This window comes from the organism of the source record quoted next, unplaced genomic scaffold (genome assembly GCF_019419815.1).
Source record: "Pyrus x bretschneideri cultivar Hongxiangsu unplaced genomic scaffold, Pyrus_bretschneideri_v1 Contig73, whole genome shotgun sequence".
Taxonomy (NCBI): Eukaryota; Viridiplantae; Streptophyta; class Magnoliopsida; order Rosales; family Rosaceae; genus Pyrus; species Pyrus x bretschneideri.
In genome coordinates, this window is record NW_025999813.1 from 2071384 (window position 1) to 2143242 (window position 71859).

The following is a 71859-nucleotide window of genomic DNA, read 5'->3' on the forward strand; positions in this document are numbered from 1 at the left end:
TGAAAACCCAACAAAAAAATAAATTGGAAGAAAAAAAAGTTGGAGCCAAAAAAACCAAAAGGGACCTTGTTGCTGATGAAGGAGGTGGACGGCGGAGCAGCGGTGGAGCAAGCCATGGGTGTCAGAATGCGAGTTTATGCGGCGTAACTCTGATGTCTCTGCAGAAGAAGAAGAAAGTGACGAAGAGGAAGAAGTGGAAGAGTGGTGTTTTGGTTTTGCTACTTGTGGGAAGCGGCGGCTGCGTGGCGTGTGTTTTGGAGTGGCTGTGACTGGACAGGGGGAGGTGTGTAGTTGATGTTGCTTTATTTTATGTTGTCCAGAGGGGGAGCTCCATCATATGCGCCAAATTTACGTAGCGGCAAAATGACACACGCTTCCCGGAACTTGTTACGTTTTATATTTAAAATGTATAACATATATTAGTGTAGAATACTATTTATTAAAAAAAAAAAAAAACGAAAAGTACGATTTGTACTTTAGAATGATGTATTCAATTGAGAATTTGAACGATTTTAATTCTTTTAGAAATCATTTTTTGACATTGGACTATCACGGATTAGACAAGCTTGAGGGTCTAAGTTGGACTAGTTTGGCTTGGACTAAGCAGGATAAAGTGTTTAGTGCATTGTCGGACTAATTAAGTGTTTAGTTCTGTGTCAGACTAAGTATGACAAATTTCCTAAACATGATTATGGAATATATAGAGCTATTCTACACATCAATCTTGTATAATTACGTAATAGGAAAACTAATGAAAATAATTTTAAATCTTTGCATTTTAATTAAAAAAAACCTACTAACTTTATTTAATGATATGAACAAAAAAAAATCTAAAAAACACCACTTGCACTAGGTGCGCGTAACCCCCACCCCACCCCCACCTTTCCACACTCTTTTTTCTCCCATTGTCAGCTATCATTAAGAGAGAGAGAGAGAGAGAGAGAGAGAGAGAGAGAGAGAGAGAGAGAGAGAGAGAGAGAGAGAGAGAGAGAGAGAGAGAGAGAGAGAGAGAGAGAGAGAGAGAGAGAGAGAGAGAGAGAGAGAGAGAGAACTAATGAAAAGAATTTGAAAACTTTGAGTTTTAATAATAAGAACAAAATAAAGGGTAAAGTGAATAGTACCATGATTGACTTTTTAGTGTAAAAATGTGATTTTTCGTTAAAATGAATAGTACCATGAGCTTTTCGTTAAAACTTCCTATATAAATTAGCTTAGAATAAGAGAAAGACTTTAAATTGAATTACATTTTTCAGTTTTATTTTTTTAGTATTGTTTCCCAATAGTAGTCAAGATGTCAAGATGACAATAGATTTTTCAATGTGTCCGGAACACGGGGTGATGAGATTCTTGTGTTAAAAAAATTAATAACATAAAAAAATAAAATTTCCCCCTACTTACAAAAATAACAACGGTGTACCACTTGACACACCCCAACCCGGAATGTCGACTAGAACTCCAAATCGAGCTGTGTTGGCCGACACCTGAAAGATGATGAAGCCATAAAGTATAGTGATGTAGAAAAATGTGAATAAATTTAAACCTAAAAGTGTCTAAGTATAAGAGTGTGTTGGTGAGCAAGAATGAATCCATTTCACACGTGATAACAGAGCATAAGTACAGTACAGTAAATAGGGTAAGGAATTATACCATTGAAGGTAATCATCTACACCAAGACTTGCCAAGAATCATTATCGACACGAGAGCACAGCTACTAAATTTGGAGGGGCGAAAAACAAAGGTAAATGGGTCTGAAAATAAAGTTTTAATAAAAACCTTTGAAAACGTTATAACCCCTCGCCGTAAAACATGTATAGTTTCCAAAATATACATATTATGTATAGTATGAAAATACTTACCGTAGCCTGCAAAACGTAAATAAGGCATAACATTCCAAAATCACAAAATCTCAACAGTAATATAAGTAAAATCAGGTGCTCAACAACCTATGTTAGCACACCAGTAGAAGTCGCCTAATGCGACCTGTACGACTGACCTATTGCTCATCAATCTATGCTAGCACACGAGTCAGAGTCGCCTAATACTACCTGTACGACAAGACTGGGTGTAATCATAATATACGCTCTAGTGCTACAATCACGTGAAGACTAGCAATAATCGCGGTCACCTACAAGTCGGAGTCGCCTAATGCGACTTGTACAATAGGACCGGCACCTACTTGGATCCAAGGGGAGCGTGCGATGCGGGAGGTGAACATACACGTGATGGACTAGCCCTGGCCCGGGGCAAGCACTAACACAGGGGTGCGGCAGTGATGAGCAGACTACATGAGTATAAGCATGCCATAATGATGCAATAATTATAGTCAACATAATAACCTTACATGAACTTACATGCGCATCCCATAGGATTATTTTAGCATTTCACAATAGTGCAACATATCTTATAACATTATTTAATCATGGCATGATATGCATAAATCAATTCAAAAGCATTGTGGAATCATTACGATTAGTAGAGTACTCAAGGGAGATAATAAATAGGAACTTGCCTGCAATTGTCAAGGAAGCTTCAACCAGAACAGGACCTTGAAGCATATGCATATCCTCTTCGAGAGTATGAGGCAAAGCAAAAGCTGGAATCCAATTCCAGATGCAATTAGATTTCAACCCCTAAATTTCAACCCCTAAACCCTCAGTATACAGTATACTTTGTCTTCCAATTGCTAAATTTCACAAACCCTAATCTAGAATTCCAACCGTAAATTAAATTTCAAACCCTAAATTAATTCCAAAATTTACCTGATTTGGGGGAGAATCGGTGCACAGTGAGGTGAGGGATGAGAAGGAAGTGAGGGATGAGGGGTGAGTCACTTGTCTGATGTGTGAGGAGGAGAGAAATCGGCGAGGAGGTCAAGAGAGAGAGTGACTGAGTGAGGGTGAGATCGAGGAGGGTGAGGTGAGGTCGAGAGAGAGTGCCTGAGTGAGGGTGAGGACATTGAGGAGTAAGGTCTAGGAGAGGTCGAGAGAGAGTATGAGATTAGCGAGAGGGAAGAGAGAGGTCGAGGAGGGTGAGGTGAGGTCGAGAGAGAGTCTGAGATTAGCGAGAGGGAATAGATATTGCACCGCCAAACTTATCACAACTGGCATGACATAGGTATACAATTTGACATCGTGCAAAATGGTTTTGCACAACGACCACATTAAGGCGTTGAGCAAGTTTTTTTTTAAAAAAAATATATTATAAAAAGTACTCAAAGTGTATATTTTTCTAACAAAAACCCTTTCAAATTCAAATTTTTTTTACATAAACCCAAAATAAATGAATTAAAATCTACTTAGTAAATATATATACCATTGAACTTGATGAGAAACGCATTGTATGAAACTAGTTTCAAAGATCCAACCGTCAAACTTGTTTGTATATGCTTCGAGATCGCATACGCCAAAAATCAACAAAAAAAAACATGCAGAGATCAATTAACGGTACAAAACTTTTCGACGGTTATAAACAAAAAATCACCATTTAACAGTAGTTTTAACTACGATTTTGATGATTTATTACAGCTACACTCCTGGATCCTATATGAAAATAGTGAACTAATTCGATCCTCAATTTAAAATATTTACACAAGTGGATACCACAAAATCTTATGTTATACTTAATAAAAGTACAAATAACTCCAAGTGTTAGTGAATCTATTGTTTTGATGGGATATGCATTGTACGAAACTAGTTTCAACGATCCAACCATCAAACTTGTTTGTATATGCTTCGAGATCACATATACCAAAAATTGCAAAAAACAAACATTCAGAGATTATGTAAAGGGACAAACCTTTTCGACGGTTATAAACGAAAAATCACGATTTAACAGTAGTTTTAACTCTGATTATGATGATTTTTTACAGCTACAATCCTTGATCCTATATGAATACAATGAACTAATTCGATCGTCAATTTAAAATATATACACTACTGGATACCACAAAATCTTATGTTATACTTAATGAAAATATAAATAAACTCAAAGTATCAGAGAGTCTATTATTTTGATGTGATACGCATTGTACGAAACTAGTTTCAACGATCTAACCGTCAAACTTGTTTGAATATGCTTCAGGATCGTATACACCAAAAATCGACAAAAACAAACATTCAGAGATTATGTAACAGGACAAACCTTTTAAACAGTTATAAACCAAAAATCATCATTTAACGGTAGTTTTAACTCCGATTTTGATGATTTTTTACAGCTACTGTCACATCCCGCCCCGGGGGAGACCACTTCCCGGGCCCGCTCCACCACCGTAGCACGATATTGTCCGCTTTGGGCTTACCATTCCCTCACGGTTTTATTTTTGGGAACTCACGAGCAACTTCCCAGTGGGTCACCACTCATGAGATTACTCTAGCCCCCTTCTCGCTTAACTTCGGAGTTCCTACGGAACCCGAAGCCAGTGAGCTCCCAAAAGGCCTCGTGCTAGGTAAAGATGAGAATATACATTTAAGGATCATTCCTCTGGACGATGTGGGATGTCACAATCCACCCCCCTTAGGGGCCCAATGTCCTCGTCAGCACACACGCGCCCAGGGTTAAACTGTATATTATGGAATGGTAAGCCCAAAGCGGACAATATCGTGCTACGGTGGTGGAGTGGGCCCTGGAAGTGATCCGTCCCGGGTCCGGATGTGACAAATTGGTATCAGAGCCTAACCCTGGTCGCGTGTGTGCAGACGAGGACGTCGGGCCCCTAAGGTGGGTGGATTGTGACATCCCACATCGCCAGAGGAGTGATCCTTAAATGTATATTCTCATCTCTACCTAGCACGAGGCCTTTTGGGAGCTCACTAGCTTCGGGTTCCGTAGGAACTCCGAAGTTAAGCGAGAAGGGGGCTAGAGTAATCCCATGATGGGTGACCCACTAGGAAGTTGCTCGTGAGTTCCCAAAAACAAAACTGTGAGGGAATGGTAAGCCCAAAGCGGACAATATCGTGCTACGGTGGTGAAGCGGACCCGGGAAGTGATCCACCCCGGGCCGGGATTTGACAGCTACACTCCTTGATCCTATATGAATAAAATGAACCAATTCAATCGTCAATTTAAAATATTTACACTAGTGGATATCACAAAATCTTATGTTTTACTTAATGAAAGTATAAATAAACTCACAGTATTAGTGAATATATTGTTTTGATGGGATACGCATTGTACGAAACTAGTTTCAACGATCCAACCGTCAAACTTGTTTGTATATGCTTCGAGATCACATACACCAAAAATCGAAAAAAACAAACATTCAGAGATTATGTAACAGGACAAACCTTTTCGACAGTTATAAATGAAAAATCACCATTTAACGGTAGTTTTAACTCTGATTTTGATGATTTTTGTACACCTACACTCCTTGATCCTATATGAATACAATGAACAAATTTGATCCTCAATTTAAAACGTTTACAAAAGTGCATACAACAAAAGTGCATACAACAAAATCTTATGTTATACTTAATGAAAGTACAAATAATCTCCAACTGTTAGTGAATCTATTGTTTTGATGGGATACGTATTATACGAAACTAGTTTCAAGGATCCAACTGTCAAACTTGTTTGTATATGTTTCGAGATCGAATACGCCAAAAATCACAAAAAACAAACATTCCTATATCAAGTAACAAGACAAACCTTTTCGCCGGCGATAAACGAAAAATCACAATTTAACGGTTATTTTAACTTTAATTTTGATGATTTTTTTTACAATGAACTAATTTGATTGTCAATTTAAAACATTTACACAGGTGGATACCACAAAAGAAAAAGGCATTTCAAGAACACCAAAATAAAAGCAAAAGGGGGAGAAAAAAACTTTGCGCGACGTTGGTACGCTTGCGTTGCGCAAAACAGCTTTGCGCAACGAAGATCTACAGCACGCAAAACATATTTATGCGACGCTGGCGTACCTACGTCGTGCAAAGTGTTTTTTTTTCCATTTTGCTTATGAACTGATTCGATCATCGATTTAAAATATTTACACAAGTGAAAACCACAAAATCTTATGTTATACTTAATGAAAGTATAAATAAACTCCAAGTGTTAGTGAATCTATTGTTTTGATGGGATATGCATTGTATGAAACTAGTCTAGACGATCCATGTAGTATCCCACATCGCCCGTGAGGGCGTGGTCTTTGGGCCTTATATATCCATGCCCAGAGCTTCAACTTTGAAGAGGCCTTTTGTGGACTACGGTCCACAAGAACAAAACCGTGCGGTAGCTGGGTGGCTGCGACATAGTCCAGGCCCAGAATGCCAAAGCGGACAATATCCGAGAGGTTGGAGTCTGGGATGTGACAATTTGGTATCAGAGCCAGACTCACGGTCGTGGTGTGCCGACGAGGACGTCGGACTCCCTAAGGGGGGTGGATTGTAGTATCCCACATCGCCCGTGAGGGCGTGGTCTTTGGGCCTTATAGAAACTAGTATCAACGATCCAACCGTCAAACTTGTTTGTATATGCTTCGAGATCGCATGCGCCAAAAATCGAAAAAAATAAACATTCAGAGATTATGTAACGGGACAAACCTTTTCTATGGTTATAAACGAAAAATCACCATCTAACGGTAGTTTTAACTCCGATTTTGATGATTTTTTTACAGCTACACTTCTTGATCCTATATGAATACAATGAACTAATTTGATCCTCAATTTAAAATATTTACACAAGTGGATACAACAAAATCTTATGTTATACTTAATGAAAGTATAAATAAACTCCAAGGGTTAATAAATCTATTGTTTTTGATGGGATACGCATTGTACGAAACTAGTTTCAACGATCAAACCGTCAAACTTGTTTGTATATGCTTCAAGATCGCATACGCCAAAAATTGCAAAAAATAAACATTCAGATATTAAGTAACGGGACAAACATTTTCGCCAGCAATAAATGAAAAATCACAATTTAACGGTTATTTTAACTCCGATTTTGATATTTTTTTTACAGCTACACTCCTTAACCCTATATGAATACAATGAACTAATTCGATCGTCAATTTAAAATATTTACACAAGTGGATACCACAAATGAAAAAGGCATTTCAAGAACACCAAAATAAAAGCAAAAGGGGGAGAAAAAAACTTTGCGCGACGTTGGTACGCTTGCGTTGCGCAAAACAGCTTTGCGCAACGAAGATCTACAGCACGTAAAACATATTTATGCGACGCTGGCGTACCTACGTCGTGCAAAGTGTTTTTTTTTCCATTTTGCTTATGAACTGATTCGATCATCGATTTAAAATATTTACACAAGTGAAAACCACAAAATCTTATGTTATACTTAATGAAAGTATAAATAAACTCCAAGTGTTAGTGAATCTATTGTTTTGATGGGATATGCATTGTATGAAACTAGTCTAGACGATCCATGTAGTATCCCACATCGCCCGTGAGGGCGTGGTCTTTGGGCCTTATATATCCATGCCCAGAGCTTCAACTTTGAAGAGGCCTTTTGTGGACTACGGTCCACAAGAACAAAACCGTGCGGTAGTTGGGTGGCTGCGACATAGTCCAGGCCCAGAATGCCAAAGCGGACAATATCCGAGAGGTTGGAGTCTGGGATGTGACAATTTGGTATCAGAGCCAGACTCACGGTCGTGGTGTGCCGACGAGGACGTCGGACTCCCTAAGGGGGGTGGATTGTAGTATCCCACATCGCCCGTGAGGGCGTGGTCTTTGGGCCTTATAGAAACTAGTATCAACGATCCAACCGTCAAACTTGTTTGTATATGCTTCGAGATCGCATGCGCCAAAAATCGAAAAAAATAAACATTCAGAGATTATGTAACGGGACAAACCTTTTCTATGGTTATAAACGAAAAATCACCATCTAACGGTAGTTTTAACTCCGATTTTGATGATTTTTTTACAGCTACACTTCTTGATCCTATATGAATACAATGAACTAATTTGATCCTCAATTTAAAATATTTACACAAGTGGATACAACAAAATCTTATGTTATACTTAATGAAAGTATAAATAAACTCCAAGGGTTAATAAATCTATTGTTTTTGATGGGATACGCATTGTACGAAACTAGTTTCAACGATCAAACCGTCAAACTTGTTTGTATATGCTTCAAGATCGCATACGCCAAAAATTGCAAAAAATAAACATTCAGATATTAAGTAACGGGACAAACATTTTCGCCAGCAATAAATGAAAAATCACAATTTAACGGTTATTTTAACTCCGATTTTGATATTTTTTTTACAGCTACACTCCTTAACCCTATATGAATACAATGAACTAATTCGATCGTCAATTTAAAATATTTACACAAGTGGATACCACAAAAGAAAAAGGCAATGCAAGAACCCCAAAATGAAAGTATAAATAAACTTCAAGTGTTAATGAATCTATTGTTTTGATGGGATACGCATTGTACGAAACTAGTTTCAACGATCCAACCGTCAAACTTGTTTGTATATGCTTTGAGATCGTATACACCAAAAATCGACAAAAACAAACATTTAGATATTATGTAACGGGACAAACCTTTTTGACGGTTATAAACGAAAAATCACCATTTAACGGTAGTTTTAACTCTAATTTTGATGATTTTTTACATCTACACTCCTTGATCCTATATTAACACAATGAACTAATTCAATCGTCAATTTAAAATATTTACACTAGTGGATATCACAAAATCTTATGTTATACTTAATGAAAATATAAATAAACTCAACGTATTAATGAATCTATTGTTTTGATGGGATACACATTGTACGAAATTATTTTCAATGATCTAACGGTCAAACTTGTTTGTATATGCTTCGAGATCGCATACGCCAAAAATTAAAAAAAAACAAATATTAAGAGATTATGTAAATGGACAAACCTTTTCGACGGTTATAAATGAAAAATCACTATTTAACGGTAGTTTTAACTCCGATTTTGATGATTTTTTATAGCTACACTCATTGATCCTGTATGAATACAATGAACTAATTTGATCCTCAATTTAAAATATTTACACAAGTGGATACCACAAAATCTTATGTTATACTTAATGAAAGTATAAATAAACTCCAAGTGTTAGTGAATCTATTGTTTTGATGAGATATGCATTGTACGAAATTAGTTTCAACGATCCAACCTTCAAACTTGTTTGTATATGCTTCGAGATCGCATACGCCAAAAATAAAAAAAAAACAAACATTCAGATATCAAGTAATGGGACAAACCTTTTTGGCGGCGATAAACGAAAAATCACGATTTAACAGTTATTTTAACTCCGATTTTGATGATTATTTTACAGCTACACTCCTTAACCCTATATGAGTACAATGAACTAATTTGATCGTCAATTTAAAATATTCACACAAGTGGATACCACAAAAGAAAAAGGCAATGCAAGAACCCCAAAATAAAAGCAAAAAGGAAAAAAAAAACAAAAAAACACTTTGCATGACGTTGGTATGCTTGTGTCGCGCAAAACATCTTTACGCGACGCTGGCTTACCTACGTCGTGTAAAGTGTTTTTTTGTTCCCCTTTTGCTTATGAACTGATTCGATCATCGATTTAAAATATTTATACAAGTAGATACTACAAAATCTTATGTTATACTTAATAAAAGTATAAATAAACTCCAAGTGTTAGTGAATCTATTGTTTTGATGGGATATGCATTATACGAAACTAGTTTCAACGATCAACCATCAAACTTATTTGTATATGCTTCGAGATCGCATACGTCAAAAATCGAAAAAAACAAACATTCAAAGATTATGTAACGGGACAAACCTTTTCGACAGTTATAAATGAAAAATCACCATTTAACGGTAGTTTTAACTCTGATTTTGATGATTTTTTTACAATGAACTAATTCAATCGTATATGAATACAATCAATTAATTCGATCGTCAATTTAAAATATTTACACAAGTGAATAACACAAAATCTTATGTTATACTTAATGAAAGTATAAATAAACTCCAAGTGTTAGTGAATCTATTGTTTTGATGGGATACGCATTTTACGAAACTAGTTTTAACGATCCAATCGTCAAACCTTTTTGTATATGCTTCGAGATCGCATACACCAAAAATCGTAAAATACAAACATTCAGAGATTATGTAACGGGACAAACCTTTTCGACAGTTATAAACAAAAAATCACCATTTAACGTTTATTTTAACTCTAATTTTGATGATTTTTTTCAGCTACATTCCTTAACCCTATATGAATACAATGAACTAATTCGATCATCAATTTAAAACATTTACATATGTAAACGTCGTGCAAAACAGCTTTGCGCGACGTAAGTGCACCTGCGTCGCGCAAAGTTGGTAAAAAAGCGCTAAAGCATCTTGGTTTGGCGCCAAAATATTGCGCGACGCAGAAAATGTCGCGCAAATGGCCTTTGCACGATGTAGGTGCGCCTTCATCGAGCAAAACAGCTTTGCGCGACGCCAGTCTTCGTCACACAAAGTGTTGTTGCGGAAAGGCCATTTGTGCGACGTTGTCTGTTTAGTGTCGCGCAAACATACTTTGCGCAACAAAATTTGCTGAGTCACGTAAACATGTTTTTGTACTAGTGCTTTCATATGTGCTTGTGTTCGAATTTTTACTTGTTACTTGTTAGTGATGTTAAAGTTTAAATATTGATTTGAAGGTGATTATATTACTTACCTATGTGTTCTATTATGTTTGAGATTTTATTTTATTTTATTTTTTTAGTTTGAGACCTTTTTTTTTTTCCAATTGTTGAGATTTGTTTCGAACTTTCATAGAATATTATCAACAATAACAACAAAATCTTTTCCTATTAAATGGGGTCAACTGTATGAATCCTAAAACGTTATTACGCTCGGTTCTGTGCCACATCTTCCATTAAATCCAAGTACTCTAAGTCTTTTCTTAGAGTCTCTTCCAAATTCTTCCTCTACCCTTTTGGCCCTGAACCTTTGTCCCATAATCGCATCTTCTAACTGAAGCGTCAGTAGGCCTTCGTTTCACACGTCCAAAACTACCGTAACCGATTTTCTCTCATTTTTTCTTCAATTTCGGCTACTCCTACTTTACCTTGGATATCCTTATTCATAATCTTAACCTTTCTCATGTGCCCACACATCAAAGAAGCATTCTCATCTCTGCTACACCTATTTTATGTACATGTTTATACTTCATCGCCCAACATTATATGCCATAAAGCATTGCTGACCTTATTGTTGTCCTATAAAATTTTTCCTTGAGCTTCAGTGGCATACGCCGGATGCACTTTTGCACTTCATCCATCCAGCTTGTATTCTATGGTTGAGGTCTCCATCCAACTCTCCGTTCTTTTGCAAGATAAATCCTAGGTAGCGAAAGCGGTCGCTCTTTGGTACTTCCAGATCTTCAATCCTCACCCCTAACTCATTTGAGCCTCCGTTTGCACTGAACTTACACTCCATATACTCTATCTACTAAAATAATTATTAATTGGAGACAAATTTGTTTTAATATGAAAACTATATCTAAACTAAAGAAGTGATTTTATGCACACGGGTTTTAATATTCGATGTATAACCTCTAATTCTACTTTATTTTGTTCATTCCAATAGCAAATAAAAGAAGGGGTGTGATATCTACACACCCCTTTTTACTTCTCACACATTTTTTTATTTTTTTTATTTTTTTGTCGTAAGATGGGTTGAATTGAAGAAGATTAAAGGACAAAAATTAACAAGAAGTTTGTGAGAAGTAAAAAAATGTTGTTTGAATAGCACAACCCATTAAAAGGTATGTCAAAAGTAAAATAGATGTGCACAAGTTTTTTATATGCCTCGAAAATCGATGACTTTAGGTTTTTAGTGTGATGTTCACTTATTTTTGTCTTGAACTAAAATGAACAAAAGAAAAAGAAGATAAATGTTTTTAATCATCTCATTTCTGAATTAAAGTTAAATACACTTAAAATATGAAGAAATAGTAAACTAGCTAGTAAGATTTTTAACCATGAGAGGCAGGACAATGCTAAACAAGGCCGGAAAACTTAGTGGAAAACATTGGATTCACTAGTAAGATTTGATATTGGACTGGATGAAGTAGGACAAATTGGACCTTGGAGACGAAAAAACTTGGTGGAAATTATACTACGGAGTAGCAGAGTAGTAAACAATTTTGATCAGTGTGATCGTTTGGAAGTTGACTTTGGATAGCATTTGAGAATTGGATGGATTAAAAAATCACTGGAAGTTTTGAATCGTAGAGTTTAAACTTTGATAAAGGTCCTGAGCATGAATGGCTTTGCTTCTATTTATAGATGAAGGTAAATCGACCCATTAGCTATGGCATTTCGTGCTCGATCTTACCATGACGGTCTTGAACTAACATTTAATTAGATTTCTTTTATACATAAAAAACAGAAAAAAGAGAATTACATAGATAAAAGGATCTCTAACTACCTGCCAATGAATTCATACAGCGTTAGCAAGTAAAGCAGTGAAGGGTGTTAAGACAGAGGGAGAGAATAATAATGACACTAAACCAAAGATTTGAGATGCTCTTTGGGATAAATAGTAAAAAATGAGATGATGGCTAGGCAATTAACATGAGGTGCCGTGAGCTTTTGAAATATTAAGTGATGGAATGGAGAACGTGGTGTTTGACTTTTGGTGGTGACAAGCCCTTTAGCCTAGGTAGGCTTTGGTTTATTTGAAAAGTTACGGGTAGCTAGAATGTTATACAATTAATGAAATTGGGCCAATTTGTAATAGCTTTTAGTTATTGGGCTAGATTTAAATAAGTCTGTTCTGTATTGCGAGCTGGCATTCACACATTTGAGCCTTGAGGTGTGGTATTCGGCTTTAAAAGGATTGGCCTTTCAGTTGTAACGGTAACAAAAGAAAGAAATGATTTGTACTTTCTTCTTCTCTCTACTGTTTATCCTTTCTTCTTCGTGCTTCCATGTCCAACGGTCAAGGTTGAGCCGATCCTTCCAAAACTTCAAGTTTGATTCCACAATTTGCATCTCCGATTTACGCAGCCGTAGTCGTCGTTGGAAGCAAGGTATTATAATGTTGGTAAATTAATTTTCAATTTTGGTTAGGGTTAGTTTTTTTGACGTTTAATTGCATGGCTGAAGCTCAGATCAGAATTATCAAATCGCTTTTAAATGCAAGATAGTAATATGCTACGGCTGTAGTTAGAAAGGAAAGTAAGCGAAAATCTTTGCGTTATTTTGATTTTTAAGATTAGAATAAAAACATGAGATCTAATGCTTTTCGTTAATTCTTAGTGTTGAATTTTCTATCAGGCCAATGCATTGCTTCTTGTCAATCTTTTTAAGTTTTGTTAGACTAGGTAATCTTGAAAATGTCGCACGATGAGCTCATCTAATTTTCATTTTAAGTAATGATAAGATGATGTTCTGCTGGTATTACTACAAGTAATGATAAGATGATGTTCTGAAAGGGATGGAAGTGGGAATGTCAACAATATAATCATCCTTGGCGAAACTGCCGGTGTGAGACCTTCTGTTTAACAACCGCAAAATGTCAGTGGACTAATATGCATTTCTTTTTCGTCGATTGTTTTCTTTTCCAGTAAGCAAAATATAGGACTTCTCCAATGTCAGCTTTAGTTTCTTGTGTGGTGATTGAATTCTGCAGATGGAATTAGTTCTACAGGTTGAATTGAAATTTTAATCACCCTTCTCTAGTAGTATGTAATGTACTATAAATGAATTGAAGTCACAAATCTCAATGCATACAACAGCGCATACGCCATTTTAGTGTAAGAAAGACGAAAAAATAACCCTTCTCAAGTAGAACTAATAGCTTTTCATCTAACTTTATTGAATATATTTGAAGTCGCAAATCTCTCTTAGGGTTTGATTTCATTGAAAAAGCACAAGTTTTTGCTTTCAAATCTAATTATAAAGGCCCCTTTTTTATTTTGTTGCTCTTGTTTTGGATGCGGGTTGTAAACTTCTGCAATTAGTATTGGCCATATGCTGCTGAGAAGTGTTATTTTGATATCATTTCTCTTCTGGGTTTGCATCATTGCATGCAATGTTACATGTGGTTCATTAGTTGTGTGTTTGATTTTTCTGTTTTGGTAAGAGATAGAATTTCTGTTAGATATAATTTGGTTATGCTGCGTTCTCTGTCACATCCATAATTTTGAAGCTATGGGATTTTCCTGTATCGAATTTCTGGTATTCAATTACCTAGACCGTATGTACTTTCTGGCTGCATCTACAGTGCTTTCTTTTGTTTTGCTTTTCAATTGGAGTGTCTGAAGGTTTACCAAGTCGTTTATTTTAGAATGAATATTGATTTGGATTCTGGATAATGAATCTTTGCTGTGGGAATAACGAATAAAAATCTTGGAAGGTGGATAGATTTCTGCTTATGTGTAGCCTTTGGATTAATCGGAATCATGTTTCATTCCCCTTATGTAATTATTAAAGGTAGAAGTGAGCAGTATTGTCTGATGATTATTGTGTCGTGAATCAGTCAATCATATTAGATGAGAGAGTAAATATAGCTGTCATCTGGAATTGATATGCCATCGTTAATTTGTCAATTTTGAATTGGTTTGAGTCTCCGACTCGTATTGGTTTGGACCATGCGTTTCAAAACAAATATATTGTATTTTCTAGATAAGAATTTCATTAATATGTAATGGCAAGAGAATCTCATTAACATAATTTTGTGTATTGTATTTTCTAGATAAGAATTTTTTTGTTTTATATTTGTGTTCAGGTTCTTTTCACTTTACTCCTCTTGATCATGGAGGGAGAAACATCGTGGTTTAGCCATTCCTTTGACAACATGGCAAGGCAGACTCCAGAGTATGATTCATTCTCACAACTCAGAAGGTAAGTATGATTCATTCTCAGAGATCATTGATGGAGGAAATAGAGAAGGGTAATTAAATTTTTTCTGGCCTTCGTACTTTAGGTTTATGTCCCATGCAATTGTGCGTTATCACTTGCCTCTTGCAATATTAGCTAGGTTGATCTCGTAGGTGAATTAACTCCGTTTCTTTCTGTTTCAGTTTACATTGTTGCGATTCTTTTCTTTTAATTGGAGAAAATTCTATGAAATATTTTTTATGGTCTAATATTTGCAACACATTACATAAACCACTCACCTTGATAATCATAAGCTTGGCAAAACAATTCACATCTATCTAAACTCCACACATCAACACTAACTACTCTTTCTCCGTCTCTCTTTATACTTATATATATAGAACTTAGCACTTTTTTTTTTGCATGCACTGCATACAAACTAGTTATATTAAACAGGAGCATTTAGGAGCATTTGGTTCCAATTGGCATTTAGGGGCATTAAACAAGAGCATCTGGTTCCAATTGGCATAAAAAAGCAAAGGTAAAAAAACCTTCCACGCAACTATACGATGAAGAATAAGCACCCTATATTGCTTATTCATATAAATGTGACCTAATATATATGAGTACAATGATCGAAAGAAAAAGTTAGTTTTTGCGTTCCGTGGGTTGGTAAGACCAAACAAAAAATTGATTTCTGGGTGCAAAGAGTAAACCCTGAACAATTATACGGAATGGAATTTGTTGTGGCTTCTAACTGGTTTTGTCCACAGTTGTGCAGTGTTGATATAGAACTAAAATCTGAAAATCAAATTAATTACTCTACGTGATATACATGATAGGTTTAGGATAATATATTGGGGTTAATTTGGAGAGAGTAATTAACAGGACATATTGCATATTGTTAAGATGAGTTGTCAGGGTAAAATAATAAAAGACTTGAATCAAAGTTTCAAACTAACAAATACGCTGATAAGGGACCGGAATTAAGCTAAATAAGCAAAGGAGAGAGAACAATAAGTTCACAAAAAGAATAAAGGTGAATCACTAAAAATCATTATTCATCAAAACCATCATTTTTATATCTCCAAAATATTTTTTGCATCCTAAACTGACATAGTTATAACTGGAAATTAAACAATACAAAATTAAGTAGAATAGTAAAAATGTGCCAGATTGTCAAATTAAGTATAATTAAACAAACAAGAATGTCATATTATTAAACAAACGAGAACGTCGAAACGACTACAAAACCGCAAGAGATTACATCGTGACTAACTTAACCTCATACTAAACTATAAGATATATTTATAGAGAGCAAAACTTATAAACTTTAATTCGGATGAACAAAACTCATATACCAAACTAACAACCAAACTCAAATAATCAAATAACCATAATACTAATATTTTTCAACGAGGAAAACATAGGGGGCGACATTGATCCATTTGAAGCATTATATGTGGACGAAAATGAGTTTCCCACGTGGCAGGGATTATTTGTGATCAAACCCTTCATTTTATCGAGTTTACTATCAGAAAACTTGGTTTGGTTACAACTGCCAGGTTGATTGAACTTGGTATAATTGGTAGAAGATCTTCACATGATGGTGCACTGAGTGGCAGCAAAGATATTTCCCAGGGCCAGTAGCATTTCTATCGTCTTCAATGCTTTCCTCCCGGCACTCTGAAAATTAATACGCGCACCCAAAAATGGTTACTGAGTCAGCAATTAAGAAGTCTAATATGTTAAGAATTTATATGCACGTATGTACGTATGTATGTATGTATGAGAATGCTAGGCTGTCCATAATAATAAGAAAGAGGGGAATGGCATCTAATTACATTTTTAGGCCTTGGATTAACGGGAACCATTGCATTGGATGCATGAGGTGTGAGTGGACGAGGAGGAGCTGGAGAAGACGAATTGCTTGTCTCCGATGTACTTCCATACTCGGGTGCCTTTGACTAGCATTACATAAAAATTGTTCAAGCAAATGGAAAACGAAGGAATTAGATATTGCTCATATGTAATATAGAACAATAGATGTAATATGATAAAACAAATGGAAACAAAAAGATGTAAAATAGAACGATATTATTCATATGTACCTCATTAGTGATTGACGCTGCTTGCTGGTTCAAAGTTGTCATCCTCTTGCTTTGAAGAAGCAGGAAGCTATCAAGGAATTTGTCGTGGCCATGGACATATTTGCCATCAGCATAACAAGCAGGGCAAACATTGAACGTGTTAGTGGCATCAGTGGCACAATCGTCAAAGCATTTGACACAAGCGAAATAAACTCCCTTGATAAATTTTTTGCACTGCCCGTTACAAAAAGGTTTTCCACTATAAATAATGTACAAGAGAGTCATCACGTCCATGAAATCAAGCTCTTCACGTCCTTCCTTCTTTAGTTCGTCGAAAAAAAGGGAGTTACACAGATGCTCGTAATCTCCATGCCTCTCCATGTATTCCGTGAACTCTTGCAAGCTCACTCGGTCGTTCTTGTCTAGATCCATTTCGTAGAAAGACTCATCTGCCAACCGTTGAACATCCGTCGACGCATACTTGTAGTATGCAAATGCTGTTTGGCGCAAATCCTCCATTTTAAAACTATCTTCTTGATTCTCAGATGTGGATTTGAGTTGCACTCAGGGAAGTCAGAATGTGGTGTTATATAGACACACTATGGATTAGGGCTTTAGGTAGCTTAAATATTACGTGCAACTTGCATTCAGAATGAGGTTAGGTTCAACGAACTTTCGCATTTGATGTCACTCATAAGTAGCTTAAATATTACGTGCAACTTTTCATTGAAAACAAACAAAAAAGCCAGTTACTTTTAGGTTCATGCTAATTGTTTATACAACGCGTTTTGATTGTAATGTAATTTTTTTTTTTCAATTTGTAATTGTAGATGATTTCTCTCTTTATTTTTATTTGATGTCACATGTTATTCATTTCATTAAAATTATTGATTTGATTGGTGTAACGTTTTTTTCGAAATTCGAAGTTTTCTTTGTTTTGACTCTAGTTTCATAATAGTTAAATTAACGATTTTCTTGACTAACTAATTGCGTTGACTCTAGTTTCACTCGGTCATTCCCGTCAAGATCCATCTCGTAGAAAAAACTCATCTACCAACCGTTGAATTTCCGTCGACGCATCCTTGTAGCATGCAAATGCTGTTTGGCGCAAATCCTCCATTTTAAAACTATCTTCTTCATTCTTATATATGGATTTGAGTTGCACTCAGGGAAGTCAGAAAGTGGTGTGTGTGCGCGTAATATTATGGATCAGGGTTTTGTGACTAATTACGTCACTCATTACGTGAGTCATGTGACTTGTGACTAATTACGTCACTAAGTACCGGCAATATATAAGGTCTGTAGCATTAGCCATGTGACTTGTGAGTCGTCACTAATTACGTCACTGATTGAGTCGTCACTAATTACGTCATTGATTACGTGCTAAAGAAGGTCGGCAGCATTTGTCATCGGTAGTGGGGTCTTCAAACTTGAAGCTTCCAAACGATACGGAGCTTTATTACGTGCTACTTTCATTGAAAAAAAAAAAGTGTTACTTTTAGGTAAGGCTAATTGTTTATACAACACGTTTTGATTGTAATATAATTTTTCGTTTCAATTTATAACGTGGATAATCTTTCTCTTTATTTTTATTTGGTGCCACATGTTATTTATTTCATTAAAATTATTGATTTGATTGGTGTAATGTTTTTTTTCGAAATTCGAAGTATTTTTTATTTTGACTATGGTTTCACAATAGTCAAATTAACGATTTTCTTAACTAACTAATTGAGTTGAGACACCAAATCAAACTACAAGAAAAAAAAGTCACAATTTGCAAGTTCAAAAAGAAAAATAAAAGATTAATGAGACATTATAAATGAAAAAGCCTTTCAACTAATCCAATCTAATGCAGATATATCACTAGGACCGCCATTGTATAAGTTAAGGGAAAATACCAATATGTATAAAGTGAGAGTTTTTCTTTTAAATTCTCTATGGTGTGTGGTTGTACTCTGAACTTGCAGGACAAGTACTCGCTTATCATTAACCGACTTCAATAATTGAGGGATGCCGACAAGATCCAATTGAGAATAAGTTTTTTATTTGTCCACGAAAATGGTAAATATGGATTGAAACTTGAAAGTTTGCTAAACAAAAAGAAGGAATAGACTAATGGTCAATGTAGTTGATTCGAAATTTCATTATATTTGGCAGTCCTGGTTGTCCGCATTCATAGAAAAAGAATATGCTTTCCCGACGACCTAGACATAAAAAAAGTCACACAAATTGCTAGTTCTTTCAAGTATTACGTAATCTAATCTAATGCAGATATATCACTGCGACCGTCATTGTATAAATTAAAAGAAAATGCCAATATGTAAAGAATTATTAGTATAGTATAAAGTGAGAGTTTTGCTTTTAAAATTTTACGGGGTTTGGTTGTACTATGAACTTGCATGACAAGTAGTCTAAAATGTGTACTTCGTCTCATCTACTCGTTTTTCATTAACTAACTTCAATAATTGAGCGATGTAGGCAAGATCCAATTGAGAATATTTTTTTTATTTGTCCACGAAACTATGGTAATATGGCTGAAACTTGAAGGTTTGCCAAATAAAAAGATAGAATCGCACTAACGGTCAATGTAGTTTACTCGAAATTTCATTTTGGTCATTGTATTGGCAGTACTAGTAGTCCACACTTCAGAAAAAGAAATTATACTTTCCCGACGACCAACACACTATAGCCTATAGGTTGGTATCAGAAACGACCCAGACACCAAACAAAGCCTTGTATGCGATTAGCAATTTTATGTAGAGTAATGTTACACTTACCATCTATTTGTATCATCTTTTTAATAGAGATAGAGCCACCAAACATATGGGTACTATCTCTATTAGAGAGATGATACATATAAATGGTAAGAATAACATCTTTTATTCCTATAATCAAATTGTATCAGCTGTCGTAGATTCTTAATTAATATGTTAGTGCCTGGGCCTAAAATACTGGGTCTAGGTCGAAGGTGGATGGTTCAAGTTGGAAAAAAGATGTAAAATAGAACGATACTATCCATAAGTACCTTATTAGTGACTGACGTTGCTCGTTGGTTCAAAACTGTCATCCTCTTACTTTGAAGAAGCAGGAAGCTATCTAGGAGTTTGTCGTGGCCATGGACATATTTGCCTTCAGAATAACAAGCAGTGCAAACATTGAATGTGTTGATGGCATCAGTGGCATAATCGTCAAAGCATTTGACACAAGCGAAATAAACTCCCTTGATAAATTTTTTGCACTGCCCGTTACAAAAAGGTTTTCCACTATAAACAATGTAGAAGAGAGTCATCATGTCCACGAAATCAAGCTCTTCATGTCCTTCCTTCTTCAGTTCGTCGAAAAAAAGGGAGTTACACAGATGCTTGCAATCTTCATACCTCTCCATGTATTCCGTGAACTCTTGCAAGCTCACTCGGTCATTCCCGTCAACATCCATTTCGGAGAAAAACTCATCTACCAACCGTTGAATTTGCTTCGACGCATCCTTGAAGTATGCAAGTGCTATTTGGCGCAAATCCTCCATTTTAAAACTATGTTCTTGATTCTTAGATATGGAATTGAGTTGCACTCAGGGAAGTCAGAATGTGGTATATATACTATGGATGAGGTTAGGTTTCAAGGAACTTTCGCTTGTGATGTGCCTAATTACGTGCTATATATGGTCGGTAGCATTAGTCTTCGGTGGTGGGGTTTCGTCTTCAAACTTGAAGCTTCCAAACAATAAGAAGCTGAATTACGTGCTACTTTCATTGAAAACTTAAAAATAAAAAAAAGCGTATTACTTTTAGGTAAGGCTAATAATTTATACAATGCGTTTTGATTGTAATGTAATTTTTTGCTTCAATTTGTAATTGTGGGTGATTTCTCTCTTTATTTTTATTTGGTGTCACATGTTATTCATTTCATCAAAATTATTGATTTGATTGGTGTAACGTTTTCTTTGAAATTCGAAGTTTTTTTTTTGTTTTGACTCTAGTTTCACAATAGTTAAACTAACGATTTTCTTGAATAACTAATTGAGTTGAGACACCAAATCAAAGTACAGGAAAAAAAAGTCACAATTTGCAAGTTCAGAAAAAAAAAAGAAAAAGAAAAAAGATTAATGAGGCATATAAATGAAAAAGCCTTTCAAGTAATTCGTAATCCAATCTAATGCAGATATATTAAAAATATATTTCTCATTGATTAAAAGATTTACATTTGGGTATTTATACAAATCAGTTAATAAACATTAGTTATTAACAAACGTAACTAATTAACCTTAATCTATGATTAGTTATAATGCAGTTACAACAAACAAAACTTCTACACTAAGTAACTGTTGACTCTACTGCTGACTGTATTGATGACTTGGACTGTTGAGAATGATATGTCTCTTTACACCCCCTCAAGCTGAACGGAGGAGTACCAAGGGAAAGCTTGGATTTGAGAAGCTGAAATCGAGCTTTGGACAAGGATTTGGTATGAATATCTGAAATTTGGTGATGACTGGGAACAAATCGAACTTGAAGGAGAGAAGCTAAGACTAGTTCCCGAATATAGTGATAGTCAATTTCGACGTGTTTGGTTCTAGCATGGAAAACAGGATTAGATGTTAGAGAGATGGCAGATACATTGTCACACCAAAGCACAAGAACTTTAGAAAGAGGAAATGCTATGTCCTTGAAGAGTTTGCAAATCCAAGTAACCTCTGCAGATGTGTGTGTGCCAAAGGCTAATAGTTTATACAATACGTTTTGATTGTAATATAATTTTTCGCTCCAATTTGTAACTGTGGGTGATTTCTCTCTTTATTTTTATTTGGTGTCACATGTTATTCATTTCATCAAAATTATTGATTTGATTGGTGTAACGTTTCTTCGAAATTCGTAGTTTTTTTTTTGTTTTGACTCTAGTTTCACAATAGTCAAACTAACGATTTTCTCGAATAACTAATTGAGTTGAGACCCTAAATCAAACTACAGGAAAAAAAAAGTCACAATTTGCAAGTTCAGGAAAAAAAAGGGATTAATGAGACATATAAATGAAAAAGCCTTTCAAGTAATTCGTAATCCAATCTAATGCAGATACATCATTGCGGCCGCCATTGTATAAGTTAAGAGAAAGTACCAATATGTAATGAATTATTAGTATAAAGTGAAAGTTTTGCTTTTAAATTTTCTATGGGGTTTAGTTGTACTCTGAACTTGCAGTACAAGTAGTCTAAGGCCCTATTTGGCAGATCAAATAAAGGATCAGATAGGACTAGTTATACAGACTTGGGTGTTTGGCGTTCACTCATACTAAATAAGCGCCTGATTAATTTAACCGGTCTGCTTATTTAACACGGTATACGCTTGTTTAATAAAACCAACCAAAAGGCTCGGAAGCTCCAACTCGTAACCAGATCTCAGTTAGGTTAAGGTTTGACTCACCAACTCGGAAGCCTCGACTCGGTGAGTTCTAGATTGACGATTTTCAGACCGAGTCACGGCGTTTTAAGACTCAGGGAAGCCTCTACACAACTCCCCGAGGTTCCTAAGACAAGTTTGAGGAAGTTTTGACATGAAACCACCCAATTTCAAGAAGTCTTAGCTTTGGCCGTACCTTTCAAGGCATTTTCAAACCACCTCCGTCCACTTTTTGGACTTCAAAAAGGTATAACGCGATTATACTCTACATAAGCTTCATTTCCATATTAATTTTGGGAAAAAATGGTTGAGAAATGAAGAAGATATGGAGGTTTGAAACTTTACCCAGAAACTGGTGAAAATTTCCAAATTCCGTTGAGTTCAGACAACGGCGGATGACGGTGACCGGCAAGGACCACCGGAGAAGACGACGGAATATTTCGTCAACTTTGACGGAATATTTCGTCAACTTTGACGAAATATTCTAACGGCGTCGGGTAACGCCGTTAACTTCTGTTACCTTTTAACGGAATATTCTTAACGGTCGTTAGGCCTCCGTCAGCTCTGCGTGGCTGGCGCGTGTGGCCGTGCCATAGTCGCAGCGTGGCGGCGCGTCCAGCATCCAAAAATTATTCTAAATTTTTGTGTAGATCCGTGACGTCGAGTGGATCAATTTCGTATATTCAAACCCTATGTTTGAACAATCTACGGAGGTTTTATTTAAGTTTCCGTTTATGTGTTATTAACCTAAGTTAATTAGTAATTTCACATATAGGGGAAACGTATCCCAAGGACGTACGGGGTCAATCAAGGCTCGGAGGCTTCGTTTCGACTGCATATCTGTGAGTGGGCAGTTTACTTATATATATATATATATATATATATATATGAATTATAGTTTCTACAAATGCATTTAAATGGATTTACGCCTATTATGCCATAATTTTAGTTTAGTTTGGTAAATGTTGCTTTTTGATTGGAATTATAAAATGGCTATGGCATATTCATATGCATTTTACCTGCTTATATATATAGTACTGTGGTAGAATACTAAAATGATTCTACGTCACGCGTAGGTAAATTCAAGTGAGTTTATTATATTGATTCAAATTGTATGGCATTCATATATTCATATAGTTAGCTCATCATTACTACACCCCGGTGTTAGTGCTCCTGCTCGGGGCCAAGGCCAGCCTTCACGTGTATGTTCACCTCTTGCACCGCATGCTCATCTTGGATCCAAGTTAGGTGTTAGCCTGTCGTACAGGTCAGGTGACTGCGTTTAGCGCAAGCTTCACGTGATCGTAGCGCTAGAACGTATATTATTATATCACGTAGCCTGTCATGTTAGGTGACTCCGACTTGTGTGCTAATATAGATTGATGAGCCATAGGTGACTCTGACTTGCGTGCTAGTATATTTGTCAAGCACATGCCTATATTTCTATTGTTGTGAATTATTCCTGTTGTGGCATATTTCTAATATATATTGTTGGTATACATTAAATCTTCATACTTATATGTAGTATGATTTTAAGGAAACTATACTTGTTTTACGGCGATGAGTTAGTATGTTCGAAAACGAAGGTTTTTGTACAAAACGTTGTTTTGCTGACCCACTCAACTTTATTTTTCGTCCCTCCAGGTTTAATGGGTTTGCTTACGTGTAAACGAGGATTCTAGCAAATCTTAGGAGATGGTTATCTTTAGTGGTATAACCCTCATCCTATTTACTATACTGTCTTATGCTCTGACATCACGTGTGAAATGGGTTCAATCCTGCTCACCCGCGCATTCTTTTGATTAGACACTTTTAGGTTTAAATTTATTCACATCATTTTTCCACTACACTTCACTTTATGGCCTCGTCATCGTCCTGGTCCGTCGGTCAACACAACACTTTATGGCCTCGTCACCGTCCAGGTCCGTCGGTCAGCACAACTCGATTTTGGAGTCCAAGTAGACATTCCAGGTCGGAATGTGTCAAAAATTAACAAGAAGTTTGTGAGAAGTAAAAAATATTGTTTGCAAAGGACAACCCATTAAAAGGTACGTCAAAAGTAAAACAGACGTGCACAAGTTTTTTATACGCCTCGAAAATCGATGACTTTAGGTTTTCAGTGTGATGTTCACTTATTTTTGTCTTGAACTAAAATGAACAATAGAAAAAGACGATAAATGTTTTTAATCATCTCATTCCTGAATTAAAGTGAAATACACTTAAAATATGAAGAAATAGTAAACTAGCTAGTAAGATTTTTAACCATAAGAGGCAAGACAATACTAAACAAGGCCGGAAAACTTAGTGGAAAACATTGGATTCACTAGTAAGATTTGATATTGAGCTGGATGAAGTAGGAAAAATTGGACCTTGGAGACGAAAAAACTTGGTGGAAATTATACTATGGAGTAGTAGAGTAGTAAACAATTTTGATCAGTGTGATCGTTTGGGAGTTGACTTTGGATAGCATTTGAGAATTGGATGGATTAAAAAATCACTGGAAGTTTTGAATCGTAGAGTTTAAACTTTGATAAAGGTCCTGAGCATGAATGACGGTCTTGAACAAACATTTAATTAGATTTGTTTTATACATAAAAGACAGAAAAAAGAGAATTACATAGATAAAAGGATCTTTAACTACCTGCCAATAAATTTGTACAGCGTTAGCAAGTAAAGCAGTAAAAGGTGCTAAGATAGAGGGAGAGAATAATAATGACACCAAACCAAAGACTTAAGATGCTTTTTGGGATAAATAGTAAAAAATGAGATGATGGCTAGGCAATTAGCATGGGGGTGCCGTGAGAGCACTTCCACCGGAGGTGGAATAGCCCAGCACCCTGTCCAAAACAAAGGCCAACTCCCTGTCCAAGTGCTCCAGCCCGCAAAACAGCCTGGCACCCAACCCACGCCAGGCAACAGGCCAACCCATTTCGGACAGACCCAGAAGCCAACCTATTTGGCTGGCGCGTGCAGAACACTTGCGACTGGGCGCGGGTAAGAGACAAGGGTGCAGGCGGCGGGGCCCGCTTGTCAGCCCACTTGTGTTTACCCAGATGAGGGCTACGTGGCCCTCCTCAGAGTTGTTGGATTTCCAACGGTAAAAAAAATTTAAATTTGACTTTTAAAATGGATCATCCGATCACAAATCAACAGTCCACGTTTTTTTCACCAAAAATAAAAATAAAACAAAAAAAAAAGGCCCAACGGTCAGAATTTTGACCATTGGCCACGTGGCAGCTTGTTGGCTGTTGGATTTGAATATTTTTCAAATCCAACGGTCCAGATTAATTACAACATTAAAATTTATTAAAAATTGTGATTTTTTTTTAAAATATAGAAAAATTTTAAAAAATTATTATTTTTTTTCTATAAATACCTAACCCTCATCTTCCACCTTACACCATATTTCAATATTTTCTACACTTTCTACATTTGAATATTTTGTACACTTTGAGAGAAAAAAATGACTTCGCGGAAGCTCATTGAAGATGTTACGTTGTGTGAATGTTGGGTTCACACTACTCATGACCCGATTACGGGTAATGAGATGGATAAGCGAGAAATGTGGAGTAAAATTACGATATTGTTTTGCGATGTACATGGAAAAGATGCCAGATCTAGTCGAGGTCTTCAAGGTCATTGGAAAAAACTCAATGCATCCTTTACTTGTTGGAAAAATGCCATCTCTCATGCTTCCGGTAATCTATGTAGTGGGAAAAGTTTAGCGGATCAGGTAACAATATTTTTATTTATTTATATGCATTCCACCCACATCAATATTTTAATTTATTTAATTTCATATGTAATTTCTTATGCAATTTTTATGTAATTTCTTATGTAATTTTTATGTAATTTATATGCATTCCACGCCCATCAATATTTTAATTTATTTATTTGTGTTACACCCGTATTTTTTAATACTATCTTATCCCACATTTTTATAGACACTACAAGCACAAGCATTCTACAATGCAAAGAACCGTAACAAATCATTCAACAAATGGGAATGTTGGCAAATTGTCAAAGATTGCCCTAGATACAAAATTGTGGCAACCGGTCCAGAAGTTGTCATGCACAGTATGGGTCTACACAGTTCGCCAGAAGCAGACACGGCCGAACAAGAAGCCAACACATTTGAAGACACGGAAGGGACGCCTGAAAAAGTGCCGAAGACCCAACCGACTCGTCAGTCTCTCAGGCCTCAAGGTAAAAAGGCATCAAAGAAAAAAGGTAGTTCTTCCAAAAATGACTACACTAAATATATGGAGGAACTTGCTCACCAAGGTGAACTGAACATGGCATGGGAAAAGGCTAGAGATGAGGAAAAAGCTACTGCTATGGCAGCAATAATAGCAGCTACTGAGGCTCGTGATGCGGCGGCTGAGAGACAAATAGAAATAGTTAATCGAGAGAACGAGATGATTAGAGAAGCACTTCATCTAGAGAATGAGATGCTTAGAGAAGAAAGGATGGCTCAAGCAAATCGTGACACTATGAACAAGTCTCTAGTAGGACTGTCTCCGAATTCAAAATATTTTTGGACATCAGAAAAAAGTGATGTCGTGCGAAGAAGGCGTGCAAGAGATGCCGAAACAAGTCAAGGGGGTTCTAGCTACAAAAATCCTAGCAACAAAGATCCTAGCACCACATATCCTAACTCCACAGACTTTGTATAATTTCGTATTTATTTGTACTACTTTATTTAATTTGTTATGTAATTTCTTAACATTTTTAGAACTTTATTTAATTTCTTATGTAATTTCTTATTTATTTTTAGAACTTTATTTAATTTCTTATGTAATTTTTGTACTTTATTTAAACATTTGAATAAGATTACATAAACTCACCAAATAAACATTTAAAAAAAAACACCAAATAAAATTACATAACCTCACCATATAAACTTAAAAAAAAAAAAAAAAAAACATTAAATAAGATTACTTAAAAAACAATACACTTTATTCTTCAACCACAAGCCTTATTTTAATTATCTTCCCCTTCGTGCAATCCCCACTGGTGGTCAATCAAGTCATTCTGGCAGGTTATGTGCCAGTATGGCTCTTGCAATGAAGTGTACCGCTGAACGATCAATTCATTGTAATGTCCATCCCGTTTCAACGGCTCGTGTTGCACGAGATCTTCGGTCCGGTCATAAGCATAGTAGATTTGTGTTCTTGAGTTGTTCATCGGATCCGGCTCGTATTCATCGACGGCATCATAATCATACTTGTCTTCAACAATCATGTTGTGGAGAATAATACACGTCATCATGATGGATCGAAGAGCCTCGACATCAAACATTCTAGTTGCAGCCCTAACAATCGCCCAACGAGCTTGCAGAATACTAAAACAACGCTCGACATCCTTCCTACATCCTTCTTGACACTTTGCCAAGTGTTTTTCTTTTTCACTCTGTGGATGTGGCACTGTTTTGACAAATATTGACCATCTTGGGTAAATGCCATTTGCAAGGTAGTATGGTCCCTCGTATTTATTAACATTAACCCAATATGTGCATCTCGGCCCATTTCCTTGTAGCAGTTCGTCAAACACTGGAGATTGAGCAAGGACATTTAGGTCATTCTGAGCTCCTGGAACACCAAAAAAAGCATGCCAAATCCATGTATGAAAAGAAGCCACCGCTTCCAAAATGATGTTTTTGGCTCATTTTCTGTCGCCATAAGCTCATTGCCACGCACTTGGACAGTTTTTCCAAGTCCAATGCATGCAGTCGATGCTTCCAATCATGCCAGGGAAACCTCACATCACACCCTTCCTCAGAAGCCTTCGCATGTCCCTTGGCGTGGGTTTCCGAAGGTACTCATTGGTGTAGAGGGCTTTAATTGCAGAGTAAAACCGCATCAGGGACTCTAAAATAGTTGTTTTTCCCATCCTTGCAATCTCATCCACTTGATCTGCAGATGTTCAATATGCAAGCATTCGCAAGGCAGCCGTAATTTTTGGCTCAGGAATAAGACCTAGAACATGAAAAGCATGCTCTTTTTGCACAAAATATGGATCATGGTTGCCAACAGCACTCATGATTTTATCGAACAAACTTCGTTGCATTCTAAAACGACGTCTAAAAACATGATCAGGGAAAACGCTGTTGGGAATAAAATAATCTTCCAAGAGATCTTTACCTCGTCTTTCCCTTATTCTATCAATGTTTGCCACACTTCTAGGTTTGGCTATCTGACCCACAGTTTTCATGATACGGCGGGAATGTGAGGTCCTCCGCCTTCTATGGTGATCATCCTCATCCTCCTCCATTGCGAAGGCCTCATCTCCACCTCCACCTTTGTCAAGATTGACCATTTCATCCTGTTGTGCCAACAACCTTTTCTGCTGCTCTTGCAACTATTTATACACTCTCCTTGAAGAAGACATTGTAAGAACTCAAGATTTGAAAACGATAAAGAAGAATTCTGAGCTAAAAAAAAGGATTGAGTTTAGTGTGAGGATGGATGTAAGGTTTATATGGACAAAAAAAAAGAGAAGATGAGGTTTTGGACAATGCCTCGTGGCACTACGTGATTGGTTGAAAATCTTATCAAAATCTTGGATAAATTATTGTAAACAGGTAGTGACACGTGGTGTGTCAGGATTGGTTGAAAATCTTATCAGAAATCTATCTACAAAATGTACGTTCGAATAATGACACGTGGCATGACAAGATTGGTTAAAAATCTTATCGAAATCTTACCTAAATTATTGTAAACAGGAAGTGACATGTGGCTTGTAGGGATTGGTTGAAAATCTTAGCGGAAATCTATTCACAAAATAGTACGTTCGGATAATGACACGTGGCGTGACGAGATTGGTTAAAAATCTTATTCGAAATCAAAACTATTTTTTTAAATTTATTATTTTATAAAAAAATTATTTGATATTTTAAATGGACTGGGTGCCAGCGCATTTTGTAGGGGTGGAGATCATTTGTGCCAGTGCATTTTTAGACTGGGTGCCAGCACATTTTTTTTGGGGTGGAGATGCTTTGGCCTATTACTGTTCATTAGGGTCTATTACTGTTCACTGAAGTGGATAAATGGGTTGGGTGCTAGCGCAAAGTCTTTAGGGGTGGAGTTGCTCTCAGCTTTTGAAATATTAAGTGATTCATCCCTTAACCTTCTTTAATATGAATTGGAAAGATTGAACAAAGAAACAGGTCATCACCTCCACCTCGTGCTTGCCTGCCATGTGTCCGAATCCTGAAACCGCTCTTGGTGCTATTTTCATTCAAGATCAAGCCTCGATGGCCATTGAAGAGATCACAAGTCCGATTCAAAATCAAGTGTTCACCACCGTTGAATCAAATTTAGCTCCAGATAAAAGGAGTAAGTTCAGACCTTTGGATGAGACCAAAAAGCCCTCTAGCCCAGTTCAAGATTAAGCCTGTGGAAAATCAACGATTGGAGGACTAGAAAATCTTCGAGTCGAATTCAAGATCAAGCCCCGATGGCCCTTGAAGAAATTTCCAGCCCAATTCAAAATCAAGCCTCAACGACCCTTAGATCGACATCTACATTAAGGGACTTCAAAACGCATCTTCTACACGTGACAAGCACATGTATACGACGCGCCTTGAAGTGGGGGCATTTGTAGACATTGAAATTTTAGTGAAATAAATGTTGACCAATGCATTAAAATTACAACCTTTATTCATTTCACCTACATCACACACTCATTTCACCCACATCACACACTTACTTCACCTACCAACTCCACTCATTTCACCTACATCACCAAAAAAAATGGATGGTGGTGATTCACTCTCAAAGTCTATAAATAGGCTTCTCCATCAAGGGATAAAAAGAGGAAAGGAGACCAATTCACATCACACCAAAACCTTGAAGCTTTGAAACTCTAAAGCTCTCAAGCAAATCCCGAATGATCAAGAAAGCCCTCTTCGTTCTTCGTCAAATTCTCTTTTAAGATCAATCCCAAAAGCCCTTAAAGATTCGTTCATCAACTATTCATCTTAAGATCAAGCCCCAACGGCCATTTGGATCAACAAAACCAACAAATCCACATACCCTTTCTTCAAGATCAAGTCCAAAACCCCTTGAAGATCCGTTCATCAACCGTTCATCAACCGTTCATCCTAAGATCAAGTCCCGACAACCCTTTGGATCAACAACATCAACAAATCCGCACAACTGTTCATCCCTAAACCAAGCCCCGATGACCCTTTGGATCAACAACTTATTCACAGATCTACACTTACGAAGATAGAATCAGAGGGTCAAATTGTAAAAGAGATTGTAACCCCAAAATCATTAATACAAAATATATTTTGTACACGTGTTCTTGTTTCAGGAAAATTTGTGTTCATAAACGCCGTTAACTTCTGTTACCTTTTAATGGAATATTCCTAACGGTTGTTAGGCCTCCGTCAGCTCTGCATGGCTGGTGCGTGTGGCTGTGCCATAGCCAGGGAGTGGCGGCGCGTCCGGCATCCAAAAAATATTCTGAAATTTTGTGTAGGTCTGTGACGTCGAGTGGATCGATTTCGTATATACAAACCCTATGTTTGAACAATGTATGGAGGTTTTATTTAAGTTTCCGTTTATGTGTTATTAAACTAAGTTAATTGGTAATTTCACATATAGGGGAAACGTATCCCAAGGACGTATGAGGTCAAGTAAGGCTCGGAGGCTTCGTTTCGACTGCATATTTGTGAGTGGGCAGTTTACTTATATATATATATATATATATATATATATATGAATTATAGTTTCCACAAATGCATTTAAATGGATTTACGCCTATTATGCCATAATTTTAGTTTAGTTTGGTAAATGTTGCTTTGTGATTGGAATTAAAATGGCTATGGCATATTCATACGCATTTTACCTGCTTATATATATAGTACTGTGGTAGAATACTAAAATGATTCTACGGCACGCGCAAGTAAATTCAAGTGAGTTTATTATATTGATTTGAATTGTATGGCATTCATTTATTCATATAGTTAGCTCATCATTACTACACCCTGGTGTTAGTGCTTTCGCTCGGGGCCAGGGCCAGCCTTCACGTGTATGTTCACCTCTTACACCGCATGTTCATCTTGGATCCAAGTTAGATGTTAACCTGTCGTACAGGTCAGGTGATTGCACTTAGCGCAAGCTTCACGTGATCATAGCACTAGAACGTATATTATTATTACACCCAGCCTGTCACGTTAGGTGACTCCGACTTGTGTGCTAATATAGATTGATGAGCCATAGGTGACTCCGACTTGCGTGCTAGTATATTTGTCAAGCACATGCCTATATTTCTATTGTTGTGAATTATTCCTGTTTTGGCATATTTCTATTATATATTGTTGGTATGCATTAAATCTATATATTGTTGGTATGCATTAAATCTTCATACTTATACGTAGTATGATTTTAAGAAAACTATACTTGTTTTACGACGATGGGTTAGTATGTTCGAAAACAAAGGTTTTTGTACAAAACGTTGTTTTGCTGACCCACTCAACTTTGTTTTTCGTTCCTTCAGGTTTAATGGGTTTGCTTACGTGTAAACGAGGATTCTGGCAAATCTTAGGAGATGGTTATCTTTAGTGGTATAACCCTCATCCTATTTACTATACTGTCTTATGCTCTGACATCACATGTGAAATGAGTTCAATAGCGCTCATCCACGCATTCTTTTGATTAGACACTTTTAGGTTTAAATTTATTCACATCCTTTTTCCACTACACTTCACTTTATTGTCTCGTCACCGTCCAGGTCCGTCCGCCAACACAACTCGATTTTGGAGTCCAAGTAGACATTCCGGGTCGGAATGTGTCAAAAATTAACACGAAATTTGTGAGAAGTAAAAAATATTGTTTGAATAGGACAACCCATTAAAAGGTACGTCAAAAGTAAAATAGACGTGCACAAGTTTTCTATATGCCTCGAAAATCGATGACTTTGGTTTTCAGTGTGATGTTCACTTATTTTTGTCTTGAACTAAAATGAACAAAAGAAAAAGAAGATAAATGTTTTTAATCATCTCATTCCTGAATTAAAGTGAAATACACTTAAAATATGAAGAAATAGTAAACTAGCTAGTAAGATTTTTAACCGTGAGAGGCAGGACAATGCTAAACAAGGCCGGAAAACTTAGTGGAAAACATTGGATTCACTAGTAAGATTTGATATTGGACTGGATGAAGTAGGACAAATTGGACCTTGGAGACGAAAAAACTTGGTGGAAATTATACTACGGAGTAGCAGAGTAGTAAACAATTTTGATCAGTGTGATCGTTTTGGAGTTGACTTTGGATAGCATTTGAGAATTGGATGGATTAAAAAATCACTGGAAGTTTTGAATCGTAGAGTTTAAACTTTGATAAAGGTCCTGAGCATGAATGGCTTTGCTTCTATTTATAGATGAAGGTAAATCGACCCATTAGCTATGGCATTTCATGCTCGATCTTACCATGGCGGTCTTGAACTAACATTTAATTAGATTTCTTTTATACATAAAAAACAGAAAAAAGAGAATTACATAGATAAAAGGATCTCTAACTACCTGCCAATGAATTTATACAGCGTCAGCAAGTAAAGCAGTGAAGGGTGTTAAGATAGAGGGAGAGAATAATAATGACACTAAACCAAAGATCTGAGATGCTCTTTCGGATAAATAGTAAAAAATGAGATGATGGCTAGGCAATTAACATGAGGTGCCGTGAGCTTTTGAAATATTAAGTGATGGAATGGAGAACGTGGTGTTTGACTTTTGGTGGTGACAAGCCCTTTAGCCTAGGTAGGCTTTGGTTTATTTGAAAAGTTACGGGTAGCTGGAACAATTCATGAAATTGGGCCAATTTGTAATAGCTTTTAGTTATTGGGCTAGATTTAAATAAGTCTGTTCTGTATTGCGAGCTGGCATTCACACATTTGAGCCTTGAGGTGTGGTATTCGGCTTTAAAAGGATTGGCCTTTCAGTTGTAACGGTAACAAAAGAAAGAAATGATTTGTACTTTCTTCTTCTCTCTACTGTTTATCCTTTCTTCTTCGTGCTTCCATGTCCAACGGTCAAGGTTGAGCCGATCCTTCCAAAACTTCAAGTTTGATTCCACAATTTGCATCTCCGATTTACGCAGCCGTAGTCGTCGTTGGAAGCAAGGTATTATAATGTTGGTAAATTAATTTTCAATTTTGGTTAGGGTTAGTTTTTTTGACGTTTAATTGCATGGCTGAAGCTCAGATCAGAATTATCAAATCGCTTTTAAATGCAAGATAGTAATATGCTACGGCTGTAGTTAGAAAGGAAAGTAAGCGAAAATCTTTGCGTTATTTTGATTTTTAAGATTAGAATAAAAACATGAGATCTAATGCTTTTCGTTAACTCTTAGTGTTGAATTTTCTATCAGGCCAATGCATTGCTTCTTGTCAATCTTTTTAAGTTTTGTTAGACTAGCTAATCTTGAAAATGTCGCATGATGAGCTCATCTAATTTTCATTTTAAGTAATGATAAGATGATGTTCTGCAGGTATTACTACAAGTTCATTGTTAATGGGGATTGGCAGCTTTCAACATCGTCCCCATCTGAAAGGGATGGAAGTGGGAATGTCAACAGTATAATCATCCTTGGCGAAACTGCCGGTGTGAGACCTTCTGTTTAACAACCGCAAAATGTCAGTGGACTAATATGCATTTCTTTTTCGTCGATTGTTTTCTTTTCCAGTAAGCAAAAAATAGGACTTCTCCAATGTCAGCTTTAGTTTCTTGTGCGGTGATTGAATTCTGCAGATGGAATTAGTTCTACAGATTGAATTGAAATTTTAATCACCCTTCTCTAGTAGTATGTAATGTACTATAAATGAATTGAAGTCACAAATCTCAATGCATACAACAGCGCATACGCCATTTTAGTGTAAGAAAGACGAAAAAATAACCCTTCTCAAGTGGAACTAATAGCTTTTCATCTAACTTTATTGAATATATTTGAAGTCGCAAATCTCTCTTAGGGTTTGATTTCATTGAAAAAGCACAAGTTTTTGCTTTCAAATCTAATTATAAAGGCCCCTTTTTTATTTTGTTGCTCTTGTTTTGGATGCGGGTTGTAAACTTCTGCAATTAGTATTGGCCATATGCTGCTGAGAAGTGTTATTTTGATATCATTTCTCTTCTGGGTTTGCATCATTGCATGCAATGTTACATGTGGTTCATTAGTTGTGTTTGATTTTTCTGTTTTGGTACGAGATAGAATTTGTGTAAGATATAATTTGGTTATGCTGCGTTCTCTGTCACATCCATAATTTTGAAGATATGGGATTTTCCTGTATCGAATTTCCGGTATTCAATTACCTAGACCGTATGTACTTTCTGGCTGCATCTACAGTCCTTTCTTTTGTTTTGCTTTTCAATTGGAGTGTCTGAAGGTTTACCAAGTCGTTTATTTTAGAATGAATAATGATTTGGATTCTGGATAATGAATCTTTGCTGTGGGAATAACGAATAAAAATCTTGGAAGGTGGATAGATTTCTGCTTATGTGTAGCCTTTGGATTAATCGGAATCATGTTTCATTCCCCTTATGTAATTATTAAAGGTAGAAGTGAGCAGTATTGTCTGATGATTATTGTGTCGTGAATCAGTCAATCATATTAGATGAGTGAGTAAATATAGCTGTCATCTGGAATTGATATGCCATCGTTAATTCGTCAATTTTGAATTGGTCTGAGTCTCCGACTCGTATTGGTTTGGACCATGGGTTTCAAAACAAATATATTGTTAGTGATGCTAATGTCGCGATCGCTAATGTGTAATGGCAAGAGAATGTCATTAACATAATTTTGTGTATTGTTTTTTCTAGATAAGAATTTTTGTGTTCAGGTTCTTTTCACTTTACTCCTCTTGATCATGGAGGGAGATACATCGTGGTTTAGCCATTCCTTTGACAACATGGCAAGGCAGACTCCAGAGTATGATTCATTCTCAGAACTCAGAAGGTAAGTATGATTCATTCTCAGAGATCATTGATGGAGGAAATAGAGAAGGGTAATTAAATTTTTTCTGGCCTTCGTACTTTAGGTTTATGTCCCATGCAATTGTGCATTATCACCTGCCTCTTGCAATATTAGCTAGGTTGATCTCGTAGGTGAATTAACTCCGTTTCTTTCTGTTTCAGTGTACATTGTTGCGATTCTTTTCTTTTAATTGGAGAAAAGTCTATGAAATACTTTTTATGGCATGTATTGAATGCTATGAAAAGTAGTTTATGGTCTAGTATTTGCAACACATTACATAAACCACTCACCTTGATAATCATAAGCTTGGCAAAACAATTCAGGTCTATCTAAACTCCGCACATCAACACCAACTACTCCTTCTCGTCTCTCTTTATATTTATATGTAGATGATAGGTTTGGGAGGTTTAGGATAATATATTGGGGTTAATTAATATATGGATAAGTCTGGAGATAGTAATTAACTGGACATATTACATATTGTTAAGATGAGTTGTTAGGGTAAAATAATAACAGACTTGAATCAAAGTTTTCAAACTAACAAATACGCTGATAAGGGACCGGAATTAAGCTAAATAAGCAAAGGAGAGAGAACAATAAGTTCACAAAAAGAATAAAGACGAATCACTAAAAATCATTATTCATCAAAACCAAACTCAAATAACCATAAATACTAATATTTTTCAACAAGGAAAACACAGACGAGGACATTGAAACATGAAAATGAGTTTCCAACGTGTCGGGGATTATTTGTTTACAATCAGAAAACTTGGTTTGCTTACAACTGCCAGGTTGATTGAACTTGGTATAATTGGTCGAATATCTTCACATGATGGTGCACTGAGTGGCAGCAAAGATATTTCCCAGGGCCAGTAGCATTTCTATCGTCTTCAATGCTTTCCTCCCGGCACTCTGAAAATTAATAGGCGCACCCAAAAATGGTTACTGAGTCAGCAATTAAGAAGTCTAATATGTTAAGAATTTATATGCACGTAAGTACGTACGTACGTATGTATGAGAATGCTAGGCTGTCCATAATAATAAGAAAGAGGAGAATGGCATCTAATTACATTTTTTGGCCTTGGATTAACGGGAACCATTGCATTGTATGTATGAGGTGTGAGTGGACGAGGAGGAGCCGGAGGAGCTTGAGGAGCTGGAGAAGACGAATTGCTTGTCTCCGATGTACTTCCATACTCGGGTGCCTTTGACTAGCATTACATAAAATAGAGAATTAATTAATAAACAAAAATTGCTGAATATGCAGGTGAATTTCACGTTCTTCCTAGGGAGAATAATAAAACAAAGGTGCACAAATTGTTCAAGCAAATGGAAAACGAAGGAATTAGATATTGCTCATATGTAATATAGAACAATAGATGTAATATGATAAAACAAACGGAAGCAAAAAGATGTAAAATACAACGATATTATCCATACGTACCTCATTAGTGATTGACGCTGCTTGTTGGTTCAAAGCTGTCATCCTGTTCCTTTGAAGAAGCAGGAAGTTATCAAGGAATTTGTCGTGGCCATGGACATATTTTCCATCAACATAACAAGCAGGGCAAACATTGAACGTGTTGGTGGCATCAGTGGCATCATCGTCAAAGCATTTGACACAGGCGAAATAAACTCCCTTGATAAATTTTCTGCACTGCCCGTTACAAAAAGGTTTTCCACTATAAACAATGTAGAAGAGACTCATAACGTCCATGAAATCAAGCTCTTCATGTCCTTCCTTCTTTAGTTCGTCGAAAAAAAGAGAGTTACACAGATGCTTGCAATCTCCATGCATCTCCATGTATTTCGTGAACTCTTGCCAGCTCACACGGTCGTTCTTGTCTAGATCCATTTCGTAGAAAGTCTCATCTACCAACCGTTGAACATCCGTCGGCGCATACTTGTAGTATGCAAATGCTGTTCGGCGCAAATCCTCCATTTTAAAACTATCTTCTTGATTCTTAGATGTGGATTTGAGTTGCACTCAGGGAAATCAGAATGTAGTATTTATAGGAAACTATGGATTAGGGCTTTGAGGTTAGGTTCAAGGAACCTTTGCATGTGATATCACTCGTAAGTAGCTTAAAATATTACGCGCAGCTTTTATTGACAATAAACAAAAAAACGTGTTACTTTTAGGTTAAGGTTAATTGTTTATACACTGCGTTTTGATTGTAATGTAATTTTTTGCTTCAATTTGTAACTGTAGATGATTTTTTTCTTTATTTTTATTTGATGTCACATGTTATTCATTTCGTTAAAATTATTGATTTGATTGGTGTAACGTTTTTTTTCGAAATTCGAAGTTTTCTTTGGTTTGACTCTGGTTTCACAATAGTCAAATTAACGATTTTCTTGACTAACTAATTGAGTTGAGACACCAAATCAAACTATAGGAAAAAAAGTAACAATTTGCAAGTTCAGAAAGAAAAATAAAAGATTAATGTGACATATAAACAAAAAGGCCTTTCAAGTAATTCGTAATCCAATCTAATGCCGATATATATCACTGCAACCGCCATTGAATAAGTTAACGGAAAATACCAATATGTAACGAATTATTTATTAGTATAAAGTGAGAGTTTTGCTTTTAAATTTTCTATGGGGTTTGGTTGTACTCTGAACTTGCAGGACAAGTACTCGCTTATCATTAACCGACTTCAATAATTGAGGGATGCCGATAAGATCCAATTGAGAATAAGTTTTTTATTTGTCCACGAAAATGGTAAATATGGATTGAAACTTGAAAGTTTGCTAAACAAAAAGATGGAATCGACTAATGGTCAATGTAGTCGATTCGAAATTTCATTGTATTTGGCAGTCCTGGTTGTCCGCATTCATAGAAAAAGAATATGCTTTCCCGACGACCTAGACATAAAAAAAGTCACACAAATTGCTAGTTCTTTCAAGTATTCCAATTGAGAATATTTTTTTTATTTGTCCACGAAACTATGGCTGAAACTTGAATAATATTTTTTTATAGCAAGATCCAATTGAATATTTTTTATTTGTCAATGTAGTTTACTCGAAATTTCATTTTGGTCATTGTATTGGCAGTACTAGTAGTCCACACTTTAGAAAAAGAAATTATACTTTCCCGACGACCTACACACTATAGCCTATAGGTTGGTATCAGAAACGACCCAGACACCAAACAAAGCCTTGTACGCGATTAGCAATTTTATGTAGAGTAGTGTTACACTTACCATCTATTTGTGTCATCTCTTTAATAGAGATAGAGCCACCAAACATATGGGTACTATCTCTATTAGAGAGATGATACATATAAATGGTAAGAATAACATCTTTTATTCCTATAATCAAATTGTATCAGCTGTCGTAGATTCTTAATTAATATGTTAGTGCTTGGGCCTAAAATACTGGGTCTAGGTTGAAGGTGGATGGTTCGAGTTGGAAAAAAGATGTAAAATAGAACGTTACTATCCATAAGTACCTTATTAGTGACTGACGCTGCTCGTTGGTTCAAAGCTGTCATCCTCTTGCTTTGAAGAAGCAGGAAGCTATCTAGGAGTTTGTCGTGGCCATGGACATATTTGCCATCAGAATAACAAGCAGTGCAAACATTGAATGTGTTGATGGCATCAGTGGCATAATCGTCAAAGCATTTGACACAAGCGAAATAAACTCCCTTGATAAATTTTTTGCACTGCCCGTTACAAAAAGGTTAGAGAGTCATCATGTCCACGAAATCAAGCTCTTCATGTCCTTCCTTCTTCAGTTCGTCGAAAAAAAGGGAGTTACACAGATGCTTGCAATCTTCATACCTCTCCATGTATTCCGTGAACTCTTGCAAGCTCACTCGGTCATTCCCGTCAACATCCATTTCGGAGAAAAACTCATCTACCAACCGTTGAATTTGCTTCGACGCATCCTTGAAGTATGCAAGTGCTATTTGGCGCAAATCCTCCATTTTAAAACTATGTTCTTGATTCTTAGATATGGAATTGAGTTGCACTCAGGGAAGTCAGAATGTGGTATATATACTATGGATGAGGTTAGGTTTCAAGGAACTTTCGCTTGTGATGTGCCTAATTACGTGCTATATATGGTCGGTAGCATTAGTCTTCGGTGGTGGGGTTTCGTCTTCAAACTTGAAGCTTCCAAACAATAAGAAGCTGAATTACGTGCTACTTTCATTGAAAACTAAAAAAATAAAACGTATTACTTTTAGGTAAGGCTAATAGTTTATACAATGTGTTTTGATTGTAATGTAATTTTTCGCTTCAATTTGTAATCTCTTTATTTTTATTTGGTGTCACATGTTATTCATTTCATCAAAATTATTGATTTGATTGGTGTAACATTTTCTTCGAAATTCGAAGTTCTTTTTTGTTTTGACTCTAGTTTCACAATAGTCAAACTAATGATTTTCTTGAATAACTAATTGAGTTGAGACATCGAATCAAAGTACAGGAATAAAAAAGTCACAATTTGCAAGTTCATAAAAAAAAGAAAAAGAAAAAAGATTAATGAAACATATAAATGAAAAAGCCTTTCAAGTAATTCGTAATCCAATCTAATGTAGATATATTAAAAATATATTTCTCATTGATTAAAAGATTTACATTTGGGTATTTATACAAATCAGTTAATAAACATTAGTTATTAACAAACGTAACTAATTAACCTTAATCTATGATTAGTTATAATGCAGTTACAACAAACAAAACTTCTACACTAAGTAACTGTTGACTCTACTGTTGACTGTATTGATGACTTGGACTGTTGAGAATGATATGTCTCTTTACACCCCCTTAAGCTGAACGGAGGAGTACCAAGGGAAAGCTTGGATTTGAGAAGCTAAAATCAAGCTTTGGACAAGGATTTGGTATGAATATCTGCAATTTGGTGATGACTGGGAACAAATCGAACTTGAAGAAGAGAAGCTAGGACTAGTTATCGAATATAGTGATAGTCAATTTCGATGTGTTTGGTTCTAGCATGGAAAACAAGATTAGATGCTAGAGAGATGGCAGATACATTGTCACACCAAAGCACAAGAACTTTAGAAAGAGGAAATGCTTATATATATAGACTCCACACATCAACACTAACTACTCTTTCTCCGTCTCTCTTTATACTTATATATATAGAACTTAGCACTTTTGTTTGCATGCACTGCATACAAACTAGTTATATTAAACAGGAGCATTTAGGAGCATTTAGTTCCAATTGGCATTTAGGAGCATTAAACAGGAGCATCTGGTTCCAATTGGCATAAAAAAGCAAAGGTAAAAAAGCCTTCCACGCAACTATACGATGAAGAATAAGCACCCTATATTGCTTATTCATATAAATGTGACCTAATATATATGAGTACAAGGATCGAAAGAAAAAGTTGGTTTTTGCGTTCCGTGGGTAGTAAGACCAAACAAAAAAAATTGATTTCTGGGTGCAAAGAGTAAAACCCTAAACAATTATACGGAATGGAATTTGTTGTGGCTTCTAACTGGTTTTGTCCACAGTTGTGCAGTGTTGATATAGAACTAAAATCTGAAAATCAAATTAATTACTCTACGTGATATACATGATAGGTTTAGGATAATATATTGGGGTTAATTTGGAGAGAGAGTAATTAACAGGACATATTGCATATTGTTAAGATGAGTTGTCAGGGTAAAATAATAAAAAGACTTGAATCAAAGTTTTCAAACTAACAAATACGCTGATAAGGGACCGGAAGCTAAATAAGCAAAGAAGAGATAACAATAAATTCACAAAAAGAATAAAGACAAATCACTAAAAATCATTATTCATCAAAACCATCATTTTTACATCTCCAAAATATTTTTTGCATGCTAAACTGACATAGTTATAACTGGAAATTAAACAATACAAAGTTAAGTAGAATAGTAAAAATGTGCCAGATTGGTTTAGTTAAAAACATAAGTATTACCTCCAAAACCAGTCAGATACAAATGAAAACAGTTATAACAGTTTATCATCCATTTTCGAATGATTTTATATCAAGCAACTATTCGAGTAGTGAGAGATTAGTGCCCTTAAAATAAAATATAAAATTCAAACACTAATACCCAAAAACTTTAAGCTTTACCCAAAACTTCAAAGCTTTTTATACAAATGCCTAAATTTGCGCCCATGAACTTACGCGTCTCACTTCATCCAACATCGAATGAGACCTTCAAAGCTAAAGATTCAAACAGAAGAATGTTGAGACTAGTGAAGATGATGTAGTATAGGTATTTCGGCAAATATGAGAGTCAAAATATAGTTTTCCCTACACAGTCTCAGCTACTGTAAAAAAAGATACTCTAGGGTGTCCGTTATAACTAGCAAAATGTAAATGTGGATTCCATGCCAATCAATATCAAATAGAGGCAAAGAACTCTGTAGTGAAGATGTCCTTGTGTGGGAAAAGTTATGTTTTGACTCTCACAATATGGTAATCTACTGAAACACCTCTACTGCATCATCTACACTAGTCTCACCATTATTTTGTTAGGATCTTTAGCTCTAAAGATCTCATTCAACGTTGAATGAAGTGAGGGGCATAAGTTCGTGGTTGCAAATTTTGGCATTTGTAGAAATTTTTGTGAAGCTTTGGGTAAAGCTTAAGGGTTTTAGTTATTAGTGTTTGAATTCTATATTTTATTTTAAGCGGTGCTAATTTCTCCCTACTTGCGTAGTTGCTTGACATAAAATCGTTCGAAAATAGATGATAAGCTGTTATAATTAAACAAACAAGAATGTCATATTATTAAACAAACGAGAATGTCGGAACGACTACAAACCCGTAAGAGATTACATCGTGACTAACTTAACTTCATACTAAACTATAAGATATATTTATAGAGAGCAAAACTTATAATTCGGATGAACTAAACTCATATACTAAACTAACAACCAAACTCAAACAATCAAATAACCATAATACTAATATTTTTCAACGAGGAAAACATAGAGGGCGACATTGATCCATTTGAAACATTATATGTGGACGAAAATGAGTTTCCCACCTGGCAGGGATTATTTGTGATCAAACCCTTCATTTTATCGAGTTTACTATCAGAAAACTTGGTTTGGTTACAACTGCCAGGTTGATTGAACTTGGTATAATTGGTAGAAGATCTTCACATGATGGTGCACTGAGTGGCAGCAAAGATATTTCCCAGGGCCAGTAGCATTTCTATCGTCTTCAATGCTTTCCTCCCGGCACTCTGAAAATTAATACGCGCACCCAAAAATGGTTACTGAGTCAGCAATTAAGAAGTCTAATATGTTAAGAATTTATATGCACGTACGTACGTATGTACGTATGTATGTATGTATGTATGTATGTATGTATGAGAATGCTAGGCTGTCCATAATAATAAGAAAGAGGGGAATGGCATCTAATTACATTTTTAGGCCTTGGATTAACGGGAACCATTGCATTGGATGTATGAGGTGTGAGTGGACGAGGAGGAGCTGGAGGAGCTGGAGAAGACGAATTGCTTGTCTCCGATGTACTTCCATACTCGAGTGCCTTTGACTAGCATTGCATAAAAATTGTTCAAGCAAATGGAAAACGAAGGAATTAGATATTGCTCATATGTAATATAGAACAATAGATGTAATATGATAAAACAAATGGAAACAAAAAGATGTAAAATAGAACGATATTATTCATATGTACCTCATTAATGACTGACGCTGCTTGCTGGTTCAAAGTTGTCATCCTCTTGCTTTGAAGAAGCAGGAAGCTATCAAGGAATTTGTCGTGGCCATGGACATATTTGCCATCAGCATAACAAGCAGGGCAAACATTGAACGTGTTAGTGGCATCAGTGGCACAATCGTCAAAGCATTTGACACAAGCGAAATAAACTCCCTTGATAAATTTTTTGCACTGCCCGTTACAAAAAGGTTTTCCACTATAAATAATGTACAAGACAGTCATCACGTCCATGAAATCAAGCTCTTCACGTCCTTCCTTCTTTAGTTCGTCGAAAAAAAGGGAGTTACACAGATGCTTGTAATCTCCATGCCTCTCCATGTATTCCGTGAACTCTTGCAAGCTCACTCGGTCGTTCTTGTCTAGATCCATTTCGTAGAAAGACTCATCTGCCAACCGTTGAACATCCGTCGACGCATACTTGTAGTATGCAAATGCTGTTTGGCGCAAATCCTCCATTTTAAAACTATCTTCTTGATTCTTAGATGTGGATTTGAGTTGCACTCAGGGAAGTCAGAATGTGGTGTTATATAGACACACTATGGATTAGGGCTTTAGGTAGCTTAAATATTACGTGCAACTTGCATTCAGAATGAGGTTAGGTTCAACGAACTTTCGCATGTGATGTGAATAAGTAGCTTAAATATTACGTGCAACTTTTCATTGAAAACAAACAAAAAAGCCAGTTACTTTTAGGTTCAGGCTAATTGTTTATACAACGCGATTTGATTGTAATGTAATTTTTTTTCTTCAATTTGTAATTGTAGATGATTTCTCTCTTTACTTTTATTTGATGTCACATGTTATTCATTTCATTAAAATTATTGATTTGATCGGTGTAACATTTTTTTCGAAATTTGAAATTTTTTTTGTTTTGATTCTAGTTTCACAATAATCAAATTAACAATTTTCTTGACTAACTAATTGCGTTGACTCTAGTTTCACTCGGTCATTCCCGTCAAGATCCATTTCGTAGAAAAACTCATCTACAAACCGTTGAATATCCGTCGACGCATCCTTGTAGCATGCAAATGCTGTTTGGCGCAAATCCTCCATTTTAAAACTATATTCTTCATTCTTATATATGGATTTGAGTTGCACTCAGGGAAGTCAGAAAGTGGTGTGTGTGTGCGCGTAATATTAGGTATCGTTTGGTATGCAGACGGGACGAAACGGAATGAGACGGGACGGGACAGGACGGAACGGAACGGAGCGGGAGCAAAGATGTCATCGGATGGAAACAAGGAGGAAGAAGAAGGAGACGGAGAGGTTATAATTTTGTGTTCCACGGATATGGAACGAGTCGTTCCAGGAGGGTGAGGTGGAAAGAAAATTCACCCAAAACTCGTCCTGTGGAACAGCTCGTTCCACCCGTTTTAGGCGCACCAAACGTGGGACGGAACACCTTGTCCCACTCTGTTCCGTCCCGTTTCACGTACCAAACGGTACTGTATGGATCAGGGTTTTGTGACCAATTACGTCACTCATTACGTGAGTCATGTGACTTGTGACCAATTACGTCACTCATTACGTGAGTCATGTGACTTGTGACTAATTACGTCACTAAGTACGGGCAATATATAAGGTCTGTAGCATTAGCCATGTGACTTGTGAGTCGTCACTAATTACGTCACTGATTACGTGCTAAACAAGGTCGGCAGCATCTGTCATCGGTAGTGGGGTCTTCAAACTTGAAGCTTCCAAACGATACGGAGCTTTATTACGTGCTACTTTCATTGAAAAAAAAATGTGTTACTTTTAGGTAAGGCTAATTGTTTATACAACGTGTTTTGATTGTAATATAATTTTTCGCTTCAATTTATAACGTGGATAATCTTTCTCTTTATTTTTATTTGGTGTCACATGTTATTCATTTCATTAAAATTATTGATTTGATTGGTGTAATGTTTTTTTCGAAATTCGAAGTTTTTTTTTTATTTTGACTCTAGTTTCACAATAGTCAAATTAACGATTTTCTTAACTAACTAATTGAGTTGAGACACCAAATCAAACTACAAGAAAAAAAAGTCACAATTTGCAAGTTCAAAAAGAAAAATAAAAGATTAATGAGACATTATAAATGAAAAAGCCTTTCAAGTAATCCAATCTAATGCAGATACATCCCTAAGACCACCATTGTATAAGTTAAGGGAAAATACCAATATGTATAAAGTGAGAGTTTTGCTTTTAAATTTTCTATGGGGTTTGGTTGTACTATGAACTTGCATGACAAGTAGTCTAAAATGTGTACTTCGTCTCATCTACTCGTTTTTCATTAACTAACTTCAATAATTGAGCGATGTAGACAAGATCCAATTGAGAATATTTTTTTTATTTGTCCACGAAACTATGGTAATAAGGCTGAAACTTGAAGGTTTGCCAAATAAAAAGATAGAATCGCACTAACGGTCAATGTAGTTTACTCGAAATTTCATTTTGGTCATTGTATTGGCAGTACTAGTAGTCCACACTTCAGAAAAAGAAATTATACTTTCCCGACGACCAACACACTATAGCCTATAGGTTGGTATCAGAAACGACCCAGACACCAAACAAAGCCTTGTACGCGATTAGCAATTTTATGTAGAGTAGTGTTACACTTACCATCTATTTGTATCATCTTTTTAATAGAGATAGAGCCACCAAACATATGGGTACTATCTTTATTAAAGAGATGATACATATAAATTGTAAGAATAACATCTTTTATTCTTATAATCAAATTGTATCAGCTGTCGTAGATTCTAAATTAATATGTTAGTGCTTGGGCCTAAAATACTGGGTCTAGGTCGAAGGTGGATGGTTCGAGTTGGAAAAAAGATGTAAAATAGAACGATACTATCCATAAGTACCTTATTAGTGACTGACGCTGCTCGTTGGTTCAAAGCTGTCATCCTCTTGCTTTGAAGAAGCAGGAAGCTATCTAGGAGTTTGTCGTGGCCATGGACATATTTGCCATCAGAATAACAAGCAGTGCAAACATTGAATGTGTTGATGGCATCAGTGGCATAATCGTCAAAGCATTTGACACAAACGAAATAAACTCCCTTGATAAATTTTTTGCACTGCCCGTTACAAAAAGGTTTTCCACTATAAACAATGTAGAAGAGAGTCATCATGTCCACGAAATCAAGCTCTTCATGTCCTTCCTTCTTCAGTTCGTCGAAAAAAAGGGAGTTACACAGATGCTTGCAATCTTCATACCTCTCCATGTATTCCGTGAACTCTTGCAAGCTCACTCGGTCATTTCCGTCAACATCCATTTCGGAGAAAAACTCATCTACCAACCGTTGAATTTGCTTCGACGCATCCTTGAAGTATGCAAATGCTATTTGGCGCACATCCTCCATTTTAAAACTATATTCTTGATTCTTAGATATGGAATTGAGTTGCACTCAGGGAAGTCAGAATGTGGTATATATACTATCGATGAGGTTAGGTTTCAAGGAACTTTCGCTTGTGATGTGCCTAATTACGTGCTATATATGGTCGGTAGCATTAGTCTTCGGTGGTGGGGTTTCGTCTTCAAACTTGAAGCTTCCAAACAATAAGAAGCTGAATTACGTGCTACTTTCATTGAAAACTAAAAAAAAAAAAAAAAAAAAAAAAACAACGTATTACTTTTAGGTAAGGCTAATAGTTTATACAATGCGTTTTGATTCTAATGTAATTTTTCGCTTCAATTTGTAATCTCTTTATTTTTATTTGGTGTCACATGTTATTCATTTCATCAAAATTATTGATTTGATTGGTGTAACGTTTTCTTCGAAATTCAAAGTTCTTTTTTGTTTTGACTCTAGTTTCACAATAGTCAAACTAATGATTTTCTTGAATAACTAATTGAGTTGAGACACCGAATCAAAGTACAGGGAAAAAAAAGTCACAATTTGCAAGTTCAGAAAAAAAAGAAAAAGAAAAAAGATTAATGAAACATATAAATGAAAAAGCCTTTCAAGTAATTCGTAATCCAATCTAATGTAGATATATTAAAAATATATTTCTCATTGATTAAAAGATTTACATTTGGGTATTTATACAAATCAGTTAATAAACATTAGTTATTAACAAACGTAACTAATTAACCTTAATCTATGATTAGTTATAATGCAGTTACAACAAACAAAACTTCTACACTAAGTAACTGTTGACTCTACTGTTGACTGTATTGATGACTTGGACTGTTGAGAATGATATGTCTCTTTACACCCCCTCAAGCTGAACGGATGAGTACCAAGGGAAAGCTTGGATTTGAGAAGCTAAAATCAAGCTTTGGACAAGGATTTGGTATGAATATCTGCAATTTGGTGATGACTGGGAACAAATCGAACTTGAAGAAGAGAAGCTAGGACTAGTTACCGAATATAGTGATAGTCAATTTCGATGTGTTTGGTTCTAGCATGGAAAACAAGATTAGATGCTAGAGAGATGGCAGATACATTGTCACACCAAATCACAAGAACTTTAGAAAGAGGAAATGCTATGTCCTTGAAGAGTTTGCAAATCCAAGTAACCTCTACAGATGTGTGTGTGCCAAAGGCTAATAGTTTATACAATGCGTTTTGATTGTAATATAATTTTTTGCTTCAATTTGTAACCGTGGGTGATTTCTCTCTTTATTTTTAGTTGGTGTCACATGTTATTCATTTCATCAAAATTATTGATTTGATTGGTGTAATGTTTTCTTCGAAATTCGAAGTTTTTTTTTTTGTTTTGACTCTAGCTTCACAATAGTCAAACAAACGATTTTCTTGAATAACTGATTGAGTTGAGACACCAAATCAAACTACAGGAAAAAAAAGTCACAATTTGCAAGTTCAGGAAAAAAAAAAAAGGGATTAATGAGACATATAAATGAAAAAGCCTTTCAAGTAATTTGTAATCCAATATAATGCAGATATATCACTGCGACCGCCATTGTATAAGTTAAGAGAAAATACCAATATGTAACGAATTATTAGTATAAAGTGAGAGTTTTTCTTTTAAATTTTCTATGGGGTTTGGTTGTACTCTGAACTTGCAGTACAAGTAGTTTAAGGCCTTGTTTGGAAGATCGAATAAAGGATCGGATAGGACTAGTTATATGGACTTGGGTGTTTGGTGTTCACTCATACTAAATAAGCGCCTGATTAATTTAACCAGTCTGCTTATTTAATACGATATACGCCTGTTTAATAAAACCAACCAAAAGGCTCGGAAGCTCCGACTCATAACCAAATCTCTATTTGGTTGAGGTTTGACTCACCAAGTCGGAAGCTCCGACTCGGTGAATTCTAGATTGACGATTTTCAGACCGAGTCACGGCGTTTTAAGACTCATGGAAGCCTCTACACAACTCCCCGAGGTTCCTAAGACAAGTTTGAGGAAGTTTTGACGTGAAACCACCCAATTTCAAGAAGTCTTAGTTTTGGCCGTACCTTTCAAGGCATTTTCAAACCACCTCCGTCCACTTTTTGGACTTCAAAAAGGTATAACACGATTCTACTCTTCATAAGCTTCATTTCCAAATTAATTTTGTGAAAAAATGGTTGAGAAATGAAGAAGATATGAAGGTTTGAAATTTTACCCAGAAGCCGGTGAAAATTTCCAAATTATGGTGAGTTCAGACAGTGGCGGACGGCGGCGACTGGCGAGGACCACCAGAGAAGACGACAGAATATTTCATCAACTTTGATGAAATATTCTAACGGCGTCAGGTAACGTTGTAGAGATTGAAATTTCAGTGAAATAAATGTTGACCAATGCATTAAAATTACAACCTTTATTCATTTCACCTACATCACACACTTACTTCACCTACCAACTCCACTCATTTCACCTACATCACTAAAAAAATGGATAGTGGTGCTTCACTCTCAAAGCCTATAAATAGGCTTCTCCATCAAGGGATAAAAGGAGGAAAGAAGACCAATTCACATCATACCAAAACCTTGAAGCTTTGAAACTCTAAAGCTATCAAGCAAATCCCGAAGGATCAAGAAAGCCCTCTTCATTCTTCGTCAAATCCTCATTCAAGATCAAGCCCAAAAGCCCTTGAAAATCTGTTCATCAACCATTCATCCTAAGATCAAGCCCCAACGACCCTTTGGATCAACAACACCAACAAATCCACATACCAGCTCTTCAAGATTAAGCCCAAAACCCCTTGAAGATCCGTTCATCAACCGTTCATCCTAAGATCAAGCCCCGACGACCCTTTGGATCAACAACATCAACAAATCCGCACAACTGTTCATCCCTAGACCAAGCCTCGACGACCCTTTGGATCAACAGCTCATTCACAGATCTACACTTACGAAGATAGAATCAGAGGGTCAAATTGTAAAAGAGATTATAACCCCAAAATCATTAATACAAAATATATTTTGTACACGTGTTCTTGTTTTAGGAAAATTTGTGTTCACAAATTTGGCACGCCTGATAGGACTATCTTTACCTTTCATCTCAATCTTCAAATCCGCAAGAAAACACAAATGGCATCAAGAAAGGATCAAGTTGTTCCCGCAACCAAAGCGAAGAACAAAAACATCTTTGCCGTAAGTGGTGACACTTCAGGCATCACAACCCAAAGCAAAGCAAGAGCTCTTTTTGCCGCGGCTTATGCCCCTGCATTAACCTTGTTGAAGGAACAAGAGCACCTGAGGCACGAGCCCGTGATCACCCTAGCCTCGCTAAGGGCGCCCAGAGAGGAGAGCCTAAGGAAATACTCAGAGTCCCTACTCTCCGATGCTGACTCGAGCGACAACACAACCATGCAAGTCATGAACACTGGAGCAACTTCAATCGAGGAGGGACTAGCTCAAATGAATGAAGCAATCGTAAAGCTCAAATGGACTGTGAAAGAGAAGGACTTGCAGATCGCCGCACTCGTTAACCAACTAGATGCGCGGCTCAACGTGAAGGTCGACCCAAATGTTGGTACATTAAAGAAAGAAGTCGACGAAGAAGAGGAGCCTCCAACGGAGAAAGTCGAAGAGAATCTGAAGCTAGACCAAGTAATGACGTTCATGGGATCTCTCTCTATCTAGCAGCTACAGGAAATGATCGCAAGCACCATCAAGACACAATACGAAGGAAGCTCACATGACTCGACGACTCAATTCAAGATTAAGCCTCGACGGCCCAATTCAAGACACAATACGAAGAAATTTCCAGCCCAATTCAAGATCAATACAAAGAAATTTCCAGCCCAATTCAAGATCAAGCATTGACGACCCTTAGATCAACATCTACATTAAGGGACTTCAAAACGCATCTTCTACACATGACAATCACATGTATACGACGTGCCTTGAAGTGGGGGCATTTGTAGACATTGAAATTTCAGTGAAATAAATGTTAACCAATGCATTAAAATTACAACCTTTATTCTTTTCACCTACATCACACACTCATTTCACCTATATCACACACATACTTCACCTACCAACTCCACTCATTTCACCTACATCACCAAAAAAATGGATGGTGGTGATTCACTTTCAAAGCCTATAAATGGGCTTCTCCATCAAGGGATAAAAGGAGGAAAGAAGACCAATTCACATCACACCAAAACCTTGAAGCTTTGAAACTCTAAAGCTATCAAGCAAATCCCGAAGGATCAAGAAAGCCCTATTCATTCTTCGTCAAATCCTCTTTCAAGATTAAGCCCAAAAGCCCTTGAAGATCTGTTCATCAACCATTCATCCTAAGATCAAGCCCAACGACCCTTTGGATCAACAACACCAACAAATCCACATACCCATTCTTCAAGATTAAGCCCAAAACCACTTGAAGATCCGTTCATCAACCGTTCATCCTAAGATCAAGCCTCGACGACCCTTTGGATCAACAGCATCAACAAATCCGCACAACTGTTCATCCCTAGACCAAGCCCCGACAACCCTTTGGATCAACAGCTCATTTACAGATCTACGCTTACGAAGATAGAATAAGAGGGTCAAATTGTAAAAGAGATTGTAACCCCAAAATCATTAATACAAAATATATTTTGTACACGTGTTCTTGTTTCAGGAAAATTCATGTTCACAAATGCCGTTAACTTCTGTTACCTTTTAACGGAATATTCCTAACGGTCGTTAGACCTCTACGTGGATGGCGCGTGTGGCCGTGCCATAGCAGGGGCGTGGTGGCGCGTCTGGCGTCCAAAAATTATTTTGAAATTTTGTGCAGGTTTGTGATGTTGAGTGGATCGATTTCGTATATTCAAACCCTATGTTTGAACAATCTACGAAGGTTTTATTTAAGGTTCCGTTTATGTGTTATTAAACTAAGTTAATTAGTAATTTCACATATAGGGGAAACGTATTCCGAGGACGTACGGGGTCAAGCAAGGCTTGGAGACTTCGTTTCGACTACATATCTGTGAGTGGGCAATTTACTTTTATATATATATGAATTATAGTTTCCACAAATGCATTTAAATGGATTTACGCCTATTATGCCATAATTTTAGTTTAGTTTGGTAAATGTTGCTTTGTGATTGGAATTATAAAATGGCTATGGCATATTCATAAGCATTTTACTTGCTTATATATAAAGTACTGAGGTAGAATACTAAAATGATTCTACAGCACGTGCAGGTAAATTCAAGTGAGTTTATTATATTGATTCGAATTGTATGGCATTCATATATTCATATAGTTAGCTCATCATTACTACACCCCGGTGTTAGTGCTCCCGCCCGGGGCCAGGGCCAGCCTTCACGTGTATGTTCACCTCCTGCACCCATGCTCATCTTGGATCCAAGTTAGGTGTTAGCATATCGTACAGGTTAGGTGACTGCGCTTAGCGTAAGCTTCACGTGATCGTAGATCTAGAACATATATTATTATTACACCCAGCCTGTCACGTTAGGTGACTCTGACTTGTGTGCTAGTATAGATTGATGAGCCATAAGTGACTCCGACTTGCGTGCTAGTATATTTGTCAAGCACATGCCTATATTTCTATTGTTGTGAATTATTTCTGTTGTGGCATATTTCTGATATATATTGTTGGTATACATTAAATCTTCATACTCATACGTAGTATGATTTTAAGGAAACTATACTTGTTTTACGGCGATGGGTTAGTATGTTCAAAAACAAAGGTTTTTGTACAAAACGTTGTTTTGTTGACCCACTCAACTTTGTTTTTCGCCCCTCCAGGTTTAATGGGTTTGCTTACGTGTAAACGAGGATTTTGGCAAATCTTAGGAGATGGTTATCTTTAGTGGTATAACCCTCATCCTATTTACTATACTGTCTTATGCTCTGACATCACGTGTGAAATAGGTTCAATCCCGCTCACCCGCGCATTCTTTTGATTAGGCAATTTTAGGTTTAAATTTATTTACATCCTTTTTCCTCTACACTTCACTTTATGGCCTTGTCACCATCCAGGTCCGTCGGCCAACACAACTCGATTTTGGAGTCCAAGTAGACATTCCAGGTCGGAATGTGTCAAAAATTAATAAGAAGTTTGTGAGAAGTAAAAAATATTGTTTGAATAGGACAACCCATTAAAAGGTACGTCAAAAGTAAAATAGACGTGCACAAGTTTTTTATATGCCTCGAAAATCGATGACTTTAGATTTTCAGTGTGATGTTCACTTATTTTTGTCTTGAACTAAAATGAACAAAAGAAAAAGAAGATAAAATGTTTTTAATCATCTCATTCATGAATTAAAGCGAAATACACTTAAAATATGAAGAAATAGTAAACTAGCAGCCAAAGATTTAAGATGCTTTTTGGGATAAATAGTAAAAAATGAGATGATGGCTAGGCAATTAGCATGGGGGTGCCGTGAGCTTTTGACATATTAAGTGATGGAATGGAGAACGTGGTGTTTGAGTTTTGGTGGTGACAACTGACAAGCCTTTTAGCCTAGATAGGCTTTTGGTTTATTTGAAAAGTTACGGGTGGCTAGAACGTTAATTACTCACAACTTGATGAGTTTGAATTTCAAAGAATGCTGCAGCGAGTCTCAAGCAGCAAGCTAATATTTCCTTTTATAAGTACATGAGGCTCTGCAACAATTAGTTATTATATAATTAATGAAATTGGGCCAATTTATAATAGCTTTTAGTTATTGGGCTAGATTTAAATAAGTCTGTTCTGTATTGCGAGCTGGCATTCACACATTTGAGGTGTGGTATTCGGCTTTATAAGGATTGGCCTTTCCGTTGTAACGGTAACAAAAGAAAGAAATAACTTGTATTTCTTCCTCGTGCTTCCATGTCCAACGATCAAGGTTGAGCCGATCCTTGGCTGGGTTTTATCAATTTGCATCGCCAAAACTTCAAGTTTGATTCCACAATTTGCATCTCCGATTTACGCAGCCGTAGTCGTCATTGGAAGCAAGGTATGATAATGTTGGTAAATTAAATTTCAATTTTGGTTAGGCTTAGTTTTTTTGCGAACCAGTTTCGATAATCTAGCGTTGAAGTCTGATGAATAATCTTGATTTTTTTGACGTTTAATTGCATGGCTGAAGCTCAGATGAGAATTATCAAATCGCTTTTAAATGCAAGATAGTAATATGCTACGGCTGTAGTTAGAAAGGAAAGTAAGCGAAAATCTTTGCGTTATTTCGATTTTTAAGATTAGAATAAAAACATGAGATCTAATGCTTTTCGTTAACGCTTAGTGTTGAATTTTCTATCAGGCCAATGCTTTGCTCTTGTCAATCTTTTTAAGTTTTCTTATACTAGCTAATCTTGAAAATGTCGCACGATGAGCTCATCTACTTTTCATTTTAAGCAATGATAAGATGATGTTCTGCAGGTATTACCACAAGTTCATTGTTAATGGGGATTGGCAGCTTTCAACATCGTCCCCATCTGAAAGGGATGGAAGTGGGAATGTCAACAATATAATCATCCTTGGCGAAACTGCCGGTGTGAGACCTTCTGTTTAACAACCGCAAAATGTCAGTGGACTAATATGCATTTCTTTTTCGTCGATTGTTTTCTTTTCCAGTAAGCAAAAAATAGGACTTCTCCAATGTCAGCTTTAGTTTCTTGTGTGGTGATTGAATTCTGCAGATGGAATTAGTTCTACAGATTGAATTGAAATTTTAATCACCCTTCTCTAGTAGTATGTAATGTACTATAAATGAATTGAAGTCACAAATCTCAATGCATACAACAGCGCATACGCCATTTTAGTGTAAGAAAGACGAAAAAATAACCCTTCTCAAGTGGAACTAATAGCTTTTCATCTAACTTTATTGAATATATTTGAAGTCGCAAATCTCTCTTAGGGTTTGATTTCATTGAAAAAGCACAAGTTTTTGCTTTCAAATCTAATTATAAAGGCCCCTTTTTTATTTTTCTTATAATATACGTATCTTAGAGATGATCAACATACGTGTGTGACAATCGACACTTTTATTTTATTATTTATTTTTCTATTTGAAAAGAAACCAGAAAACAAAAAGGCAAAGCAATAAATAATAAACTTACAAACCACTCATAGTCTTTGGGTGTTTTCTTTTATTTTTGTAAATTTGTTTTTCTTTTGAAACCCTAATGGGAGAAGGGCTATTTTGGGTTTATGAAAGCTTCATCATTTTTGCCTTCTCGCTTTATATCTATAGATATAGAGTAGAGTTTAATTTACAATCTATTTGTATCATCTTTCTAATAAAGATAAGGTCTACCAACACATATGGATCTCATTTCTTTTAGAAAATTTGTAAAAATGATGATAAAAATAAATGATAAGAATAACATTTTTGATATATAGGATATTAATGCAACAGGTTGTTTATCTCCTTCTGCATCTCTCTCTCACATCGCATAACCCCCTTAAAATTTGTAGGTTCATCCTATATGCTCGAGTTTGAGCTTAAAGTGATATTTTTATTCGTACTCCAAATTTTCATCATGCACTTTGTACTTTATATGTTTTGAAAGAACAATACACTTATGAGAACAAAATGAAAATTTTGAAGTACCAATAAAATCAAAAATAATAAAGCTGAGTAATTCTATTTGGACTTCACTTATCAATGTGATCAATAATTCTATGGAGGACTTGTTTGTATTAGATAGTTGATCAATAATGTGAAGTAAATGTGGCACAAACAGCAACACTCGTATATTAACAGTTAATTAGAATTAACGTCTACCAACAATCTGGCTTAATTTAAACATAAGACTCAGTCAGTACCACTAGTTTGAGTACTTATTGTATAACCAAAAAAGAAAATTATATATAAAGGAACCGATAGCAATTAAGCAGCCCAGGTGTCCTGTTCTACATGGAAATTGAAGAACTACATGCAGCTGCTTTATCATACTATTGCCATGGCACTCCAAAACTTCAACAGCTCGCATGGTCCTTCTCCCAATCCATGGACACAAACAACGGCCGAATCGGCTCGTCCGAATTTTACGAATTCTTCCGCAAAGCGGCTACAATTGGATTGTCAACGACCATAGCTTCTTCGAAAAACTGGATCGCAACAGCGAAGGCGGCCTGGATTTTTCCGAAGTACTCGCCTTCTACTACATCATCAAGACAAGGAACATCTTGTGCCGAGGGTGTAGAGTTTACCTCTGCGGCTTGTATTTTACTTGTGTTGCCTGCCTTGATTTTGGACTTGATCATCTATGTGCCGCCTGCTATCCCAATAGTAATTTCTATCACCACCATACATACTTCTTGGATAACCATGTATTGCTACGCTCCAAACGAGGCCTTCCTCGTGCTCCACCAGATCTCAACCTGGTAAGTGTAGACTATTAATCTTATTATTTGTACCATATTCACTGACAAATCTTTGCTGATGGATTACATCTTTAATAAGGGTGAGACATAGTGTCATTTTTAGAGTCAGTAAATGTGATCCAAATAGTAATTTAGTTGCATTTTATTGTGATCCTGTTCTACCCTAGAGAAGAGGATGGTTTAAACCCCAGACCAGCAACGATATTTAGACAAATTTAATTTATGGACCACCTTGTAAATCCTAGATAGTTTAGGATCATAAATATGTTTTATAGATCTCATGTGTAGTAAAAACTAGTAATAGTGCCTGCGTGGTTCTGCCGCGTTGTGTCTTGGTACCGTACAATTTTATTTACATTACGTATAATGAGTGGTGTCAAGAAGAAGTGAGATTTCATTAACGGCAACAATAAAAAAAGGTACCTGGTTTTAAAGATTAGAATTTTAAGTGATTCTCATAGGATGATTAATCAGACTTACAATGTGGCCACGACTGTACAATTTTGTTAATTTGTAATTCAAACCTGCAACCAAAATGAAAAACAACAAATACTGTTGTGGAATAGTACATGAGAGTCAAATATACAAAATTTTGATGCTCGTCTGCTTGTGTTGGCATTGGTTCGACTTTCAATCAGAGCAAATCGAAAGACGAATAGAGAAATGGTCATTTTGATTTACAAAATTACCCAAATGGTTGATAAGACGTTCTCTGTAAGCTTAACCATACAATGAAGAAGACGAATAGATATTAGCTTTTTAAGCTGATTGTTTTGTTTATAATTCTTATCTTTATACATGAGCAAGAAAAGGGTAATGTATTCTAATATTAGCAGGTTAGAGAGCATAATAAGAAAAAGAAGCAGAACCTCTGTGGAGAGCGATGTAATCTGCGGTATACCTGCAGCTAGGTTGTGTAATCAATTTTAGCTGTGAACATTGGTAAATAGAACGTGGCACAGTTATCATAAAATTGGGTTAAGTGTTATGATATTTATCTAAACCTGTGGCATAGAATTATGCATGAGAGGGTAAAATGATTGTGAAATTTCAAGTAAATCATTATTAAATGAGTACAACACGGTAAAAATGATTGGAAACCTGTATTAAAAACGGATCATAAACATAGGAATATAGCGGAAGAACATATGCAAGGCAGTTTTATGGTAATTTTGTTGTAAAAAAGGGGACAAATAGAACTCATTTGATGTAGATAAGCAATCATCATTTCCATCTTTCCTCTTCAGAGGAATTGGCTGTTACCAATTTATACACTAAGACCTTCTTTGTTTAATTTGCTCTGTATGCATGTCAAATTACTTGGTTGATCACTAATGGATTTAAGATGGGCATCCAAAAGTATAAATGCAGATGTTTTGACTAAATATATATTGCGTTCAGATGGTTTAATTGATTCAAAGAACATGATAGGAACAGCAGAATTGTTTAATTTATGTAACTAATAATGAAATGCTACAAAGATTGATGTAACAATTGTTTGATTGTTTAAATGTTCTTTGGCTTAATTAAGGCATCTGGAATGGGTACATCTTCGGAGACAGTGTGTTCACCAGTGCTTTTAGATGCCCAGGTTAATTTACTAGTGGGGAAATTGGTAATTGGACGTGCGTTTAGAGTAGATGAAATGAAGATAGTGCATGCATAAATTGGTAAAAGTCAATTCCCCTAAAGAGAAACATCAATGAAGATAGAATTTAAGCATAAAACATTAATGAAAATAAAGTAAAAATTTCTGAGTACTTTGACATACCATTGGTAGTTATATTGATGTATCCACAGAACAAGCAGAGCAGATGATTGATTCAACCATTCTATATCACTGCGTATCATTTCTTTGTCAGTTCTTTATTTTATTTTTATCAATCAAATCTAAACCAATCTCAATGATAAAAATACCAAACAACACTTATTATCTCTGTATGTAATTTAATCAGTACGGTGCAATGACAAATCAAATGATCAAACAAAGCAAAAAAACTAAACTGATCACAGAATTTAATCAGCAGAGCAAAGTCAGTGACAGGAATTTTTAAATCACATGTGCTCACAGATAACCAATGATCTTGGTATTTGCAAATTGCGGATAAACTGATCTGGAAACCAAAGTTGTAGTATTAGTTTTGTAACCTGCAAGTGAACAACAATCTGTCAGGCCAATACTATTATGTTTTTGCATTAATCCACATAAACAAGACAGACTGAAATGCATAGATTTAACAAATCAAACGTACATCTAACCCACCTGAGATAAAACTCAAACATGTAAAAAAAAATTCGTGTCTTTCAAGGTAGCCAATATATGGATTTATCCATTGACGTTGAGTTTAAGACTGGAAGAGATTTTTGAACTCTGAAAAAGGATTAACACCAATCGATATGACAACCAACACAATCAGTGAACACAATAGTGGCACAGAATTCGCACAGCACTAAGTAACACACAAAAAAAAAAAAAAAAAAAAAAAAAAAAAAAAGAAGACAACATAATGGATATAAGCAAGGGCCTCTTTAGCCGACTCACTTTGCAGCACACACATCCTAAGTTTAAGCATCTAAAACTGAAATTGCAATTTAACCATTCTACATCACCGCCCATTGTTTTTTTCTGAGTTTCTTTCAAATCAAACCTAAAGCAGCCGAAACCAAAAAAAAAAGTATGAAACAGAGTTTACTATCTCTCTATGCAATTTAATCCATGCGAAGCAATGGCAAATCAAATAAGCAAACGAAATGAAAACACCAAACTAATTATAGAAATTTAATTAGCAGAAAAAACTCAGTGAGAATGTCAATTTATAAATCACATGTACCCACAGATGAATAACGATCTTGGTATTTGTGAATTAAGGATAAGCTGATTTGGAATCACAATTCGTAGCATTAGTCTTCAGACCTGTAAGTGACCAACAATCTGTCAGAGCAATACCATTTTGTTTTTCCACTAATCCACATGAATAAGACAGATGCAGATACACAGGTTTAACAAATCAAACAGACATCTAACCCATACGAGATAAAACCCAAACATGTCAAAAAAATTTGTGCCTTTCAACGTAGGCAACACATGGATTTGTTCATGTTAAATCACAATCTAAACTAATGTTTCCTCTCCTCCTCTCCTCCTCTCCTCCTCTCTGTATTTGTAACCCCCTGCAGCATAAAACCGAGAAAAAACAAACCTTCACACAATCTCAACAACTCCTCCCATTTTTTCCCAAATCCATTTAAATCCAATAATTATCAATCCATGTCCGAACCGAAAAAAAATAGAAGCGCAAAAAACATACCCAAAAAATTACAGCAGCGTTGCAAATGCCAACAAATCCGAGATTTGCCAACCAAAGAACGAAAATGCAAAATTCTCTTTTAACAGGGAAAACCCAAGAAAGCACCACAACTGGCAATAAAAGGAAACGATTATACTATGTTTGGGTGAAGAAATTTAAGATTACTAAGAAATTTAAAAATGACGGAAATTGAAATGACGAGATTTTATTTTCTAGAATTTGTAAATTTTCTTGTTTGGTTAACTTAAAAGAACAATGAAATTGAATACGGAATTTGTTATTTTTAAACTCTCAATCATAGAAATTGAGAAATGACACCTATTTACATGGAATTTGAACTTGGGATTTAGAGGTCCCAAATTCCAAGTTTTTTTTCCATGCGGAAATTCTAAATTTCTATGCTTATGAATCCAAACAAGAGAATTGATGCCTGTCAATTTACAAATTCTGACTTTTAACAAAATTCCATGTTTATTTCCCTCATCCAAACATAGTCAGGTTTCATTGAAACAACGGAAAAACCAAAAATAAAAACCGAAAGAAAATGATTATAGGGGCTTTTAGATTCATGTTCAAAAATAGATAGTTTTAAGGAGTTAGTCTAATTACCTAATTATATGTATTTATTTTTTTAATGCTTATTTTATATTTTCTAAAAATATTAAAAATTAATTAAAATCTTCTAATATTATGAATTTTCAACCCCAAAAAATATAATTAATATCTTATAACAAAAAAATAATATATCGATATAAATCTATCTGCAAATCATTCTACCCTAACTCAAGTAACAAATATATGAATGTATATCATACCTATAAATAAGATATGAAACTTAACTAAAAGGGTAGAAAAAACATAATATATCTACAAGCAAAATACATGAATCTTACTTGATTATAAAAAAGAATCTGTCATATAGGTAGATAAATATAATTAACCTATGATATAGGTTGATTATAAAAATAAAAACTAAAAACTATAAATGGGGTTTAAAATGGGATAAAGAACAAAATAAATAAATAATCAAAGAGATAATTAGGAAGAAATTTGATTTTTATAATAAATCTTATCATTTAAGAGATAATTATTGGTAAATAAAATAATAAGATTTAAGGAATTGGACTTATTTTAATCAATTGGTCTATTCCTACTATTGACTCAAAAAATTGGACCTATATCAAGTTTCCCCATGATTATAAAATATTCATTGGCTGAATCACACTTGTTCCACAGCGGGGTGGAAAGACGCCAAAATCCTAGCCACAACCCAAAAATCCAAAACGGAAAAAAGGGGGGCAAACATTAGGAATTCATTACCCCCGATCAGAGATGTCGAAACCCTCGGAACACAAAAAAACCCCAAGTCTAAATAGACGCATAACGGCCGGGCAACCACAAAAATCAGCAACCCTTTCTGCGAAACAAAGAACGAAGACCACAGAGAAGCAGAGGATTGGAAGAAAGAACGGGCAAAACGAAAAGACCAAAGCCGAAATCAAGAAAGGCAACGAAAGAACAGAACCTTAACTCGTTAAGAAGACTCTCGAAGTCGAGAGAATAAGGATGATCGACGCGTGGAAAACAGGGGCAAAAATGTCTCTCCGGCGCAAGAACCAAGGGAGACAAACGGAAAGAAAACAGAGAAGCGAAGGCATTTCCATCCCGACACTGGTGATCTACAGTGCCGAAGGAAACTCACGTTTAGTATATATGATGATATGGTCTTTAATGTATCTATTAGTATTACTAATTACTAATATTTATATTTGGAAGTTTTAAAGAAAAATTCCCCTTACGGTTCACTTTTAATGAAAATGACATTTTTACTGTAAAAAGTTACTCTTCGTACTATTCACTTCCAACACATTTTTATTCTTTTGATTAGAACTGAAACTTTTCAAGTATGTTTTTATTAGTTTTCCTTTTATAGGGAGTTTTAACGAAACATTCCTGATACTGTTCACTTTTAACGAAAATAACATTTTTACTCTAAAAAGTCACTCCTAGTATAAACTAATTTTAGTTTTTGGGTGTTTTGTAGTAAAAATTCTTTAAAAATCAGTGTTGCCCATCTAAAGACCACTTTTAGTTTCTGAGGACTTGTTAGAAACTAATTTACTGTAACTGTCAAATTTATCAAACGGTTGGAACTCTTAATTCTAACTCATCTTAGCGCCTTGCGAATGAAGAACAACTAGCCTTTTTGCACATGCTCAAGCACATGCATAAGACATTTTTTGAATCACGGCGTACAACGCATAACTTACATGTTTTAAACGTATTTATATGCATAAATTGACAAAATGAAAGCCAAATATTTGAAGTAAATTAATAATCTTAGATCATGCTAGAACAAACCTCTCATAAACCAATTAAAACAGCTGAATCCACATAATAAAATATGTCGCTATAGAATTTACGTTAAGAATAGAGAAAATAATATTTAATAAACAATTGATTGAATCACATGATTGCTAGCCCATTATGAGACTAAGCTCATTCCTTCCCCTTAGTGTAGATAATATCGTTTGTTAAAAAAAAAAAAACACTCATTTAACAACTAATTTAATCATATTATTATTCGTGTACGAAATACTTTTTTTATAACCGGCAATACATGTCTCTTAAAATGTTTTGAACGTGTTTAAAAATAGAGAAAATAATATTTAATAAACAACTTATTGAATCATTTTATTGCTAGCTCATTGTAAGGTTAAGCCCACCCCCTTCCCCTTAGTGTAAATAATATTGTTTGTTAAAAAAAAAAAACAATCATTTGACAACTAATTTAATCACATTATTATCCGTGTGCGAAAAACTTTTTTTATAACCAGCATTACACGCCTCTTAAGATGTTTTGAATGTGTTTTAAAATAGAGAAATTGAATCACATTATTGCTAACCTATTGTGAGGTATTGATTATAAAAAATAAAATTAAAAAAAACACAAAAAACTAATTAAAAATGACGAAGACATTTTTTGAATTACGGCGTGTTACGCGCGACTTACACGTTTTAAATGTATATGCGTAAATTGACAAAAGGAAAGTCAAATATTTGAAGTAAATGAATAATCTTAGATCATGCTAGAATAAACCCCTCATAAATCAATTAAAATAGTCGAATTCACATAATAAAATCGGTTTCTATATAATTTACATTAAGAATAGAGAAAATAATATTTAATAAACAATTGATTGAATCACATTATTGTTAGCCCATTATGAAACTAAACTCACCTCACTCCCTCTTAGTGTAGATAATATCGTTTGTTAAAAAAAAAATCATTTGACAACTAATTTAATCACATTATTATCCATGAGCGAAAAATCTTTTTTTTTTATAACCGGCATTACACACCTTTTAAGATGTTTTGAACGTGTTTAAAAATAGAGAAAATAATATTTAATAAACAACTGATTGAATCACATTATTGCTAGTCTATTATGAGGCTACCCACCCCTCCACCTTAGTGTAGATAATATCGTTTGTTAAAAAAAAAATATTTGACAAATAATTTAATGTAATTTAATCACATTTATTATCCGCATGCGAAAAACCTTTTTTATAACTGATATTACACGTCTCTTAAGATGTTTTGAACATGTTTAAAAATCAAGAAAATAATATTTAATAAACAACTGATTGAATCACATTATTGCTAGCTCATTGCGAGACTAAGTCCACCCCCTCCTCCTTAGTGTAGATAATATCGTTTGTTAAAAAAAAAAAGTCATCTGACAACTAATTTAATCACATTATTATCTGCGTGCGAAAGACTTTTTTTTATAACCGGCATTACACACCTCTTAAGATGTTTTGAACGTATTTAAAATAGAGAAAATAATACTTAATAAATAACTAATTAAATCACATTATTGTTAGCCTATTGTGAGGCTAAACCCACCCTTCCCCTTTAGTGTAGATAATATAGTTTGTTAAAAAAAAAAAAAAAACCAATCATTTGACAACTAATTTAATCACATTATTATCCGCGAGTGAATAACTTTTTTTATAACCGGTATTACACGCCTCTTAAGATGTTTTAAACATGTTTAAAAATAGAGAAATTGAATCACATTATTGCTAGCCTATTATAATGTACTAAATTTTTTTTTTTTTTAAAGAAAATTAATAAAAAAGACTTGAAAACTTTAAGTTTTAACGATAAGAACAAAATAAAGGTAAAGTTAATAGTACTAGTATTGACTTTTTGGTGTAAAAATATAGTTTTTTGTTAAAGTAAACAGTACCGATGACTTTTCGTTAAAGTTCCCTAAAAAAACCACAAAAAAATACTATTAAAATGACGAAAATACCCTTACCTTATTTGATGTATTATTTTGGGATGCTTTTGAAATTTTTTGTCTTGGGGGCATTTTTGTTCAAACATTTTTTGTTGAAGCTTGGTGATACCAAAATTACTATTCACCTTTTCCATTGGCTTTATATATAGATAAACCCTTGAGTTCTTTTTAACGCCAAATCTATCTCTTTGTCCTTCCCCACCTCTTTTCCCACTCTATAAGTTTCTAACACAGTAGTTAGATCGTCTTTAACAGGAAATTTTCAAGCGGATCGGGGAACCCTTTTTTCATTCGTGGAGTTTCTACAAAACTCCGAGAGATTAAAGCACGAAGACCTAAAATTCAAAGCATGAAAGTTCGATTAGATCACTCCACGAGCACGATGTTCCATGATTGCATTACTCCAAAATGGCACCTTAGGTCCTGCTACGAATCCAATTTAATTTTGGGCAAATATTAATCAACCCAAGATTTATGCTCTCTTGAACCAAAAAAAAAAATGTCTCAACAGTCAACCCCCATTGTTTATCTAACCATTTAATTTCTTAATGAAGCTTCCATTAAATTTATTTTAAGCATGATTTCAGTTCCCACACATAATATTTTAGAGAAAAACCCAGTAGACATTTAAATTGAAGAATGACCCCAAAGAAAATTTCATAATGAATCAATTAGAACATGACAAGTGGAAGTATGAGGATTTTTTTCTCTGAGTGTTTATGTATAAACATATAGTTGTAGGAATGTTTTTTTTTTTTTTTTAAATTTATTGTACAGTTTTTAACATATAATCGTAGAAGAGGTAGAGATTTTGGATAGTTAGAAAATGGAGCGATTTAATTACCATGTTATCATTGAATTTTAAATTGATTTTCTGGTAAGACAATTTGTTAATTTGTGTTGTTATATCATGGATGCAGGCAATGACTCCAGTTCCACCGAGTCCACTAGTGATTTGTAACAGTTACTACTTTCAAGCACCTGAAAGGGTGAGTAAATTTTTACATTTGTATTTATAATTCTATTTTTGGTTAATTCATACTTAATTTTCTTTGGATATAAAAAGTAAATTTTGTTTTGTTAATTTGTTCATTTTATTTCAGAGTAAATGGTACGAAGCATATCGCCTGTTTGAGATGGCCGTTGCTGCTGCAAGATCGGCTGCTAATTGCACAATCATGTGATGTGTACATGGATGTATTGGTTTCCCCACAAAATAAAATTCAAGTTATAATCACGATGAGACAAGTCTCATGTGGAAAGAAATGACCAAACCATATGTTTTAGATTTTTAATATTTCCATTGGTGTATGTTGTATTAAAAAAAACATATGAAACGGTGATTTTAGAGAGACGAAATTTATGGTTGAGCAACAAATATGTTGCTAGAAAAAGTCGCAAAAGCGCATTGTTGGAATTCGGATTGTTTGAGTAATTTTCAAGAGAAGATTATAGAAAGCAAGATTTAGATTTAATTATTTTGGTATATTCTATATCTTTATATTGTCTATGTTTTTTATTTTATGGAGTTGTATTTAGCCTCATGGTTAGTGTTACTAAGTAAGATGAGTATTTCTTCGTTCGAAAGAGAAAATTCAAGATTGGTAAGGAGGTTTAAAATGATGGATTTAATTTTCTAAAATATTGTGGAGTACTGTGGCTATGGTGATGATGGGTGGCAGTGGCAATGTTGTCAACTTAGTCTTGCACAAAAATTAGTTCCTTTTACCTTCAAAGAAAATTTTCATATGTCACTTAGTACTACGCTCACGGCCGGTCTTGAGTTTTTTGGTGCTTGAGACGAATATTCAAAATGTGCCTTTTTCAATACACAACTATATATTAAAAAAAAAGTATTTAAAATGGTCAAGCTAGCCCCCTCACATGCATATTTTATTATTCAAGTGTAAAGGTAAACGTTTTTAATCACTTACAAAAAAAGGCAAATCGAACGAACCGAGATATCGAGTTGATGCCCCGAGTCAATGCGGATTCATTTGAGTTTCAACTGCTGACTCATTTCACCATGACTGCACGCTTAAGTTGGGCTTAAGAATAGGGATTTGGTACCATCGAAGTTGGGTCGGCGATCAGCCGATGGATGATGGTGGTCATGTAGTGGTGTGACTGGTATCACGAAGAACAAAGGGCCCGTTTACCCAAAAACAAAAAAGAAGAAAAAGGAAGGGCCCTGGTCTGGAACGGGATGTAGGCGAAGGTAGGTTTGTCTAGACTGTTGGGTGTGGGTGTGGGTGTAGAACTTATAGAGACATAGAGAAAGGCTTGGAACTTGGAAGACGAAGAGAAAGTCTTAGAATTTGGAAGGGTAAATTACATTTTACCCCCTCAAGTTTGGGATCGATTTCAATTCCTTTAAAACATTTCAATTTCATACATTTACTTATCATTTTATTTCAATTTCATACATTCGTTGGAAAATTTGCTTAATAAACCGTTAAGTGATAACATGGCAAATATGAGATCCATATTTGTGCTGCCCTGGCTGCCAGATTTGTGCCACGTGGCAAAAATAATAATTTTTTTATGCATTTAAAATAAATTAATTAAAGAAATTTTATTTAAAAAAAAAAACTATTATTTTCTCAGCCACTAAACACAACCTAGAATCATTTGAACTTTGACGCGATGACGACTTCAAACCCAACGCCTTCTTGACCTGGCTCACCACCGACAACGTCGACCTCTGAAGCGACGAAGGGAGCGAAATCAGAGCACTCCGATTGGTATTCTAGGATTGTGGGATGTAGGTGAGCGGTTTGGGCCCAGAGATCCAGCAGGATCCGACTAAGATCTCGTATACGATTTCCCGAAGCTTCAAGTATGAGATAGAAAGGGGCTCGAAATTAGGGATTTGAAGAGTGCAATTTACCTTTAGTTGAGTGAGATTAGGTTTTTGTATAGAAGCACCGCAACTTCAATTGAAGTCCTGAGACGGTTTGGATTCTGAGTGTGAGATGAGAAGAGGGAAGGGTGGGAGAAGGGAGGGGAGGTGAAGAGAGTGGAAGAGTGGAAGAGAGGGAGGTGGGTCAGGGGGGTTTATAGGTGTGTTTGTTTGTTTTTTTTTTTTTTTTTTTTTTATTATTTTAACTTTTCTTTAATTAATTATTTTTAAATGAATAAAAATTTATTTTTTTTGCCACGTGGCATAAATTTGGCAACCACGTAAGCATAAATGTTGATCTCATATATGCCACATCATCACTTAACGGTTTACTTAAAAAATTCTGTAACGGATGCATGAAATTGAAATAAAATGATAAGTAAATGTATGAAATTGAAATGTTTTAAAGATGTTGTAAGGAATTGAAATCGATTCCAAACCTGAGAGGGTAAAATGTAATTTACCCAATTTGGAAGATGAAGAGAAGATCGAAACGCTGAAGGCGAAGAGTTGAAGACGCAGTGGCAGGGGCATGGTAGCAATTTAACTTTTATTTTTTTTAATATACCTGTATGTCTAAAACGGATTTGGATCCCATCCGGATTCAAATTGTGGGAATCCTAGGAATCCTCACATCTTAGCCATTCATTGTGCATCGTGCGGTCAGAAATTATTTGACTTTTTTTATTTAAAATTAAACACAAATAGTACCTGACGAAAACTGACCGCGAGATGTACGATTAATGACTAGGACAAAGTGGATCTGAAGAGGATCCTCTTCCGTCTAAAACAATTTGGTGCCCTCAACAATTTTGGGCCCTATTAGCATAGGGCTAGGGCTGGACCTGACTACGCTTTAGTGGTATTCCTCTTCACTTGTAAGTGAGAGGTCTTAAGTTTGATTTTCGCCAAAAATGAATTTGAATCACATTATTGCTAGCCTATTATTAGACTTAGCTCACCCCCTCCTTTTAATGTAGATAATATCGTTTGTTCCAAAAAAAAAAATAAATTAACGTCAATTTCTCTGACTACAAATTTTAACAAAGAAATTGGCTATATCAATTTGGGAAATTATAATTTTGAGTAAATTACATTTTACCTCATCAGGTTTGTATTCAATTACAACCTTATTCAGTATTTTAAAAATATTTCAATCCCATAAATTTACTTATGATTTCCTTCTTTCAATGTAATTTACCCTATAACCTTATTCAAATTTAAAATTTATTATGCTCATCCAAACGGCTAGTAAATTATGTTGGAAATGTGCCCTAAAACCAATCATATGATGATACTTTACGGACATTTCAAACTAATGTAGTTTAAAGGGCAAAGATTATTGTTTGAGCCGTCTAATATAAATGTTATATGCTTAAACGATAAGTCCAAGGAATATGTGATTGGAAGAATGTGATCTAAAGAAGTTAGATTCATGAGACCATTCTTTCGTTGACACATCCTAAACGTTCCTGATCATAGGATTGTCAATTGGGCATTGACAGTCCGTTAAGATCAGTACGTGCTATGTCTTCTCTCAGGGAGAGTGACTAGTCTCGAGTCATTGGTGTGTGTGACATCAAGACAAGTATGTAGGTGCTCAATAGAGAATGAGTTCACTGAACACGATCAACGAAGAGTTCTCATATTCATGTCACATGAGAACTCATGGTTGGGATAATGCAAATTAGTCTTTTGACCTGAGGCATCACAGTTGTCTTGTGGTTAGGTCCTTAATCTTTGATTATGTCAACGTCAATCTATCAGGGTGTCCACGGCATCGTTGGGGTTAAGCCACTTAGCCATGGAGGCAAGTGAATGCGCAACAAGGGATCTCTAACCTTCAAACTGTTTGAGGGAGAATACTCTATGATATGATTTAGAATCTCTGGCCAGAGTATGAATGAGATGTTGGAATGCGTTCCATATCACATTCAAGGTAATCATATAAGTACAAGATTCACATTGGATAGTAGACATGAATAAACTATCAAACCAAACAATGTGGTCAAGAGTATTGTATTAGAGAAAGACCGTATTGCATTTGTAATCCTAAACTGAATAGGTTCTCCACCTCTTCTGATTAGCTTGGGTAACCATGATATGCTGCTACGTGTCACTCATGGTTTGTAGAAGCCCTAAAAGTGTATTATCACTAACGGGAGAATTGATAGTAAGTTTCAATTCACAATCGATTTGAAAGAGTTTGAATCGTCCACTGCCTCGCTAAAAGGAACCTAATGGATCGTACACCGTGTAAGGTAGAGTTTGAAGAAACAACGGAGATGAGTAAGAATAATTAAATGGTTTAATTATTTATCTAAGGCTAGGATTAATTAATATGTTAATTAATCAAACGAATAAGTTCGTTAAAGACCTCGGGTTAGTTTTGGGCCGCAAGGCCCAATGGGATTTGAATGTCAAGCCCATTAACTCAAGTTGTATGACAACTTGAATAAAACAAAGGGCTTGAAAGCCCAATAAACCTATAGGCTAGCCATGTGTAAAAGAATAGGGTTTTTGGTCCATTAGGTCACTTATTTGAAGAGACTATATAAAGGACTTTATAGCCTAAAATTTACTAAGGGTTATTTTTGGGGGAAATGATGAGAACACAAGCTCTCCTTTCTCTCAAAAATTTTGGCCAATCTAGAGGGGAATAGTTAGCAATCTTACTTCCTCTAGGTCACTCATTTCTTCTACAATATACCTTGGTGTGGAGACTTAGAGGTTCTCAATTTTGGGAACTTGGAGAAACCTTTTCATCCACCCAAATCCATGGATCTAAGATGCAAGGAATGAAGGCCCTCTCTTTGGGTGATTAGCCTTTGCTTATGCAAAGAGGAATCTACAAAGGTATTGATTTCTCAACTCACTTTGTTTTGAGTTGAGTCATGGTTCACCTATCTACTAGGCTTTGAATTTCATGGGTAAATGTTTTGTTTTTTAAGTGCATACAAGCATGATTCCGCCTTTAATTGTTAATTGCATGCTATTGATGTTGCTTAAATGAACATGTTTTTCACAAATTTTCCTTCAAATTATTGAGGTTTTTTTTTTTTTTTTTTTTTTTTTTTTTAAAAATAAAGCAATGTTATCATGGAAAAGTCTTTATGGGAAATTTCGGTCGGATCGGAACCAAATCATTCCGATGCTAACTCAAAAAAGTACTGGAATCAAATATTAGTTTCAATTTCAGAACTTTGGATCATCGAGAATTTCATAATATAATTCAGATCTTTTATGTTACGCAAGAGTTTGAAATTTTTCAAATTTTTATATATCTACCATTCAATATTTTTTCTAAATTTTTGTGATATTTTGTAGGCCGTTATTTGTGTATATGACATAAAACATATTTGACAATATAAAATAGGAAAATATCCTAAAATTGGACAATTTCTTAATCTTGGGACAAAAATAGGATAAATCGGCCATGCACACCATGCACAAAACCGAAATCACTAAAATACCTACATATAAATGGGTTATTTCCACCTATTTTCTGATTTCTCCATCTACTCTCTCTCTCTCTCCCTTCCTTTCTCTCTTCTTTCACTTTCTCATTCACGCACTTTCTCTCCCCTTCTCACTGAGCACACATGGTGCACTGTCATCCAACCAACACCATCCAAATCGAAGCCACCACCAATTTCATCTCGTCCTCACGAGTCCAAAACACCTAGCCTTGTCACGAATCCCATTCTCGATCGTTGGGATTGAAACTCAAGCAGGCCACGAGTTTTCCAGCCATTTTTCGACAACACAGTAAACAACCGAGGCTCTAGACGACCACCACTGGACTCGCATCGAGGGTGGGAACAAAGCCTAGTCATTAAATGTTGGTGTGTTTGTGGATGAATTTTTCAGGATTTGCTCATCATATGTACACGACATCACATGATATGTACACGACATCACATGATATGCTCATGACATGTGACATCACCACCACATATACTATATGCACACCGCATGCACATCATACGTACAGTACATGCACATCATATGGACACGACATCACATGATATGCTCATGACATGTGACATCACCACCATATACACTATATGCACACCACATGCACATCATATGTACAATACATGCACATGATATACACATAATTAGACATCGAGCAACGAGCTGCTTTCACATTAATAAGAAACTTTAACGGCAACCTATTGGCATAGTGGATACAATTAAAACATAATTGTTACGTATATAAGGTTACAGTGACAGTTTGGAAGGTCTTGTTACGTACATCAATCACCGCTTCACTGTGCACATGGAAAACATGATACTCGTTGTTATTTCATGGACACACATGGTCATTAATGTCCTATAAGCTTTTCCTTAATTTTTTTTTTTTTGGCCGAAGCCAACTAGGTTGTGGTCATACTCACTAAATTCTAGGGCACACCATATGCACATTACGGAAAAATTTTCACAAATTTTTGGGTTAAGCTTAGATCTCTGAGTATAACATGTGCATGTCGTGTACATACAGTGCATAAGTGAGCTTAATATGAAGAGAGCGAACGAGAATGCGAAACAATCTAAAGAGTTTATGTTTTGCCATGAGTTCATTTTCTTCTCTTGCTCTCCCACCTCTTTCCCTCTAGTTTAATCCTTGTTTGGCCTGCCTTTATCCACATTCCAAAATCTGGCGTGAGCATCGGTTTCCTACTCTCATCCCTCTTTTGATTGATCTCATGTAAAATTTTTATTCAAGTTTCACTAATTATGTCGAATTTGAATCTAATTGCAATTTTTTCCCGTGAGTTTTCACTTTTATAATGGAAAGCAACCAATAAAATATTCAAGCTCTTTAAAAGTAACTACATGAGTTGTCTGGCATTAAGGTTAAGAGAAGTTAGTAAGGAAGGAGTTACTATCTTTAAGCAACTGAAGAAGCTCATAAAATGGGGAACACAATTGATTTTGTCTCTCATATTTCGATCCATATGGTTTCTTACTCTTGTAAAATGTTTGAAGCTAAGTACATATTGTGTCATCATGCTTTGAGGGTATTTGATTCAAGTCAGCATGTTTGTATTTAGAGAGAGGAGAAACAGTGGGGGAAGAAGATGACAGGGAAATTTTGGGAAGAAAAAAGACAGAGGGGAGAAGAAGAAAAACAAAAAGAACAATTAGATTGATCTCATGTTATATTGATTAGTAGAAAAAATAATTATGAGAATTATTATAAAAGAATGATAAATGATTATATTTAATAATTACCATGTGGCAAGTTTTAAGTGGATTGTAGTGCCATTCAGCAAAGTATAGTGGCAAGTCAAGCCCCACACAAGTTTTTTTTTTCCATCCAAATGGTTCGTAAATTATTGAGGCTTATTTATTTTATTTTATTTTTAAATAAAGCAATGTTATCATGGAAAAGTCTTAAATCGGAAAATTCGGTCGGATTGGAACCAAATCATTCCAATGCTAATTCAAAAAAGTATTGGAATCAAATATTAATTCCAATAAGTTTAGAACTCTGGATCATCGAGAATTTCATAATATAATTCAAATCTCTTATGTTACGCTAGAGTTTGAAAATATATTTACCATTCAAATTCAGATCTCTTATATATCTACCATTCAATATTTTTTTTGAATTTTTGCGATATTTTGTAGGCCGTTATTTGTGTATATGACATAAAACAT

The 71859-nt window shown here is 35.5% G+C and overlaps 6 protein-coding genes, 5 long non-coding RNA genes and 1 pseudogene across 15 annotated transcripts in view; 4 read left to right on the forward strand and 8 right to left on the reverse strand.

Moving 5' to 3' along the window:
• Nucleotides 1-315, reverse strand: part of LOC103942363 (3-isopropylmalate dehydratase large subunit, chloroplastic) — a 6011-nt gene extending 5696 nt beyond the window's left edge. The window contains exon 1 of one of the 2 annotated variants that reach the window (XM_048574558.1): nucleotides 66-315. In XM_048574558.1, the coding sequence (XP_048430515.1) occupies nucleotides 66-116 (51 nt within the window). In that variant the 5' untranslated portion in view covers nucleotides 117-315. The remainder of the gene's footprint in view (nucleotides 1-65) is intronic. The other variant, XM_048574557.1, reaches the window with a different exon arrangement.
• A 13095-nt stretch (nucleotides 316-13410) lies between these two features.
• On the forward strand, nucleotides 13411-15059 carry LOC125472788. Its single transcript, XR_007254683.1, has 2 exons — nucleotides 13411-13500; nucleotides 14714-15059. It is a non-coding gene; the product is annotated as an uncharacterized LOC125472788 (long non-coding RNA).
• A 1328-nt stretch (nucleotides 15060-16387) lies between these two features.
• On the reverse strand, nucleotides 16388-17623 carry LOC125472784. Its single transcript, XM_048574629.1, has 3 exons — nucleotides 16917-17623; nucleotides 16650-16772; nucleotides 16388-16491 (listed from the first exon to the last, which is right to left on the reverse strand). Exons 1-3 carry the CDS (start codon nucleotides 17412-17414, stop codon nucleotides 16405-16407), a joined length of 708 nt encoding a protein of 235 aa, XP_048430586.1. The 5' UTR covers nucleotides 17415-17623; the 3' UTR covers nucleotides 16388-16404.
• Nucleotides 17624-19039: 1416 nt separating this feature from the next.
• LOC103933660 lies at nucleotides 19040-20418 on the reverse strand. The gene is made up of 2 exons (XM_048574602.1): nucleotides 19921-20418; nucleotides 19040-19099 (listed from the first exon to the last, which is right to left on the reverse strand). The coding sequence occupies exons 1-2, from the start codon at nucleotides 20416-20418 to the stop codon at nucleotides 19040-19042; spliced, it is 558 nt and encodes a 185-aa protein (XP_048430559.1).
• Nucleotides 20419-33341: 12923 nt separating this feature from the next.
• On the forward strand, nucleotides 33342-35532 carry LOC103942364. The gene is made up of 3 exons (XR_007254682.1): nucleotides 33342-33413; nucleotides 33781-33925; nucleotides 35126-35532. It is a non-coding gene; the product is annotated as an uncharacterized LOC103942364 (long non-coding RNA).
• Nucleotides 35533-36037: 505 nt separating this feature from the next.
• Nucleotides 36038-37272, reverse strand: LOC103942366. The gene is made up of 3 exons (XM_048574603.1): nucleotides 36704-37272; nucleotides 36331-36470; nucleotides 36038-36173 (listed from the first exon to the last, which is right to left on the reverse strand). Exons 1-3 carry the CDS (start codon nucleotides 37199-37201, stop codon nucleotides 36038-36040), a joined length of 774 nt encoding a protein of 257 aa, XP_048430560.1. The 5' UTR covers nucleotides 37202-37272.
• A 5085-nt stretch (nucleotides 37273-42357) lies between these two features.
• LOC125472786 lies at nucleotides 42358-42729 on the reverse strand. Its single transcript, XR_007254681.1, has 2 exons — nucleotides 42644-42729; nucleotides 42358-42461 (listed from the first exon to the last, which is right to left on the reverse strand). It is a non-coding gene; the product is annotated as an uncharacterized LOC125472786 (long non-coding RNA).
• A 91-nt stretch (nucleotides 42730-42820) lies between these two features.
• On the reverse strand, nucleotides 42821-43417 carry LOC125472777. The gene has a single exon (XM_048574604.1). It carries the CDS (start codon nucleotides 43415-43417, stop codon nucleotides 42821-42823), a length of 597 nt encoding a protein of 198 aa, XP_048430561.1.
• A 1526-nt stretch (nucleotides 43418-44943) lies between these two features.
• LOC125472778 lies at nucleotides 44944-46308 on the reverse strand. Its single transcript, XM_048574605.1, has 2 exons — nucleotides 45811-46308; nucleotides 44944-44970 (listed from the first exon to the last, which is right to left on the reverse strand). The coding sequence occupies exons 1-2, from the start codon at nucleotides 46306-46308 to the stop codon at nucleotides 44944-44946; spliced, it is 525 nt and encodes a 174-aa protein (XP_048430562.1).
• A 6853-nt stretch (nucleotides 46309-53161) lies between these two features.
• On the forward strand, nucleotides 53162-54076 carry LOC125472785. The gene is made up of 2 exons (XR_007254680.1): nucleotides 53162-53300; nucleotides 53723-54076. It is a non-coding gene; the product is annotated as an uncharacterized LOC125472785 (long non-coding RNA).
• A 512-nt stretch (nucleotides 54077-54588) lies between these two features.
• LOC125472746 lies at nucleotides 54589-56004 on the forward strand (annotated as a pseudogene).
• Nucleotides 55548-59113, reverse strand: LOC103933659. 4 transcript variants are annotated; one of them, XR_665154.3, is made up of 5 exons: nucleotides 58981-59113; nucleotides 58508-58586; nucleotides 57742-57820; nucleotides 56096-57512; nucleotides 55548-55669 (listed from the first exon to the last, which is right to left on the reverse strand). It is a non-coding gene; the product is annotated as an uncharacterized LOC103933659 (long non-coding RNA). The 4 variants fall into 4 exon arrangements; XR_007254658.1 differs by adding an exon at nucleotides 57936-58043 and having other exon boundaries at nucleotides 56096-57820; XR_007254659.1 differs by adding an exon at nucleotides 57936-58043 and having other exon boundaries at nucleotides 56096-57820; nucleotides 58504-58586.
• Between the last annotated feature and the right edge of the window lie 12746 nt (nucleotides 59114-71859).

Bases quoted from the DNA above. Each gene is read 5' to 3' on its own strand.
- LOC125472784 (XM_048574629.1), bottom strand. From the start codon at position 17,414: ATGGAGGATTTGCGCCAAACAGCATTTGCATACTACAAGTATGCGTCG. The intron at 16,773-16,916 runs GTACATATGAAT...ATGTAATGCTAG, and splicing joins CAGCGTCAATCACTAATGAG to TCAAAGGCACCCGAGTATGG. The intron at 16,492-16,649 runs GTAATTAGATGC...ATTAATTTTCAG, and splicing joins TTAATCCAAGGCCTAAAAAT to AGTGCCGGGAGGAAAGCATT.
- LOC103933660 (XM_048574602.1), bottom strand. From the start codon at position 20,418: ATGGAGGATTTGCGCCAAATAGCACTTGCATACTTCAAGGATGCGTCG. The intron at 19,100-19,920 runs GTACTTATGGAT...TTTTATGTCTAG, and splicing joins CAACGTCAGTCACTAATAAG to GTCGTCGGGAAAGCATATTC.
- LOC103942366 (XM_048574603.1), bottom strand. From the start codon at position 37,201: ATGGAGGATTTGCGCCGAACAGCATTTGCATACTACAAGTATGCGCCG. The intron at 36,471-36,703 runs GTACGTATGGAT...ATGTAATGCTAG, and splicing joins CAGCGTCAATCACTAATGAG to TCAAAGGCACCCGAGTATGG. The intron at 36,174-36,330 runs TGTAATTAGATG...CTATTAATTTTC, and splicing joins GTTAATCCAAGGCCAAAAAA to AGAGTGCCGGGAGGAAAGCA.
- LOC125472777 (XM_048574604.1), bottom strand. From the start codon at position 43,417: ATGGAGGATTTGCGCCAAACAGCATTTGCATACTACAAGTATGCGTCG.
- LOC125472778 (XM_048574605.1), bottom strand. From the start codon at position 46,308: ATGGAGGATGTGCGCCAAATAGCATTTGCATACTTCAAGGATGCGTCG. The intron at 44,971-45,810 runs GTACTTATGGAT...TTTTTCTTGTAG, and splicing joins CAGCGTCAGTCACTAATAAG to TTTGATTTGGTGTCTCAACT.